Source organism: Silurus aristotelis (assembly GCF_946808225.1).
Source record: "Silurus aristotelis genome assembly, chromosome: 11".
NCBI classification, from domain to species: domain Eukaryota; kingdom Metazoa; phylum Chordata; class Actinopteri; order Siluriformes; family Siluridae; genus Silurus; species Silurus aristotelis.
The window spans coordinates 17696700-17768788 of record NC_139584.1 but is presented as its reverse complement, the minus strand read 5'-3'; the positions used below and the strand labels follow the sequence as shown (position 1 = coordinate 17768788).

The 72089-nt window shown below is 42.3% G+C and overlaps 1 protein-coding gene and 1 long non-coding RNA gene across 3 annotated transcripts; one reads left to right on the top strand and one right to left on the bottom strand.

Moving 5' to 3' along the window:
• Positions 1 to 41373: 41373 nt before the first annotated feature.
• On the bottom strand, positions 41374 to 43670 carry LOC310733260. 2 transcript variants are annotated; one of them, XR_014535680.1, is made up of 3 exons: positions 42854 to 43670; positions 42305 to 42473; positions 41374 to 41973 (listed from the first exon to the last, which is right to left on the bottom strand). It is a non-coding gene; the product is annotated as an uncharacterized lncRNA (long non-coding RNA). The 2 variants fall into 2 exon arrangements; XR_014535681.1 differs by lacking the exon at positions 42854 to 43670 and having other exon boundaries at positions 42305 to 42588.
• Positions 43671 to 49125: 5455 nt separating this feature from the next.
• On the top strand, positions 49126 to 55031 carry LOC310733735 (uncharacterized protein; the record flags this gene model as incomplete). The annotated part of the gene is made up of 5 exons (XM_083555140.1): positions 49126 to 49168; positions 49663 to 49887; positions 53128 to 54139; positions 54313 to 54629; positions 54760 to 55031. The coding sequence occupies 5 exons, from the start codon at positions 49126 to 49128 to the stop codon at positions 55029 to 55031; spliced, it is 1869 nt and encodes a 622-aa protein (XP_083411266.1).
• Between the last annotated feature and the right edge of the window lie 17058 nt (positions 55032 to 72089).

Sequence of the window (72089 nt, the reverse complement as noted above, 5' to 3'; positions counted from 1 at the left end):
GACGAGGGCACCTTGAGGATGTAACCCACTCTACTGAGCAAGAAGGTAATGGCCATGCCTGGAGTGAACTCCAGAAAAAAGGAAGGCCACTGAAAGGCCCTGCATATCTTTTTTTCTCAGAGAGCAGAAAGCCAGAAGAAACACAGTCTTGACTGTAAGGTGCCTCCCTCCTTGTTGAGGGGCTTGAAGAGGGGCTCATATAGAACCTCCAGGACAACAGCCAGGTACCTCTAGGCACTCTAGGTCGCACCTAGGCCTCAGCCTCTGAGTGCTGCTGGAAACACATGTCACTAGTTGGTCTTTGCCCAGTGACTGCCCCACCATGGGGCATGATATGCCAAAATGGTGGATACGTAGACATTGATGGTGGACAGAGGCAACCCTTTTGCAAACTGTTTCTGAAGGAACTCCAGCACTGAACCGACTGGGCAGTGGACTGCATCTAATTGGTGCTGAATGCACCATACTGTAAACAGATGCCATCTCACAGCATATGACATACACGTGAAGGGAGCTCTGGAGTGGATAATGGTCGCATCCTCAGTGGAGAGTCCTGATTCTGGGAGCTGTGCCCCCACAGCTACAACCTCCATAACTCTAAGTGGGGGTGAAGTTTTGCACCCCCTGCTTGAGAGAAGAGATCCCTCCTCAGAGGAATCTCCCATGAAGGCTGCTCGAGGAGGGCTACCAGGTCCATGAACCATGGTCTGCCTTACCACCTTGGGGCCACTAGGAGGAGATGGACTCCATCCCAGTGAACTCTCTTCAGAACTCCTCCATGCGGTGGGTGGAAAAGCATACAGGTGCAGTAGTAGGTACAGTGCGTAGTCTCTTGAGACACAAACAAATCGACCTGAGCTGTGCCGAATTTCTCCAAAATCTGCATCTACATCATGAGGATGAAGCCACCATTCCCAGGTCTGAACCCCTGCCTTGACAGGGTGTCTGCTGATTCGTTCAGATGGCCCAGGATGTACGCTGCTCTCAATAATAGCAGCCTCCCCCCGGGCCCAGAGAATTATCTGCCGTGCCAGCCTGTACAGGCGGCGTAAACGCAGTTGATGTTGGAGACTACCAAGGTGTTGTCCAAACGGTTCACGTGGTGACCTCTGAGGTCCGGGAGGAACTGCTTCAATGCTAGAAGCACGGCCAGCATCTCTTGGTAATTGATGTGCCATCGTAGATAGGGCCCTTCCTATAGACTTTGGGCAGAACAGCCACTCATGACCGCTCCCAAACTCGTGAGTTTTCACCACCCGCTGCCTTGCGCTCTGCAACAGAGCACCTCCCATACCAGACTGTGACACAGCTGTTCAGGATGCTTTCTATGGTGCAGCAGATCACCTGGATACCCAAGGAAAGCTGTGTCCTCGGGAAAAAGAGGCACCGGTGACCTGATGGCCTGGATGCCTTGCCAAATGCGTCGAGGGTCAGAGTTGGAAAAATGCTCCTCCATCTTTTGCTTGTAGCAGTGCTTGGCCTCTTTGATGCCCCTCTTCAGGTTAGCTCTGGATGTGCTGTAGGCCTGAGCGTCGCCTGACCTGAAGGCAGGAGTGTGTCCCTTCAACAGGAGGCGCACCTCCTTGTTCATCCATGGCTTCTGATTTGGGCATGTGATGATCTGTTTCTGAGTAGTAACAATGTCTATGGTGGTATTGATGTAATCCACTACAGAAGAGGTGTACCAGTCGATGTCCGTGTGAGTGTCACTGGTGGCCTGAGAAGCAAATGTACTCCCGTCTGTGTGTAAAAACCTTTCCTGGAGTGTGAGATCTGGCTCTGCGGGCCACACCTTGATGGTTCTCACTGTGGCTTCACCCGATTGATGAGGGGTGCATATTTGGGGGTGAGGAACAAAGAAAGGAAGAAAGGGGGGTTGCAACGTAAGCTCCAGCCATGTTTGTGTATACATGGTCTAAGGTTTTGTTTCCTCTGGTGTGACAGGAAACATGCTGTTGAAATTTGGGGAGCACTGCCTTTAAATTTGAGTGATTTAAAATCTCCCACAACAATAAACGCAGCTTCCGGATGAACAGTCTGTTGTTTACTGATGGCCGCATAAAGTTCTTTCATAGCAAGCTTGGCATCAGCATCGGTGGAAATGTAAGCTGCTGTAATAATAGTGGAAGTAAACTCCCATGGTAGATAAAGTGCTCTACATTTAACCATGAGAAACTCCAGACCACCGTGTTAATGGATTCACTGAAGAAGCCAGTGGGTGTGAAGGGGTGTCCAGCAGCATGGCCCTGTCGCTGTTGGACATGCCTGAAAGAGTAAGAAAAAGGTGCCTCTTGGTGGACACAAGGGCAGCCATGGACCGGCCAATGGCCTTAGTGGTCTTTTTAGTGGCTCTAAGCTCTTAAGTGGTGGCGGAGCTCTTGAACCTGGCTCCCCGAGGCACCTCCCACATCCAGCTCCTGCAGCAGTTCAGCCTGATATGCCTGCAACACCGCCATAGTGTGCAGGGAAGAAGCGGTTTGACTGGCTGAGGCATAAGCCTTCCCCAGGAGCGCCGACGTAGTTTGTGGATAAGGTCGGGGTCTTAAGGGAGGAGGCAATTTTTAGTGAGAGATAGCTGGCTAGCGTCTCTTCGACATGTGGCATCGCTCCATACCAATGTACTTGATGTAAGAGTATAACGTCGCTTTGTGGCTAAAAGGGGCGGGCCGACAAAGGCTTCGCCCTTGACCTGGACACCCAATGTGGAGGTTGCGACACTGTTGTTAGAAAGCGCTCGTTTAACTTACTGGACCAAGGGAATTTCTGCTTATGAGCCAGCGAAGCTAGGTCGAGTTTGGCAACAGCACAGGTCACAACCTTCTCATTAGCTCCTTAACCTCTGTGTTGCAGAGGAAGAGAGGTGAAGCTGCATGCCAAAAGGCATGCTTCCAAAGCCTACGAACAAAAGCTAGACTGAGCATGTGAGCTCGCAGATAGGGACAAGCCCATCTCAAAACCCTCTGCAAGGTCCATCAAGACCTGAAGAAACCCATTAAGACCCTCAAGACCTGCCACGCCGCTCTGTCTTTGCAAGAGCGGGGCCGGAACCGCGAGGAGTAAGGGCACCCTCCTCAAAGAGTGCCCAGAGGGAGCAGAGTGAACGCAGAGACTTACAAGCGCAGTGCTTGCAGTCGGCTCCCTGGAGAACCGACTTAGCGTGCTCTGCTCCCAAGCATGCCAAACACAAGCTGTGTGTATCCCCCCTGTAATATAATGGTGCAGCGAGGAACACGCAGCCAGAAAGTGTGCTTGGCTTTCTTTGATGCTTTAATTTTCTCTTAATTTCTTTTTGAGACAAACAATAGACAAACAATAACAGATACACACAGAGCACTTCGTAAACACAGAGAAGCTGGTGCCGGCTTCACATGTGCATTTTATAGCTTCCTGGTCATGACGTCACCCTGTCAGTGACGCCGCGAGTCCAAATTGGAACCATCCACACCGAGCTCCCTAACCTGCAGGACATCTACAGCACGTGGTGCCAGACCAGAGCTGGGAAGATTATGAAGGACCTCAGCCATCCCAATCATGGACTCTTTTCTTTGTTGCGTTCAGGGAAACGCTTCCGCTCCCTGAAAGCAAACACAGAGAGAATGAGGAGGAGCTTCTTCCCGCAGGCCATTCAGAGTTTAAACCAGGAAACACCCAGGATCTAAAAACTAGCCCACTCTCTCCATCATCACACTTCTTCTCTGTACATATCTCACCTTTCGCACCACGACACTTTAAACTCTGGACTTGCACAGCAAAGTGCACTTTATATTTATTTATTTTATACCACACCATACCGCACACGGACACTTTTTGGACACTTTACACCACACCATACCGCACACGGACACTTACGGACTCTTACACCAAACCATTCCGCACACGGACACTTTATGGACAACCCACCACAAAAATTGTCTATTGTTTACACTTTGTTACACATTGTTTACTGTTTTACTGTCTACTGCTATAAGAATTTTTTTTTGTATATACATTTTTCTCTTTGTTTCACATACATATATATTTAAATATCTCATATTGTTATATTTTATTTTAAATAGTTTTTTTATACTTTATTTATCTGCTTCTTTTCTTTTCCCCCATCCTATCCACCTTATGCCGGACCGTCGTATAAAGCATTTCACTGCATGTCGTACCCTGTATGTATGTGTATGTGATGAATAAAATTTGATTTGATTTTGATTTGATTTGAGATCATCAAGAAAGCACAGCAGCGTCTCTACATTCTGAGATGGCTGAGGAAAGCCCATCTCCCCCCTCCATCCAGACAATGTTCTACAGAGGCACCATTGAGAGCATCTTGAGCAGCTGCATCACTGCCTAGTTTGAAAACTGCACCATCTCGGATCGCAAGACCCTACAAAGGATAGTGAGGACAGCTAAGAAGATCATAAGAGTCTCTCTACCCTCTATTATGCACATTTACACCACACGCAGCATCCGCAAAGCCAACAACATTGTGGACGACCACACACCCGTCACACACACTTTTCACTCTCCTGCCATCAGGAAAACGGTTCCAAAGCATTCGGGCCACCACATCAAGACTGTGCAACAGTTTTTTCCCACAAGCTATCAGGCTCCTCAATACACAGAACTGAAATGGAACTCTCTCACACACACACACACACACACATACACACACTCACTCACTCACTCACTCAAATGTGTGTTACCAAACTGCACAACCTGAATTTAACACACACTCATTACTCTTTAATAATCTTAATCTCAATCCATCCCACCATCATTTATTTATTATTATTTATACTTGAAAGCATTATACTGTTTACATGCTGTTTTTTTGCACCTTTGACACCTACACTGTTTACATGCTGTTTTTTGCACCTCTTGACTGCTGCTGTTTTTTGCACTGCATTGTGTCTGTTTATATCCCAATTATAGTTTTTACAGCTCTCCTCGCACTGTATAATCAAAGTAGACCGCAGGTTTACTAGTTGGCGCTATCTCAGGTTTTGTGTCTTGTCTTGTGTTGTCTGTCTGTACTGATTTCTGTCCTCACTGTCTGCACTCTGTTGCACTCGATGCACTTTACGTAGCTTGTGTTGTGTTGTAGTCTATGTTGTTTAGTCAAGTCAAGTCAGGGTTCCGGAGGAACATTGTCTCATTTTTACTGTGTACTGTGTACCACTGTGTATAGTAGGAATGACAAAAGCCTCTTGACTTGACTTGACCCTCTCTCTCTCTTTTTCTCTCTCTTTCTCGCCTTGGGTGGTTCCATGAAATTTCGGAGTAAGAACGGGAGCTTTGAGGATGGATTTGGACTGTAGTTAATGTCTGCTACACTGACTCAGGACTACAGTTTGCTTTTGATCACTTTACCCCGCAACATCGTATATCTGCAATAAATGGACATTCGGTGCAACCCAGACAAGGATGGGTTCCCTCTTGAGTCTGGTTCCTCTCAAGGTTTCTTCCCTATGCCATCTCGGGGAGTTTTTCCTTGCCACAGTCGCCAACGGCTTGCTCATCGGGTAGAAACTTACACTTATAAAGAACATATTAATTTTTTATCACCACATTATCTGTGTAAATCTGCTTTAAAACAATGTTCATTGTTAAAAGTGCTATACAAATAAAAATGAATGGAATTGAATTTATGTAATTTTTCAAGTTGTGGTTCCACAGAACCTTCAGCTGAAGGTATTTAAGAATTTACATGGACACTCTCTCACTGGTCATTTCAGTGCACAGAAAACCTTACAGGTTAGATGCTTCTGGCCTTACATGTCTAGAGACATTACAAAATGGTGTCTGCAGTACCAGGCTTGTGAAGTAAGAAGGCCACAAACACCACATCAGCAGGCCCCTATGCAAAACATAGTTACAAGTATGCCTTTTGAGAAAGTGGCAGCTGATTTGACAGAGTTGCCTGTTACACAAAGAGGTAACCGGTACATTCTTATGGTAATGGATTATTTTACAAAGTTTTTGAATGTATATGCATTCTTTGTTCAGCGAGCTAATACCATGGCTAAATGTTTGTTTGATGATTATATAAGCCATCATGGTTTGCCCAAATGTTTGCACACAGACCACTGTTCACCAATTTGACTCTGATCTAGTCAAAGATTTGTGCTCTCTGCTTGGAGTATGCAAAACACGTACCTCAACCTATCATCCTATGTCTGACGGCATGGTAGAACATGCCAACAGATCTACAGCATTCTTAACTAACTGAAGCTTATTTATTCACTTACTCGAACACACAGACAGTAAAGCATTACAATAGTCTAATCTAGATGTAACAAAAGCATGGACTAGTTTTTCTGCATCCTGTAACGACATCATATTTAAGATTTTAGCAATATTTCTAAGGTGAAATTATTAATATAATAATTTTATTCACGTGAGCCTCAAAGGAAAGACTAGGGTCAATAATCACACCAAGGTTTTTCACTGCTGTACACACAAACAGAAACACCATCCAGAGATGCTAGGTAATCGGAAAGTTTGCTTCTAGCTGCATGTGGTTCTAATAAAAGTACTTCCATCTTATCTGAGTTGAGCAGAAGAATGTTATCAAGCATCCAGTGTCTAATGTCCTTTACACTTTACTCAACATTGTTAAGCTGATCTCTTTCATCTGGCTTTGCTGAAATATACAGCTGTGTATCATCAGCATAGCAATGGAAGCATGTTTATGTATAATTTCACCCAGAGGCAGTATACATAAAGAGAAAAGCAGTGGGCCTAAGTCCAATCCTTGCGGAACACCAATCTCCGTTTTATCAGAATTTAATAGCAGAAAGTTATGGGTCATCCAATCTCTTATTTCTTCAACACACTTAGTTATGCGAGCTAATTGAGCTGTATCGCCTGGTTTGGATGAAATATATAGCTGGGTATCATCAGCATAACAATGGAAGCTAATTCCATGCCTTCTAATAATATTTCCTAATGGAAGCATGTATATTGTGAAAAGCAGGGGTCCTAGAACTGACCCTTGTGGCACGCCATAATTTACTAGCATTATACTGGATAGCTCTCCATTTAAATCTACGAAATGGTAACGATTGGACAGGTAGGATTTAAACCAGCTTAATGCCTGTCCCTGAATACCGATGTAATTCTGTAAGGGATCGAGGAGAAGATCATGATCTATAGTGTCGAACGCAGCACTAAGATCTAGTAAAACTAATAGGGAGATGTAGCCTTGGTCTGAAGCTAAAAACAGGTCATTAGTGATTTTAACTGGAGCAGTTTCTGTGCTATGATGGGGCCTAAAACCTGACTGAAACTCTTCAAAGATATTGTTCTCCTGCAAGTGGTTACATAACTGGGCAGCGACAATCTTTTCTAAAATCTTAGACATAAATGGGAGATTTGAAATTGGTCTGTAATTCGATAGCGTGTTTGGATCCAGATTAGGTTTTTTAATGAGGGGCTTAATAACTGCTAACTTGAGGGATTTAGGGACATGACCTAACGATAGTAAGGAGTTAATAATATTGAGAAGAGGCTCACCAGCTGTATATAACACTTCCTTCAGTAGTTTAGTGGGAATTGGATCTAACTGACATGTTGTTGATTTAGCTTTCATAATAGCATCATACAGCTCTTCCTGTCCTATACATGTAAAACAGTGTAGTTGTGGGGTTGTAAGTACGATTGTGTCGGGAGATGCTGTCAGAGGTTGAACTGCCACAATTGTTTTTCTAATGTTATCTATTTTTTCAGTGAAGAAATTCATAAAGTCTTCACTACTAAACTGTGATGGAACACATTTTTCAGATCCCTGATTTGTTGTTAATTTAGCGACTGTACTGAAAAGGAACCTGGGATTGTTTTTGTTATTTTCTATGAGTTTGCTCAGGTGTTTAGCTCTAGCAGCTTTTAGTGCCTGTCTGTAGCTAAGCATACTGTCTTTATACGCAATTCTAAATACCTCCAATTTAGTTTTCCTCCATTTTCTCTCCAGATTACTTGCTGTTCTCTTTAGGGCATGCGTATGACTATTATACCAAGGTGCAGGTGCTTGTTCTCGAACCTTTTTTAACCGGATGGGGGCAACAGTGTCTAAAGTGCTAGTGAGGATAAGGTCTATGTTGTTCGCCATCTCATCAAGATGATCAGCAGTTATAGGTTTAATGTGAAACTGAGATAAATCAGGCAGGTTATTTATGAATCTGTCCTTAGTGGTTGGAATAATAGTCCTACCAAGTCGATACCGTGGTGAAACACGGTTAACCTGCTCTACCGGTAGTGTGTACAGTATGAGATAATGGTCTGTGATGTCATCACTCTGGGGTAAAATATCTATATCAGTGATGTCTGCTCCGTGGGATATTATTAAGTCTAGTGTGTGGTTAAAACGGTGGGTTGGTCTGGTGACGTTTAACTCCAAAAGAGTTTAGTAAATCGACAAATGATAATCCTAGGGCATCGTTTGCATCATCTACATGAATATTAAAATCTCCTACAAGCAGCACTTTATCAAAACTGATCAAGAGGTCTGAGAGAAAACAAGCAAACTCATGAAGAAAATCAGCGTAGGGCCCTGGGGGTCTGTACACGGTGACCAGAGCGAGTTTTCTATGCATGTCTGAAAGTGCAATTTTAAGAACGAGCACTTCAAATGATTTAAAGCTGAATCCTAATCTCTGACTAACATTAAGAGAAGCACTATAAATGGTTCCTACACCCCCCCCCCCACGACCAGTCTGACGGGGCTCATGCTTATAAACATATCCTGATGGTGTAGACTCGTTTAGACCCATATAATCACCTGGTTTAATCCAGGTCTCAGTGAGACAGAGTGCATCGAGATTATTATCTGTGATCATCTCATTTACAATCAGTGGTTTGGGTGCAAGTGATCTAATGTTTAAAAGACCGAACTTTAGAACTTTGTTGTGTTTGTTTATCTGGAATTTTTCAGTTTTAACTGCAATAAGATTATTTCTGGATCTTGTGTATGTTATTCTTGGTTTTACTACCCGAGGAATAGATACGGTTTCTATAAACTGGGCTGTGTGTGAACTTGTAACTATTTGGTCTGTAGTATGCGTGTTCTTATAGTTGAAGATTTCTTGATGTCTTACCAGTCAGATGGTGTGAAGTATCCTAGAGATGTTATCTGATAGCACTGCTGCTCCAACTCTGCTGGGGTGCAGGCCATCAGGGCGGAAGAACCTAGGACGCTCCCAGAAACAGTTCCAGTTATTAACAAAGAGAAGTTTATGTTCTCGACACCATGACTGTAACCATTCATTTAGAGCTAAAAGTCTACTAAACTTCTCAGCCCCTCGCTGGTAAGTGGGAAGAGGTCCTGACACAATGATCCTCGTTGTGGGTGATGTGCTGCGTACTGTCTCCACCAGGATCCTGAAGTCCCTCTTTAAGATCTCTGTTTGCCGCAGCCTGGTGTCGTTTGCTCCGGCATGGAGAACAACCGCTCCGAAGTTCTCGTTCAGGATCGCGAGTACCTGCGCAGCGACATCCAGAACACGAGCACCAGGAAAACAGCGAGTGTGCACCTTACCTTTAGCTCGGGTAGCGCGGACATGCCGGATGATGGAATCTCCGAGAATAACAGTGTCACGTTCCGTCTCGCGGAGGGGGACAAAGCGGTTCTCGGTCGAGATCTCGAAGGCCGGTGGTGGAGGTGGAGACGTCCTCGATCGGGGCTTGTCTTGTCTCTTCCGCCGTGGCCGCATCCAGGGTCCATGTTGCACCGGTGCCGGAGTTGTAGGTGCGCTGGGCCTGGGCATAGAAGCACGCGGAGTTGATGTGCTGGGAGCGTTAGGTTCAACCCGGGAGTTTACCTGGGATGAGTGCGCGTCCGCCCGGGATGTTTCCAGCGCCGCTTTCCGCTCTCGCAGCCGGTCATGCTTTGCATGAAGCTCGCAAATCTGTTTCTCCAATGCCTCCATCTCCAACGCCACCGTTTGCAACTCTAACCAGTCCTCACCTGTGCTCGAATGCAAACAAACAACCGGCATAGTGCTTATAGTCACGAACAGATTTATTATACAGAGATGTGAGTGAGAGAAAATAAATATAAACAACACTAGTTATAGTCGAGTTAACTAACTACAGGCACAAGTCAGGAAGACAAAAACAATTAAGGATTATTAAAAGAGGAAAAACGGATGGATAGATAGGAGGGTGGAGAAATATGCTGATCTAGCAGCACTAAGATATTTTCTATAATTTAGGAGTCTCTTCTTCCATGCTATTTGAAATACTGTTAATTTAGTTAGACGCCATTTTTGTTGGGTGCGTGTTTGATTATTATACCACTGTGTTAATTTTTTCTCCCTGATCATTTTAGTCTTAAGGGGAGCTAAATCATCTAGAGTGTAACGGAACTTGGTATTCAGTGGCCCAGTCAAGCTCTGCGGGGTCAGACGGAGATCTATTTAATATAGTCATTTCTGGAAGATTATTGATAAATCTCGCTGCTGTAGCTGACTTGAATGTACGCTTAATACGATAACGTGGTGAGGTACTAATGCAATGACTGAGGCAGATTTTTAAAGAGATGAGGTAATGGTCTGAAAAAGCTTCAGACTGTGTTAGTGTTAAAACTGTTTCACACACATTCCTTGTCCGTTCAGTGTCTATAGGATATTTACGATGTTAGTCTTTAAGGTAAACAGAGAGTCTTATCTGGGCTCACACATCTCCCCCTGGTATATCCTCTTGTCTAAACAGGAAAACACTTTAGGTCAGCCTTTTGTGTGTGCGTGGACTGTATCATCCTGTGTGTATAAAAACGTGTCTGCCACCTGCAATAAACGAAGAGGAACATTTTGCCACATTCTGTGTGCGGTGTGATACTTCCCTGATCAGAAAAGACATTACGGGTCTCGCAGGTCGTTTGAAAACTTCTCCAGTCATTTCGTTTTGGGCATGATAAAAATCTAACAGTTTTGGTGTCAGAAGCGAGATACTTTCCGACAATATCCAGAGGTGAGTTTAATGTATTCCCTTGTTTGCGGGGATTGTCCCGTTTGCCAGCTAATAGGGCTGCCTGTGTGTTCGTGTCTTGGTTATGCATTAATTGTCAAATTAATGATAATTACCTTTGGCGGGATGATTTCGTCGCGACATGGTTTTCCTCACCTTAGACGTAAGATGCAAAATTAGAAGACGTTTTTTACAGTCTGTCTAATATAGTTGATATTGTATGAAGTATCCAAAAGAATCCACAATAATTTTTTATATGCCCGAAAAAAATAGATAAATGAAAAATTTATTGTTTTAAGAAAAAAACTAAAAAGTGAGAGAAAAGAGAAAAGAAACTAAAGAAAAATGGACATTTTGAAAAGACTTAAATTTTTTTCAAAAGACTTCAATCTTGTTTTGGCTTTAAAGTCTATTTTTTTTCTCCTAACTTACAAAATTTGTGATTTAATTGGAGAGACTGGATTGCTCATTTTGTTTGAAGACTGCGATTCCCCTGGTGTCTTGTGTTGTGTGTATTGTCTGAGTGTTAAGTGTTGTGTGTCTGTTCTTTGTTCTGTGTTAAGAAGATGGGTCATAACATTTCTCGCCCATTGCCGGAAGAAAACCCCAAAGATTGGATGTATAGGAATGGTGCCCGTTACTGGACTAATCCTTATTTAGATAATTTGGCAGGATGAAGTGAATGCATGTCGCAGGTAGATAATTTTGGGGCCATCCGAATTGGGACTACACTTATATGCGTGAGTCCTATGATAAATGGGTAAATATGAAGAAGTACTGGGACAAAGGTCCAGAAAGAGTCAATGCTTCTAAATGCTCTTTGAATAAGAAACAATCGCCTCCACCATACAATTCGACACCGTCTACTAGTCCTGGTCTTTATCCTGCGCTGCCTGTTGATACATCTTTACAGCCCGCTTTTGCATTTGTACGAGAGCGAAATGAAGTACATGTTAAACCAGCGAAAGCTAGTGATATTGATGCTATATGTAGGAGTCTTCCTATTCCAACTAACCCCACGAAATATGTACAGATCTTAAAAAGCCACACTCGGTATGCACAGTTAATGGGCCCTGATTTTAGAACTATTCTTTTGCGTACATTGGGAGATGATGTTACAGAGGAGTTGATCATAGAAAAATGTCCGACCCTCGCGCGAGTTAATGATGCGATTAATGATGCCAATGTAATGCAAATGTATAATGAGTTAAACGATTTTCTGGATAACAGAATTGCATCCAAGCGTGACATTTCACATGCAGCTAACACTAGGCAGGGTTTTAAAGAAACGCCGTCTGCCTTTGTGGTGCATTTTAAAGCAGCATGGGAGAATGATTCTAAACTGCCAACTGATGATACACACAATGTGTTGTTTATAAATACTTGTTTGAATAACATAAAAGCTTCTCAGGCTCAAATGATTGGCATCACGACAGACAGATTATTTGAGAAGTCGGTAGATCAGTTCTGTGCTAGAATTAGAGATTTAGATGCTGCTGGAGGTTTTCAGTCCGCTTCTGGTTTAGTTAAGTCTGAACCCACTATGTTCTTCGCTACAACAGGAAGTGGTGCATTCCAGCCACAGTACAAAACTCAAGGAGGAGGTTCCAGGAAAAAGGGGAGGTGCAATTATTGTGGGAAGCTTGGTCATTGGTTTAGAACTTGTAGAAAGAGAATGGGAGATGAGAAAAGGGGCGTAGCCACTCAGCGAGTAGAGAATGCAGACCAGCATGCAGTTGTGCAGAGGCCCACACAGCAGCAATACCTCAATGGACCTCTGCATAGGGCAGCCTACGGAGCGATGAACCCCATGATTTTTCGATGATAACTTTATCCTACAGTAATCACCCTTCAACTTTGCCTAATATCACGTTGCGCATAGACAATAAAGACTATTGTTTTCTTGTTGATACTGGCGCTACATGTTCTTCAATTGCTGGGGGTGAATATTCTGGTCCCATTTCAGGAAAAAGTATCCGCTCCGTGGGAATAGATGGGGTTCCAATTTCATGTCCTGTAACTCACCTTTTGCCTGTGGTGACACCAACTGGTACAAATTTTTATCATAGCTTTACAATAATTCCAAACTCGCTTTAAACCTTTTAGGAAGAGATCTGATGCATAAAATGGGAATGGAAATTCTGTTTTTTGAAACCAATGTCTCACTGTCTTTTCCTTCTGTCCTCATGCTCTCAACTGAGCCACAGCCACATTCGGAAGATTTCTTCCATGGTAGTACAGAGGTCCTGCATGATGAACCAAATTTAGGTGAAGTTAACCCTAAATTATGGGCTTCTCACAAAGATGAGGCAGGTTTTATCCATGTAAAACCGTATCATGCACTCATGAAAACACACCATCCGATTTTTGTTAAACAATATCCATTGTCGAAAGAGAAGAATGTTGGCATTGCTCCAGTTATTGACAATTTATTGTCACAAGGTGTTTTGATCGAGACACATTCACCGTATAACACACCGATTAATCCCGTCTTGAAGGCAGATAAAAAATGCTGGAGGCTAACACAAGATTTACGTGAGATTAATAAATTAGTTATTCCGTTAGCTCCTTTGGTGCCCGATGTAGCTACCATTGTTAACTCAATACCAGCGACTCACGGATTTTTTACTGTGATTGATCTTTGTTCTGCTTTTTTCAGTGTCCCTTTGGCCTCAGAGACGCAGCCGCTTTTCGCTTTTACCTATAGGGGACGTCAATTCACCTGGACACGTCTTCCTCAGGGCTTTGTTGACTCGCCAGCCATATTCTCCGCTGTAGTGCACAGAACTTTGGCTGATATACACCTGCCGGAAACGACCTGCATTCTTCAATACGCAGATGACATCCTTGTCACAGGACTGACTGAGCAGGACTGCCACAAAGCATCAGTGATTGTCTGCAATGTCTTGGCTCAGGCTGGATTTAAGGCTTCACACCAGAAACTACAGTGGGTGAAGAGAAAGGTCTCATATCTGGGCCATGTGATTTCAGAAGGCCAACGTAAGATATCGCAGGACGGAGTACAGCTCGTGACTAGGTTTTCAAGACCTCTGACTGTGAAACAGATGCAGAGCTTCTTGGGACTGGTGAACTACTGCCAAGCATGGATCCCTGACTGCGCACAGCATGATAAGGTTTTGTCGTGTATGTATATCTGTCCAAAAAAATGAAAGGCAAGCTCTGGCAGGGCATATAACCTTTGCCAGGATATTGGATAATTGCCAGAGTAACTGTACGTTTGAGCGCATACCAGGTTCACAGGGAACACTGGCGGTTAAAGATTGGTATTGGATATTACGGTGTATACAGCTCTCCCAAGCGACTGGTCTGGAGTGTGTGCACTGATTCAGCTACAAGATGCTGCCTTAATTGTAAGGCCTATTACAAGTCATAGAAGGCCTAAAGGGAGTTTAGAAGAAAGATCAACATTTAGTTCAATATCTAGAGATAACCCTGTCCCTAAGGAACATCGTCTTGCAGAAAAGTTTTTTGAATCTCTTTTTCCATCTGTTGGTGTGGTTAATCTGGTGATAGAAGTTGAGGTAACCAAGTATGAGTTAATCTCTTTCATGAACGCCACCACAGCTATGATGCAAGGAATTAGAGTGGAACTTCGAGGTTTGAGATTAAATGCCCTTCAAAATCGGTTGGTTTTAGATCAACTCACTGCTATACAAGGTGGAGTATGTGCTGTTGTAGGTTCTACCTGTTGTACCTATATACCCGATAATGATGCTGATGGTCATATCATCGAACAAGCACTGAAAAACATCACTGAAGCCTCTCGACGTCTTGGAGAACGTGAAACAACTGCTGAACAAAGTTTTTTATAAAAGATTAAGAATTTGTTTACGAGTGTTGAACACTATTTTGTTTTAGGAATGATTATTTTATTGATGGTTGGAATTGTACTATGTATGTTGCCATGTTTGATGACATTGGTAAGACAGGCCATAAAGGCCTCGATTGGAGTGGTGATGATGAAGGATTATTTTCATGTTGGGAATGAATGAAATGGAATCTGTATGTTTTTGTTTTTCTTTATCTTTTAATTTGCAGTTTATGTCTGTTCCCAGGATGAACATCCTATGTTTTAGTGTGTGATGCTAAATCATAAATGATTTAAAGTGGCCAATGTTAGTGTTAAAACTGTTTCACACACATTCCTTGTCCGTTCAGTGTCTATAGGATATTTACGATGTTAGTCTTTAAGGTAAACAGAGAGTCTTATCTGGGCTCACACATCTCCCCCTGGTATATCCTCTTGTCTAAACAGGAAAACACTTTAGGTCAGCCTTTTGTGTGTGCGTGGACTGTATCATCCTGTGTGTATAAAAACGTGTCTGCCACCTGCAATAAACGAAGAGGAACATTTTGCCACATTCTGTGTGATTCTTCCCTGATCAGAAAAGACATTACGGGTCTCGCAGGTCGTTTGGAAAACTTCTCCATTCATTTAGTTTTGAGCATGATAAAAATCTAACAGACTGGAATTATGACAATTTTTTATTTTTAATCCAAATGTTAATAACAAATCAAGAGTGTGTCCACCACTATGAGTGGGTCCTATAACATTCTGATTAATTCCACCTGAATCTAAAATGGACACAATTGCTGCTCTTAAGGAGTCTTCCTGATTATCAAAATGAAAAATCACCAAAATTAATGCTTTAAATTAGTGTCTAAAGAAGTAGCTAAATTTGTGATGAAATCTGCAAATTCTATGAAAAAATCAGAGTAGGGCCCTGGGGTCTATAAATAATAATGAATGGAATTAACTCACTAGACCTACTTTTGGACACTTAATATTTTATGTTGGTGTAAAGAACTTTAAATGTTTTACATTTGTGTTAAGTCCTTTGTGTGATGCTTAGATTATTAATATTATAAATAGCTGTGACTTCGCCTCCACTGCCATTTAGATGGGGCTGGTGTATGTAACTATAACCAGGAGGATTTGCTTCATTTAATGCTACATATTCATTCTGTTTAATCCACGTTTCTGTCAAACACATTATATTAAACTCCTGGTCAGTAATAATTTCGTTTATAGTAAGCGGTTTTGACGTGAAAGATCTAATATTCAACAATCCTATCTTTAGATCAGAGGTGCTGGCTGTGCGTTCAGTCCTATTTAATTTAATGGTAATCAGGTTACTTAAACAGACTTTCTGAGAATTCCTACATTTTGTTTTTGCTCAGGGGACAGACACAGTCTTAATTTGGTGGATCCTGAGTGACGACTCTGTGCAGCACCACTCGGACATCCAGCAGTTTAGCGACCATAGGCTATATTACCTGGTGGGGTCAAACTTTGCGGCAAAGAATGGACCCAACCAACACTTGGGACACAGTCTGGGAAATTCTTTCCGAAATTGCTTAACCAAAGGTAAGTCAGAATATGGATGGTCTGCACTAACACTAACACCCAATCAATCACTGTGCTCAATAAAGGGTCAGCTTTTTTAACCTGAGCAATATCCTCCCTATCCATTTCCAAAAGTGAAATGTTAGCAGAATCAGAGATTGAGCAATGTGGTTCTGCACTCGGCACAAAAGCTGTAGTGGGTGAGACCTGTTGAGATGTGGTGATCGTGTCAGCCAGCTGGTTTGCGTGTGGAGGCATAGTATGCTGTGAATCAACTACATCAGTCTAGGTGCAAGCCAAAACAAAGTTCACACATTCAATCTCAGTTGTAGAGTCAATCAGGACATTTCTGCCAGGCCAGCGAGACATTGCATCTGCATTTGCATGTTTGTGACCGTGTCTGTGCTCAATTGTCCAATTGTACAAGTCAATTTCCAGAGCCCACCTTGCTCGGCGGCCTGAGGGATCACCATCCAAAACCATCTGCCTAAGACTAAGCAGGTGCCTGTGGTCTGTAATAATGCAAAAAGAATGGCCCATCAGATACTGGCGAAAATGACGAATTGACCACACAATGGCCCAAAACGCCCTATCGTAGGTTGACCATCATTTTTCAGTGGGTGTTAAAATGTGACTGCCATACGCAATAACATTTTCTCTGTTATCATTCATCTGGGCCTAAACACATCAAATTGCCGTGTTTGACGCATTGGTAAAAAGCAAAAACCTTTTGAAAAAAAGTCAGGGTACGAAAGCATAGGAGTATTGGTTAACGCATGGCAAAGCGAAACAAAAGCTTCCTACTCTTCTTCAGTCCAAACAAACACTGCCTTTTTGAGTAAGTGCATGCAGTGGCTGTGCCAATTGTGCAAACTTACAGATAAAACATCTGTAATATGAACACAAGCCTAGGAATGCTCTGACTTCAGTAGGATTTTCAGAAGTAGGCCAATTCCTAACCTTTTGAATGTTTTCTGTGTCTGGTTGCAACCCATCTGAGGACACTATGTGGCCCAAGAATGTTACCTGTGGTTGGGCAAAACAACATTTTGAAGGTTTCAGCTTCAAGTGAGCTGCTCTCAAACGATCAAAGACTTCCTGTAAATGCAGCATGTGCTCTTCAAAACTTTTACTATTGACAATAATATTGTCTAAGTACACAAGACAAGTCTTCCAGGAAAGGCCCTGCAACACATGTTGCATCAGATGTTGAAAAGTTGACCAGGCCCATTGGTATGACCACCTGCCAATAACCAGATGACAGATCAATGAAAAAAGATGAACCCCTAAGCACATCTAAGGTGTCATCAGTTCTGGGTAAAGGATGGGCATCTTTGATAGTGACAGAGTTGAGGCCCCTATAATCTATGCAAAAACTGCAAGAGCCATTTTTTTCTGCACCATAACAACAGGCCCATGGACTATGACTGACTTCAACTATGCTTATGGCCAACATGTCATCTACCTGTGAATGAATCACATCCTGCATTTGTCATGAGGTATGGTAGGCCCGTTTTTGAACTGGGGCTGCATGGTTAGTATTGATTTTGTGGGTGACAAGGTCTGTGCATATGAGTACTTTCAACAATACCGGAAATGTGTGAAGTGAAAGTGTCCTTACAGTCACCAGAAAGGGAATGTTTATCGTCAGCAAGGTTATCAGATGAGATGGTTACAATTGTGGCATCCTTTGGGGCTCGTGGGGAAATAGCTGATGAGTGCCCCGCAGCACCAGCTATAAGTTTCCCTGGTCCTGGCTGTGACAATTTCTGTAGATAATCCGCGAACCATCCTGATGATCCATTCTGCTTTGCTGATGTCTGTATTGAGGGTCCTGGCACTCCTCAAAGGCGACAGGCTTCTGATAAGGGCTCCGGCGTCAAAGTGGAGAGCTATTATATGACCTGGGGACATACTGTGGTCTCTGCATGCCATCATCAAGTCAAGTCAAGTAAAGTTTATTTCTATAGCGCTTTTCACAACAGACATTGTCTCAAAGCAGCTTTACAGAAATTAACAGTCAAGGTGAATGGTGTGCATTTATCCCTGATGAGCAAGCCTCATCAGGGACTGTGGCAAGGAAAAACTCCCTTAGATGTTATGCGGAAGAAACCTTGAGAGGAACCAGACTCATAAGGGGAACCCATCATCATTTGGGTGACATCAAGAGTTTGATTATAAATCTTTCAAAAATACAGAACACTGAAGAGTGAGAACTAACATGAGCACTGGAGTGTGTGATTATAAGTAATGTTCTTTTTACCGTCTTATACAGTAATTATGCTTATAATACTAGGAGCTACTGTGCAGCTGATAAAACAGCTTAACATTTGTGGTAATCACAGATCCAACACCAGCTTCTTCATGCCAAAACTTTTAAACACTCCAGGAGGTCCAATGTCAAAACTCCACAAACGTAGTGGGATCCAATTGGCACTGGTACGTCTCTAGGTGGTTCGGGATGTTTGCGAGTTCGGCGTCTACTTCTTTAAAGGTCCATAATCTTCATGAGGTGGGATGTGACTGGAGCTGGCCAAACCTCAGGATGCCTCGGGATAGGGAGAGAAAGAGAAGCAGTGGAGAGAAATTAGCGTAGCTGCTGTTCATGATATTAACAGCACAAGTTGATAATGTGCATGTGATCAGATGTTCTGGAGCACGTATATTGTGAAAAGCAGGGGTCCTAGAACTGAACCTTGTGGCACGCCATAATTTACTAGCATTAATCTGGATAGCTCTCCATTTAAGTGTACGAAATGGTAACAATCAGACAGGTAGGATTTAAACCAGCTTAATGCCTGTCCCTGAATGCCAATATTATTTTGTAAGCAATCTAGGAGGAGATCATGATCTATAGTGTCGAATGTATCACTAAGATCTAGTAAAATTAACAGCGAGATGAAGCCTTGGTCCGAAGCTAAAAACAGGTAATTAGTGATTTTAACTAGAGCAGTTTCTGTGCTATGATGGGGCGTAAAACCTGACTGAAACTCTTCAAAAGATATTGTTCTCTTGTAAGTGGGAGCATAACTGGGCAGCGACAATCTTTTATAAACATCATATTAGTTTAGGCTTTCATCAGCAGAATATCTGAGGAATGAAAGGGCCTGGAAACCCCTTACTGCGGTGTGGAGAAAAATCACCTCTATCACGTTGCCAGTATGTGTCTCTGCTATGTCTGTCATGATCTCTGCTATGGTTGAGGGACCGATCAGGTGAGGAATGATGAGAACCTGAAAGCCTAGGTGGTGAACATTTAAAGCTATGTTCCATGCAGTGGCATGTGCAGCTGGACTTTGTTGATATGGTGATGAGGGTCTTTTTTGATTGACCATACTGATCATGAAACTGTAATTTCAATGCGGTCAAATCTTTACTCAAGCTTTTCACCACATCAGTAAGGTCGTGTACGGCTTGCTTTAGAAAAAGATTGTCAGTATCAGACACAGTATTGACTGTTTGCATTGCAGAATCATATCAGGCAGTGTTAGCAGCTGAAATTGGCTGTACCAGTCTGGCTGCTTGTCGAGCATGTTCTGTTTGAGCAGCAACTTTAAATGCTTCTTTAAAAGTTTTGACTCCTTTGAATTTTTAAATTTTGTAATTGTTTCTTTGCTGCAGCAAAAGAATGCTTAAATGGCTGAACCCATTTAATCCAATAGTTCAGGTGGCAGTCAGCAGTCGGTAATTCTGCTGCTAAAACTGCATTTAAATCAACTCCTGTGTCTTTGTAACGAGCTTCTTGAATAACCTCATAGCGACAAACCCACAGCTGAAAGGACTCGCTGCCATCAATGCGAAATGGGGTGGTAACCACTTTTTGTGCACGTGGAGCTCTGTTGTCCCCTGGCACGTGTGCCTCTTCATCCGACATGACCAAATTTTAAACCAACTGTTTTGTCACTTAAACAAAATAAGAAAATGACAGCTGCTAAGAAGTCACGTGGTATATTTTAACTTACTATGTGCAGACTGCAGAACTGAAGAAAAAAAGGAAAAGAGTCTCGAATATCATAACGAAAACACAGCTGCCACCAGTGTAAGAATTGTGTGTGGATACTAAAGTGAGATTATTTCTCTAAAACATTCACGAACACTGACGAGCTCTTCTTTCAAACTTTATTTTTTTACACCCCGCAAGAGCAAATGCTTGCTTGCATCCTTCCTTCAAAAAAAGGTACATTATTTCCTAAATTCAAAGCAATCTTTAAATTCAATCCACATACATTTTCACTCTTACAATATAATTGCTGTGTGTCCTGTGTTAAAGCGAATAAATAAGGGTTCATACCTCCAACTATGCACCAAGCAGTCATCTACTTAATTTAAAAGAAGGAAAATAACCCTCTTGACTGCAGTTCATATTATCCAATTTAGCTGTTGAATACAGAAACAAAATCTTTTGCAAAAATGTTATATATAACCCATCTCTGTCTGACACTTTGGAAACAATTATTTCCCTCGATGCTGAAAAAACATTTGATCAAGTGAACTGGGCTTTTCTTTTCTACACTCTTAGAAAATTTGGTTTTATCCCCTAACTTTATATCATCGGAAAAAATTGCTATACTCATCCCCACTGGCTGCTGTTTGGACAAATAATAACCTGTCCCCTTTTTTTGAGCTTCAGTGTGGTACGAGACAGGGGTGCCCTCTTGTTGCCCCTTCTCTTTTCTTTGGCTATTGAATCATTAGATATCACATTAATGGTAAATATCAATATTAAAGGCATCTCTTGTGGTGGTGGTGGTGTGAAACTCAAAGTTTCCTTCTATGCTGATGACATGCTGTTTTTTTAAATCTGATTCTTTTCATAGCTTACCAAATCTTGTGGATCTATTGAATGTTTTCTGGCTACAAGGTTAATCTACAAAAAAGTGAAATGATGCCAATTAAAAACGATACAGCACAGTTTCCTGTTTCGACTACCTTTAAAATTAGTCTCAGAAAAATGTAATGTCTGGAGATCTGGGTAACAGATAACCATGCAGATCTGTACAAGGCTAATTATCAGCTTTTACTTTCCAAAATAAAATTTGATCTTGAATGATAGGATTTGCTACCTATCTTCTTGGGCAGAAGAATTAATAAAATGTATTTCAGTGTCTTTTTAAGAAAATCCTTTTTTAATTACCTAAGCAGTCCAATTTCTACTTTCATTTGGAATAAAAAACAACCACGTATTAAACAAAGCATTCTGCAGAGATACCATAAATTTGGAGGAATGGCACTTCCAATCATTCTTTATTATTTCTGCTCGATCTTTAAATGCGCAACTGAAAGGGCACTGTATGTTTGCTCCATCCTACACAGATAATGCTTTTTTTATAGGTATCTACATTTATATTATATTTTTATAGTTATCTACAGCTGAAGTTTTTATTATTTTATTTTTTTTACTTCAACTCTTTCCCTTTGTCTCTGTCAAACCACACGTACAAACCACGTGTTGAAAGCAGAAGTAACTCTATCGTGCTTTACTAGACAATCAGCACACAAACACAATTCAAGGCCCGGTACACATTGTCAAGGAACAGGGGAAGGTCAGGTAGGACCAGAGGCGGAGCGACACCCCCTGCGAAGATCTGAAACAGAGCAGCGCCCTCTGCGGAGGTCAGGAGCGGAGCAACGCCCTCGGCAGAGATCAGGGGCCAAGCGACGCCCTCGGTGGAAATCAGGGGCTGAGCGACGCTGTTGGTGGAGATATGGGGCCGAGCGACGTCCTCTGCGGAAGTTTTAAAAAGGCTCAGGGGTATGACGATGCGTTTGGCAGAGATCAGTGACTGAGCAATGCCCTCTGCGGAGGTCAGGAGCGGAGCGACACCCCCTGCGGGGGTCTGGAGCAGAGCGACGTCCTCTGTGGCTGTCTGAGATGTGACAACGCCCTCTTAGGAAATAGGTGGTGAAGAAGTCCACGGCGGAACTCGGGAGCATGACGACACCCTCTCTGGATGTCCACGGGATCGTGGTGTTACATTTAGAGGAGTTTTGAAGCACGACGGGCCTTCTGAGGAACTTGGGACCACAACATCGCCTTGGTTGGAGCTGAAAAGCACACCGTCACCTTCAGGGGAACTTGGAAGCACGGCGGCAGCTTCAAAGGGACCCCGACATCGCCTTTGGAGGGGACTTGAAGCATGGCATCACCTTTGGAAGGACCTTGGAACGTGACGACACTTACAGTGGAGTCTTGAAGCATGACAGCACCCTGGGGGGAACCTTTAAGCGTTGCAGCACCCTGGAAGGAACTTTGAAGTGCTTCGGCTCCTTGGGAGGAGCTTTGGGTTGTTATGTCGCCTTCAGAAGGATCTTGGAGCACGACAGCACTTACAGAGAGACGTGGAGATGCGGTGTCACTTTGAGAGAGGTTTTGAGGCACAGCGTCACTTTCAGGCAGACTTTGGAGCGCGACGTCGCCTTTGAAGAGACTTTGAGGTACGATGATGCTTTTGGGGATACTTTGAAGCCCAATATCACCTTCAGAGAAACTTTGGGACACGACTTCACCTTCAGAGGGACTTGGAGGCAGTACGTCACCTTCAGAGAAACTTGAAAGTGTGACGTCGCCTTCAGAAGGGCTTTGTGGCACAACGGCGCATCCAGAGAATTTTGGCGATGATGTTCTGTTCCTGTTGCTCAGCAGAACACTGGAGCAGAGCAGTGGGCTTCCCAGAACTCTTGAGTTCTGGGAAGCCCACTGCTCTGCTCCACTGTTCTGCTGAGCAACAGGAACAGAACATCATCGCCAAAATTCTTAGGATTTTGTAGAAATGGAGGTCCACCGTTGTCATCCCAAACATCCCCATAAATTGCCTGATGAAATTGCATACAAGCCAAAATCATCTACATTCACGCTCCACATCTTGCTGGCCCGAGAAAGAGTGTCCCCAGACAGGAGAGAAATAAAAAAGCAATCTTGGCTCGCTCTGTCGGGAATTGGGATGACTGTGTCCCGATATAACCACTGACGCTTACCACGAAGTCGCTCCATTCGACCGCATTGCCAGAGAAACGCGCCGGGACTGCCATCAGGCTCTCAGAGCCAGAGCCGGAGCCGGCGAGCATGATCCCCGAGGAGCGGCAGTGGGCTTCTGGGTGAAATCCGAAGCGGATCTGGGCTGTAGATCCATCGCAGTAGAGCGATTTCTCTTTTTTATGTTTAGGTCAGACCTTCTGTCAGAGTAGCAACCACGAGTCGAAAGCAGAAGTAACTCTATCATGCTTTACTAGACAATCAGCACCACAAACACAAGTCAGGGCGTGTACGCACCATAATGCGGGTTAGTCCGTGATGCAGGTATAATCCGTCAGGGAAGTGTAATCCGATAAGGAAAGTGACATCCGTAAGGCGAGTATAGTCCAGGAAGTGAAGGTAATCCACAGGACAGGAAGAAGGAGCAGGAGCCAACGGCGAATGCTAGCATTCAGGAACCTGGAAACTCACAAAAGCCAAGAAGTAGGTCCAACAGAGAGCGAGGCGGAACGGGATCTTATAAAAGGGAATCGTGATGAGGAACAGGTGCCAATGTTTAATGCTAAGAGCGGCAGATAGAGGCAGCGTGAGAACCTCTGAGGGGGGCGTTGCAGGTGGATCCCTGACAGTCTCCTTCTCCATCCCTCTTATATTCCATCTATAGATGTAAACCCGATGCTGAATAGATGATTAGTGCTGCATACAAGTAATTCTGCCACATTAGATGTACTTAAATGTAAATGGACAAATAATATTTAAGAATAGATTTCAGATAAACTATGGCAAAACATAATACATAGGATTCACTCATCTTTAGTTTGACTCAAACACACAGTGGTTCAATTTTAAATTGTACACCGGCTTCACTGGTCTAGGGCAAAGCTATCTAAGTTCTGAGAGGCCTTTGATCCCACATGTGTCTGATGTTAGACATGTTCTGGACATGCCCAAAGTTATATTATATTTGGAGTTTTATCTTTGATACCTTGTTAAAAATATGCCAAATACCATTAGAACCATCCCCATAGAGTTCAACCCACAGAAGTCTGCAAGACCAGACAACATTCCTGGCAGAGTGGTCAGGGAATGTGCAGAACAGATCAACACAATGATCCCTCAGCATCTGATCGATAAGCTGAGCCTACTGGGCCTGAACACCTCCCTCTGAAACTGGATCCTGGACTTTCTGACTGGGAGACCTCAGTCAGTCTGGATTGGAAACAGCATCTCCAGCAGCACCACAGTGAGCACTGGGGCCCCTCAGGGCCGTGTGCTCAGTCCACTACTGTTCACTCTGCGCACACAATGCACAGCTCAAACCACATCATCAAATTTGCCGATTACATGACCGTGGTGGGTTTGTTCAGCAAGAATGATGAGTCAGCATACAGAGAGGAGGTGGAACAGCCAACAACCTATCTCTGAATGTTGACAAAACCAAAGAGATGGTTGTGGACTTCAGCAGAGCACTAAACGGCTATTCTCCACTGATCATCGATGAATCCTCAGTGGAGATTGTCAAGGATGAAGGATGAGGAAAGCTCATATGTCTTCTCCCATCCTGACCATATTCTACAAAGGGACAATTCAGAGCATCCTAAGCAGCTGCATCACTGTCTGGTTTGGGAACTGCACTGTCTCGGATCGCAAGTCCCTACAGAAAATAGTGGGGACAGCTAAGAAGATCATCTGAGTCTCTCTCCCCTCCATCATGGACTTTACACCACACGCTGCATCAGCCAACAGCATTGTGGTCGACCACACACTTGTCACCCTCCTACCATCAGGAAAGCGGTTCCGAAGCATTCAGGCTGTCACAGCCAGACAGTGTATCAGCTTTTCCCCCTTAAACTATCAGGCTCCTCAATACACAGATCTAAACTGGAACTCACACACACACACTCACTCAACTGTGTGTTAATGAACTGTACAACCTAAACTTAACACACCCATTACTCATCTGAATCCATTTTACTATTATTTATACTTAAAAAAACGTTCTTTCGGCTTCTCCCGTTAGGGGTCACCACAGCGGATCCTCCGCATGTTTGATTTGGCACGTTTTTACGCTGGATGCCCTTCCTAACGGAACCCTCCCCATTTATCTGGGCTTGGGACCGGCACTGAGAGTGGCTGGGGTTGGTTCCCTGACCGGGGATCGAACCCCGGCCGCAGCGGTGAAAGCGCCGCATCCTAACCACTATTTATACTTAACCATATTATTACGTTTACATGCTGGTTTTTGCACCTTTTGACTGCTGCTACTGCTGTTTTTGCAATGCATTGTGTTTGTTTACATATAGACCTGGTTATAGTCTTTATAGTCTGCTTTGCACATTACTGTATTTTCAGAGTATAGAGTAGGTTTACTGGGCGGCGCTTCCTTGTGTTATGTGTATTGTTCCACACTGTCTTGTGTTGTCTGTCTGTCTGTACTGTTGTCTGTTTGTCTGTACTGTAGGTTTGTATTGTTTTTCATCTGCACTGTTAGCACAAGGTTGCACTCGATGCAGTTTATGTAACTTTGTTATGTAGCTTAATGTTGTGTGTTGTAGCTGTATGTTGTTTAGTGTAGCACCAGGGTTCTGTAGGAACTCATTTTTACTGTGTACTGTGTACCACTGTGTATAGTAGAAATGACAATAAAAGCCTCTTGACTTGACTATGATTTTTGTGGATGGTATTGTGATTTGTGGTGAGAGTAGGGAGTAGCTTGAGAAGAGCCTGGAAAGGTGGAGGTACTTAAGAGAAGGGGAATGAAAGTCAGTAGGAGTAAGACAGAGTACATGTGTGTAAATGAGAGGGAGGGCAATTGAAAAGTGTGTTAGAGAAGTGAAGAAAAGAGTGCAAGCAGGGTGGAGTGGGTGGAGAAGAGTGGCAGGAATGATTTGTGATAGGAGTGTATCTGCAAGAGTGAAAGGGATGTTGTGTGGTTTAGAGACAGTGTTATTGACTAAAAGACAGGAGGTGGAGCTGGAGGAAGCAGAGCTGAGGAAGCTGCACACAGGTGGACTATTTTCTGTGAAGGAGATGCAACCTGAAGGAGATTGGAGACTGTAAGGTGTTGGCAGAGGGCAGTGTTGCTAGACAGCATTTGATAGAGGTTTGTAGGATGGTTTTGGAGGTGAAGAAAAGGAGGAGGACCATGAGGACTGAAAGAAGAATAAGATGGTGGAAACTGAAGGAGGAACATTGAGATGGCAGTGGAGTTTTTAACCAGATTGTTAAACAAGATTCTGGAAGCTGAGAGGATTCCTGAGAAATGGAGAAGGAGTGTGCTGGTACTGATCTTTAAGAATAAGGGAGATATGCAGACCTGCAGTAACTACAGGGGAATTAAGTTGATCAGTCACACCATGTAGTTATGGGAAAGAGTAGTGAAAGTAGGGGAAAAAGAAAAAAAGTGACCATTTGTGAGCAACAATATGGTTTCATGCCGAGGAAGAGCACCATAGACGACTTATTTGCTTTGAGAATGTTGATAGAGAAGTATAGAGAAGGTCAGAAGGAGTTTTATTGTGTATTTGTGGATTTAGAGAAAGCGTATGACGGAGTGCCTAGAGAGGAGTTGTGGTATTGTATAAGGAAGTCACGTGTGTCAGAGAAGTATGTGTGGGTGGTGCAGGACATGTATGATTACAGTGTAACAGCAGTGAACTGTGCAGTAGGAACGACAGACTGGTTCAAGGTGAAGGTTGGACTGCATCAAGGATCGGCTCTGAGCCCTTTCCTGTTTGCAGTGGTGATGGACAGTGGTGACGGATGAGGTCAGACAGAAGTCTCAATGGAATATGATGTTTGCAGATGATGTTTTGATTTGTGGTGAGAGTAGCGAGCAGGTTGAGAAGAGCCTGGAGAGTTGGAAAGAAGGGAAATGAAAGTCAGTAGGAGTAAGACAGAGTACACGTGTGCATGAGATGGAGGGCAGTGAAGTGGTGCGGTTGCAGGGAGAAGAGATGGAGAAGGTCAGGTACCTGGGGTCAACAATGCAAAGTAATGGAGAGTGTTAGAGAAGTTAAGAAAAAAGTGCAGGCAGGATGGAGTGGGTGAAGAAGAGTGACAGGAGTGATTTGTGATAAAAGGGTATTTACAAGAAGGAAAGGGAAAGTTTACAGGATTGTGGTGAGACCTGCTTTGTTGTATGGTTTAGAGACCGTGGCATTGAGCAACAGACAGGAGGCGGAGCTGGAGGTAGCAGAGCTGAAGATGTTAAGATTTTTCATTGGGAGTTATGAGGATTAGAAAAGGACGTTTTGGTGACAAGGTGAGGGAGGTGAGATTGAGATGGTTTGGATATGTGCAGAGGAGGGACATATCAGTACGAGAATGCTGAGGATGGAGCAACCAGGACGGAGGAAAAGAGGAAGACCAAGGAGGAGGTTTATCGATGTGGTGAGGATGATCTGCTGTGGCGACTCCTAATGGGAGCAGCCGAATCTATAAATTTCTATAACTTATTATATTTTTCAACAATATCAACTTTATATATATATATATATATATATATATATATATATATATATATATATATATATATATATATATAAATAGACAGTAAAGCTCAAAGTATCTTCTTTTTAAAAATATTTAAATTGTGTGTAGCACACTTTTATCAGGAACTGTTAACATTTAAAGTTAGGTAGAGCCTTTTGGTTAGATATAGTCCCTGATGTCTTGCTGCCTCATCCAGACTAATTAAATTAAGACTATGAATAAGATTGCTCCAACTGAAATTCTACATCCAGCTACATAACTACTTTTGTGAATGAACATATGCAATGAGTATAGTGTCGGGTGGAATCTATTCATTCATTTTGTTTGTATAGTGCTTTTAACAATGAACATTGTCTCAAAGCAGCTTTACACAGATAATGTGGTGATTAAAGTGAATATGTTCTTTATAAGTAAGTTTGTCCCTGATGAGCAAGCCGGTGGCAACTGTGACAAGGAAAAACTCCCCGAGATGGCATAAGGAAGAAACCTTGAGAGGAACCAGACTCAAGAAGGAAACCATCCTTATCTGGGTTGCACCGAATGTCCATTTATAGCAAATATATGATGTTGCGGGGTACAGTGAGGATGATCAGAAGCGAAAAGTAGTCCTGAGTCGATGTTGCTGACTGTTGACATTAACTACAGTCCAATCCATCCTCAAAAGTGGCCGTTCTTACTTCGGAATTTCATGGAACCATCCAAGGCGTTGATGAAAAACCGTCCTAAGCTGCACAGAGTGGCCTCCAGTCAAAGAGAACACTATTCAGAGGCAGGCCTGGACAAAGTGGGAAGATCCACGGAGGGGAGAGGGGCAGTCCGTCAAGACTCGCTGTCTGGGTTGCGGCAGTCTGTAAATTCTTACAGTGTGTTTGTACAGTACAGTTCTGTGTGTTCAGGGAAATAAATGTTGCACAGTCTAGATGTAAGAAATGCTTTGGAACCTCTTTCCTAAAGGTAGAATTGTGTTTGAGGTGTGTGTGGGCTTTTTTACAATGCTGTTGGCTTTGCGGATGCAGCGTGTGGTGTAAATGTCTGTGATACAGGGAGAGATGATCTTCTCAGCTGTCCTCACTATCCTCTGTAGGGTCTTGCGATCTGAGACGGTGCAGTTTCCAAACCAGGCAGTGATGCAGCTGCTTAGGATGGTCCCCCTGTAGAGCATGGTTAGAATGAGGGGAGGGAGATAGGCTTTCCTCAGCCTTCTCAGGAAGTTGAGACCCTGCTGGGCTTTGTTCTTGATGGAGCTGGTGTTGAGTGACCAGGTGAAGTTTTCTGCCAGATAAAAAAAAAGGAATTTGGTGCTCATGACTATCTCCATGCTCTCCTAAAGTCAATATCCATCTCTTTGGTTTTGTCAATATTCAGAGACAGGTTGTTGGCTTTACACTAGGCTGTTAACTGTTTCACCTCCTATCTTTATGCTGACTCGTCGTTCTTGCAGATGAGACCCACCATGCCCTTGTCATCAGCAAACTTGAGGATGTGATTCGAGCTGTGGATTGCTACACAGTTGTGATTCAGCAGAGTAAACAGCAGTGGGCTAAGCACACAGCCTATGTGAGTGCGACAGGATAATAGTACCGTATTTTCTGGACTATAAGCCGGTACTTTTTTCCCACGCTTTGAACCCCGCAGCTTAAACAACGAAGCGGCTAATTTATGGATTTTTTCCTGGGTTTTTCCCGGTTTCACAAGCTTCAAGCCAAAAACTGAGCCCCAAAACATTCGACCAATTAGATTGCGGAACGGGTTTAGGTGAACCAAACTCTTTATAATAAAACGGGGCATTCTCACTGAATCGGGCTGCACCACATCATAAATATGGATGAGGTTCCGCTGACGTTTGACCTGCTGCTCACTCAGATTGTCAACAGGAAATGCAAATCATTTGTCACACTGAAAACAACCGGGGATGAAAAAACGCATTTTACCTGTGTTCTTTGCTGCACGGCATCAGGAGAAAAGCTTCACCGATGGTGATTTTTAAACGCACGACGATGACAAAAGAAAAACTCCTGAGAGAAATTGTTGTGAAAGGAAGGAGGAAGTGAGCAATGACTTTCTTGGTAGGCTACTATTTAGATACAAGCCATGTAACAGACACTGTATTTCGTTAAAGCCTGTGTAAAGTTTATCAGTTTTAATGTAGGCATAAAAATCTTTTTTAAATTCAGTGTGTGCGGCTTATATTTGGGTGCGCTTAATAGTCCAGAAATTACGGTAATTGAGACTGTAGACTTCTTTGGCATGGGGACGATGGTTGTTGTCTTGATGCACTTAGGAACAACAGCGTTGCTTAGGGAGATGTTGAAGATGTCGTGGAAGACCTAGCTGTTCTGCACATTCCCTTAGCATGCTGCCAGGAATGTTGTCTGGTCCAGCAGACTTACATGGGTTAACTCTGCATAGAGTTTTCCTTACTTCAGCCAGTGATAAAAAGAGCATCTTGTCACTGGAAAGAGGGGTGATCTTCCTTGCCTCCATGTTGTTCTGCACCTCAAATCAGGCATAGAAGTTGTACAGCGCATCTGGGAGGTCACCAACAGGTGAAGTTGTCTTGTAGTTTGTGAATGCCTGAATGCCCAGCCATGGTGTCTCTGCTGTCCTGGAAGTGGCTGTGGATTCGCTTTGCCTGTGCACACTTCGCCTCTCTGACCCTCATAATTTTGCCCTTGCATTGTCCCCTGTTCTAAAGGCAGAGTCTCTAGATTTTAGCAGCACACGCACTTTCGTGGTCATCCATGGCTTCTGGTTGGAGCATGTAGAGATGGTTGAAGTTGGTCACGTTATCAACGTGCTTGCAGATGTAGCTGGTTACTGATGATGTGTATTCCTTCAAGTTGATGAAATTGCCATTGGTTGCAGCCTCCCAGAACCTGTCCTAAAATTTGGGCTGGATGGGGTGGGGTCGGGCGAGGAGAGGAGAGGCGAACCAGACATAGTCTAAGATAAATGTTTGTAGGAATCAAATTTTTCATGATATCTTTATTCAATTTAAAATATAAACTCATGAGACATGCGGCTTTTAATCAATTACCTTTCTGGATTGGTACATTATTGATTTCATGTATTTATATATGACTACAAAAAAGTTCAATTTAGGAATCGCCTTCTGTAATAACATATGTACCTTATCACATTAATGTGTTAAACATACATTTTTTGTTAACTACTGCACTGCCTACCTACCAAGTCCATGAAAATTTCATTAACTTTTTAATTAATAAAATCGAAAATTTTAGCAAACAAAAACAGACTTCTTTTAAATCCAAACCATTTTCTTAATAACCTTGTAGATAGCACTATAACAGATGATCAATTCCAAAGTTTGACTCCCATTCAAGAGAACAAATCAAATTAATTTCATTTATTTCATTTCATTTATTTCCACAAAATCTAATCAAGTTCATCAATAATCTCTATATCCTTTATCTGCATGTTTCTTTAATTTGTTCGCCACAGCTTTTGGGGCTCAGAGCTGAAAATACCCTACCTAACTTTAAATGTTAACAGTTCCTGATAAAAATGTGCTACTGTCAGGATGCGAGCGAAACAAAAGGCAGAAGCCGGAGTACAGCTCGCTTGGGTTTTAATGACATGCGTGAGAGAGAGATACACACACACGCGCGCGCGCACACACACACACATATGCACACGGCAGTCCTTCGGTTGAGAGAGAGTCCGAGGTGCGCTTAGAGAGCCACCAAAGGGGGCGTGGCAGGTGGATCCCTGACAGCTACATACACAATTTAAATATCTTTGGGAAAAAAAAGACACTTTGAGCTTTACAAAGTTGATATTGCTCAAAAGGATATGAAAAACTATTACTGGTTACACGTGCACACAAACCCAGAAGTGGTTGCAGCTCTCAATTCTGCTCAAACAGCTAACTGGACTTTGTTTACAAAAGAAAAGAAAACAAAGAAAAATTGACAGTCAAAAAAGTTGTTTTTTCTGAGATTTGCACAAAGCAGCGATGTGGAAAATATTCTTGGGGTACCCTGATCTAGGGTAGAGGAAGGCACTGGCCAGGCCTGGAGTAAACTCAAGTAAGGAAGGGGCCACAGAAAGGGCCTGAAGATCTCCTAATCTCTCACACTATGCAGTGAACAGGTGCCACATCGTGACAGACGACCTGCTTTACAGTGAGTGACTGGACTCGACACGAGCTGGGGACAGATGTGTCCGGATAATAGTCAAATCCTAAATTACGCCTCAGTAAGCGGTTCTCTGTGATGGAGAAAGCACGCTTTTTTTGCCGTTCAGCCTTAACCCAAGTTCGTTCATGTGGGCAAGAATGACATCTCAATGCCGGATTGCCAGTTGTTTTGATTAAACCAATATCATCCAGTCATTAATATAATTTAACTTGTTAGCCTTCGACACAGATTTTGGGACTCACAGCTGAAATGCCCTACCTAACTTAAAATGTTACAGTTCCTGATAAAAGTGGGCTTCATACACAATTTAAATATTTCTAAAAAGAAGACACTTTAAGCTTTATTTTCTATTATTCACTGTTGATATTGTTCAAAAATATAATTTTATAGATGATTAAGTACTGTAGAAAAAAAAATCCTTAAATATTTTTTTTTCCTTCATATATAAATACATTAAGTCTGTCCTATAGCAATCCAGGGTTAAAAAATGGGTTAACAGCCACATGTCTCATGAGTTTATATTTCAAATTGAATGAAGGATTCCTACAAACATTAACCTGAGACTATATCTGGTTCGCCCTTCCCCACCCAAATTTTTGTACTCACAGCTGAAAACACGTACCTAACTTTAAATGTTAACAGTTCCTGATAAAAATGTGCTACATACGCAATTTAAATATCTTTGGAAAGAAGACACTTTGAGCTTTACTTTCCATCATCAAAGTTGATATTGTTTAAAAAGATATTAGGTTATAGATGATGAAGTCTCATAGATATACATATCCTGCATTGAACATTATTATTATTTCATATATCTTCTTCTTCTTTCGGCTGCTCCCATTAGGGGTCGCCACAGCGGATCATCCGTCTCCATACCACCCTGTCCTCTACATCTGCCTCTTTTACACCAACTACCTGCATGTCTTCCCTCACCACATCCATGAACCTCCTCCTTAACCTTCCTCTTTTCCTCCTACCTGGTGGCTCCATCTTCAGCATTTTTCTACCAATATAATTCATGTCCCTTCTCTGCACATGTCCAAACCATCTCAATCTCGCCTCCCTCACCTTGTCACCAAAACATCCTACATGTGCTGTCCCTCTAATAAACTCATTTCTAATCTTGTCCATCCTCGTCACTCCCAACGAAAACCTCAACATCTTCAGCTCTGCTACCTCCAGCTCCACCTCCTGTCTTTTACTCAATGCCACTGTCTCTAATCCATACAACATCGCAGGTCTCACCACAGTCCTATAAACTTTCCCTTTCATTCTTGCAGATACTCTTCTATCACAAATCACTCCTGTCACTCTTCTCCACCCACTCCACCCTGCCTGCACTCTTTTCTTTACTTCCCTAACACACTCTCCATTACTTTGCACTGTTGACCCCAGGTACCTGAACTCCTCCACCTTCTCCACCTCTTCTCCCTGCAACCGCATCACTCCACTGCCCTCCCTCTCATTCACACACATGTACTCTGTCTTACTCCTACTGACTTTCATTCCCCTTCTCTCCAGTGCATATCTCCACCTCTCCAGGCTCTTCTCAACCTGCTCTCTACTCTCACCACAAATCACAATATCATCTGCAAACATCATAGTCCAGGGAGACTCCTGTCTGACCTCGTCCGTCAACCTGTCCATCACCACTGCAAACAGGAAAGGGCTCGAGGCCGATCCTTGATGCAGTCCAACCTTCACCCTGAACCAGTCTGTCGTACCTACTGCACACTTTACTGCCGTCACACTGTCCTCATACATGTCCTGCACCACCCTCACATACTTCTCTGACACACCTGACTTCCTCATACAATACCACAACTCCTCTCTTGGCACCCTGTCGTACGCTTTCTCTAAATCCACAAATACACAATGCAGCTCCTTCTGTCCTTCTCTATACTTCTCCATCAACATCCTCAAAGCAAATAAGGCATCTGTGGTGCTCTTCCTCGGCATGAAACCATACTGTTGCTCACAGATGGTCACCTCTTCTCTCAACCTGGCTTCCACTACTCTTTCCCATAACTTCATGGTGTGACTGATCAACTTAATTCCCCTGTAGTTACTGCAGGTCTGCACATCTCCCTTATGCTTAAAGATCGGTACCAGCACACTCCTTCTCCATTCCTCAGGCATCCTCTCCCCTTCCAGAATCCTGTTAAACAATCTGGTTAAAAACTCCACTGCCATCTCTCCTAAACATCTCCAAGCTTCTACCGGTATGTCATCTGGTCCAACTGACTTTCCATTCTTCATCCTCTTAATCGCTGCTCTCACTTCCTCCTTACTAATCCTATCTACATCCTGCTTCACCAACTCCACATCCTCCAACCTTCTCTCTCTCTCTGATTTTCCTCATTCATCAGCTGCTCAAAATACTCCCTCCATCTTCTCAACACACTCTCCTCACTAGTCAACACATTTCCCTCTCCATCCTTTATTGCTCTAACTTGCAGTACATCCTTTCCAGCTCGGTCCCTCTGCTTGGCCAATCGGTATAAATCCTTTTCTCCTTCCTTAGTGTCCAACCTCTTATACAGTTCCTCATATGCCTTTTCCTTGGCTTTCGCCACATCCCTTTTAACCTGCTGCCGCATCTCCTTGTACTCCTGCCTACTTTTCTCATCACTCTGTCGATCCCACTTCTGTTTTGCCAACCTCTTTCCCCTAATGCTCTCCTGCACTTCCTCATTCCACCACCACGTCTCCTTGTCTTGCTTTCTATTTCCAGATGTCACACCAAGTACTTTTCTAGCTGCCTCCCTCATCACTCCTGCAGTAGTTGCCCAATCATCCGGCACCTCTTCACCACCACCAAGCCCCTGTCTGACCTCTTCCCTGAACCTCACACTACACTCTTCCGCCTTCAGTTTCCACCATCTTATTCTTCTTTCAAACCTTACTTTCCTCCTCTTCTTCTTCGCCTCCAAAACCATCCTACAGACCACCATCCGATGCTGTCTAGCTACACTGTCCCCTGCCAACACCTTACAGTCTCCAATCTCCTTCAGGTTGCATCTGCTACACAGAAGATAATCCACCTGTGTGCACCTTCCTCCACTCTTATACGTCACCCTATGATCCTCGCCATTTCCATCCTTTTAGCAAAATCTACCACCATCTGCCCTTCCACATTCCTCTCCTTAAAACCATACCTACCCATCACCTCCTCATCACCTCTGTTCCATTCACCTACATGCCCATTAAAGTCTGCCCCAATCACCAATCGTTCTTTCCTGGGTACACCATCTACCACTTCATCTAATTCACTCCAGAATCTTTCTTTCTCCTCCATCTCACAGCCAACTTGTGGAGCATAGGCACTGATGACATTTATCATCATCCCTTCAACTTCCACCTTCACGATCATCACCCTATCAGAAACTCTCTTTACCTCCACTACACTCTTACTGTACGCTTCCTTCAGAATCACCCCTACACCATTTCTCTTCCCATCCACACCATGATAAAACAGTTTGAACCCACCTCCAATGTTCCTGGCTTTACTCCCTTTCCACTTGGTCTCCTGAACACACAACACATCTACCTTTCTCCTCTCCATCATATCAGCTATCTCTCTCCCTTTACCCGTCATAGTACCAACATTTAAAGTACCAACCCGAACCTCTACTCTCCTTCACTGCTCCTTTTCCTGCCGTCTTTGTAGACGCCTTCCTCCTCTCCTTCTCCTCCTTCGGCCAACAGTAGCCCAATTTCCACCGGTACCCTGTCGGCTAACGATACCTGTGGCGGTCGTTGTTAACCCGGGCCTCGACCGATCCGGTATGAAATTCTCATTTGTGATCCGCATATTTGATTTGGCACATGTTTTACGCTGGATGCCCTTCCTAACGCAACCCTCCCCATTTACCCGGGCTTGGGACCGGCACTAAGAGTACACTGGCTTGTGCCCCCCTAATGGCTGGGTTATTATTATTTCATATATAAATACATAAAATCAGTCCTGGAGCAATCCAAAAAAAAATACTGGGTTGAAAGCCACATGTCTCATGAGTTTATATTTCAAATTTTATGAAGATTTTCATAACAAATGAAATTTCTACAAACATTTATCTGAGACTATGTCTGATCCTTTTATTCCTCCCCCTGTTTGAGAGACACCTGCTAAACTCAGGTGATCATTCATACTCTATTCATACAGTCTGCATATTAATAAATGGCTGACCATTAAAGGCTTTTGTTCTACATGTTTGGGGCTATTGATTTGGCATTCATATTGATGGCCAGGTAGCCATACAAGCTATTGTTCTACAGCCATGGCCATTCATATTGATATCTGGCCATTCCAATCTCAACAATACACACACACACACACACACACACACACACAAACACACACAAACTTACTTTTCAAACATTTCTCTTATAAAAACAAACAAGCAATAAAACCAATAAAATCGTATAAACCTATAAGGGGAGATTTATTGTAACTTACAGATGCAGATTTCCATGTCTCTGTTATTACTTCGCCCCCAAAAATATTTTCCACATCGCTGCTTTTTTTGCAAATCTACGATAAAACAACTTTTTTGATTGTCAATTTTTTCCTTGTTTTCTTTGGGGTTTTTTTGTAAACAAAGTCCAGTTAGCACAAGCTATAAACAGCTGTTTATGTTGACCTGAGAGCTGCATCACTTCCTGGTTCGTCACTGCTTTTTCGCTGCTTCAGCCAGTAATAGTTTGTAAAGAGTAATAAAACCAAGCCTCACACACGTGGAGAATAAAATCCTCCCATATATCATTAGAATTCTGCACTTATTGGCTACATTGTCCATCAGTCATTTTGTTTCCATAATGGTACTGGCTGGAAATAAAAGGTTTGAAATGAAAGGCGGCGCATAAAAAAACATGGCGACACCTGCAGAGAGAGAGGAGACTCCACCCAAGTTTTATACTCTTTTACTTTTTTATTATAATTTTTTTTACTTATTTGTGGTCTCAACCATTTTGTAACACTATATTCTACCAGCCATATTTGTTTTTTTGTCACCAATATGTCGTTTTTTTATGGAAATGGCAGTGGTGAACACTTGTTTTAAGAAGAGGGAAGATCATGGGGTGACGTATAAGAGTGGAGGAAGGTGCACACAGGTGGATTATGTTCTGTGTAGGAGATGCAACCTGAAAGAGATTGGAGACTGTGAGGTGTTGACGGGGGACAGAGTAGCTGGACAGCATCGGATGGTGGTCTGTGGGGTGGTTTTGGAGGCGAGGAAGAAGAGGAGGAAAGTAAGGATTGAAGGAGGAATAGGATGGTGGAGACTGAAGGAGGAGGAGTGTGGTGTGGGTTTCGGGGAGGGGGTCGGACAGGGGCTCGGTGGTGGTGGGGGGGTGCCGGATGGTTGGGCAACTGCTGCGGGAGTGATGAGGGAGGCAGCTAGATAGGTACTGGGTGTGACATCTGGAAATAGAAAGCAAGACAAGGAGACGTGGTGGTGGAATGAGGAAGTGCAGGAGAGCATTAGAGGAAGGAGGTTGGCAGGACAGAAGTGGGATCAACGGGGTGATTGGAAAGGTGGGCAGGAGTACAGGGAGATGCGGCAGCAGGTAAAAAGGGATGTGGCGAAAGCCAAGGAAAAGGCATATGAGTAGCTGTATAAGAGGTTGGACACTAAGGAAGGAGAAAATGATTTATACCGATTGGCCAAGCAGAGGGACTGAGCTGGGAAGGATGTACTGCAAGTTAGAGCAATAAAGGATGGAGAGGGTCTCAGACAGGAGTCTCCCTGGACTCCCTGGACCCTGATTTGTGGTGAGAGTAGAGAGCAGGTTGAGAAGAGCCTGGAGAGGTGGAGATATGCGCTGGAGAGAAGGGGAATGAAAGTCAGTAGGAGTAAGACAGAGTACATGTGTGTGAATGAGAGGGAGGGCAGTGGAGTGATGCGGTTGCAGGGAGAAGAGGTGGAGAAGGTGGAGGAGTTCAGGTACCAGGGGTCAACAGTGCAAAGTAATGGAGAGTGTGTTAGAGAAGTAAAGAAAAGAGTGCAGGCAGGGTGGAGTGGGTGGAGAAGAGTGGCAGGAGTGATTTGTGATAGTAGGGTATCTGCAAGAATGAAAGGGAAAGTTTATAGGACTGTGGTGAGACCTGCGACGTTGTATGGATTAGAGACAGTGGCATTGAGTAAAAGACAGGAGGTGGAGCTGGAGGTAGCAGAGCTGAAGATGTTAAGGTTTTCGTTGGGAGTGACGAGGATGGACAAGATTAGAAATGAGTTTATTAGAGGGACAGCACATGTAGGATGTTTTGGTGACAAGGTGAGGGAGGCGAGATTGAGATGGTTTGGACATGTGCAGAGAAGGGACATGAATTATATTGGTAGAAAATGCTGAAGACGGAGCCACCAGGTAGGAGGAAAAGAGGAAGGCCAAGGAAGAGGTTCATGGATGTGGTGAGGGAAGACATGCAGGTAGTTGGTGTGAAAGAGGCAGATGTAGAGGACAGGGTGGTATGGGGACGGATGATCCGCTGTGGCGACCCCTAATGGGAGCAGCCGAAAGAAGAAGAAGAAGAAGATGTCGTTTTTTATGTGAAAGTTATTCGGAAACAATTGGCTATTAGTTGCGTTCACGCAACCACAAAGCCTAAGAGGTTAAAATGCGGATGTCCCAAAGCCTCAGCAGGACCAGCGCTGCATCCACACACTTTGTGAAGGTGCAGGGTGGGAGGGCAAGACCAAACGGAAGGACCCGATACTGGTAAGCTTCGGCCCCAAAAGCAAACCCCAGGAACTTACTGTGTGCTGAAAGGATGAATACATTAAAGTATGCATCCTTTAAAACTATGGTCACAAACCAGTCTTTTGACCTGATTTGGGACACAACCTGCTTCAACCTGAGTCTCAAGAGGTAGCTGTTTAGCTGACACAGTTCCAGTATAGGACGCAACTCAGGAGAGTGTCTACTTTCTGTTCCAGGGTCCCCAAGAGAGCTCAGCCCCGCCACAGGGTCCCCAGGAGCGCTCAGCCCAGGTACCGAGTCCCCAGGAGAGCTGAGTTAAGTCCCCGAGTCCCGAGGAGCGCTCAGCCCAGCCACAGGGTCCCCAGGAGCGCTCAGGTCAGTTCCTGAGTCCCCAGGAGCACTCAGCTCAGTTTAAAGGCTGCGAAGAGGGCGTCGTACTGCCGCCTGGTCGTGAAGAGGTTGCCGTACCGCCGCCTGGCCGCGAAGAGGGCGGCGCTCCGCGACAGTCCCCCCGAGGATCGAAGTGCCTGCTCCCGAAGTTCTCCAAGGCAAGCTGCTCTGTTCCAGGTTTCTCCAAGGTTCTCCCCGTCCCAAGGTTCTTGAGAGCACGTGACTCAGTCCCAAGGTTCTCCAAGGCAAGCAGCTCTGGGCCCCTGGGTCTTTACAAATGCGCTGCTGTGTCCCGGGGTTCTCGTGGATGCACCGCACCATCTCCAAGCGTCTGCGAGCGCGCCATGGCGTCTCAAAGTTCCCACGAGCTGTGGCGCCGCCACAGTGTTCCCCAGAGAGCTCCAGAGTTCCGCCGAGGGTGCCGCTCAGCTCCAGAGTCCCTAAGAGAGCTCAGCCCCGTTCCAGGGTCCCCAAGAGAGCTCAGCCCTGCCACAGGGTCCCCAGGAGTGCTCATCCCAGCCACAGGGTCCCCAGGAGCGCTCAGACCAGCCACAGGGTCCCCAGGAGCACTCAGCCCAGTTCCCGAGTCCCCAGGAGAGCTCATCCCAGCCACAGGGTCCCCAGGAGCGCTCAGACCAGCCACAGGGTCCCCAGGAGTGCTCATCCCAGCTACAGGGTCCCCAGGAGCGCTCAGACCAGCCACAGGGTCCCCAGGAGCGCTCAGCCCAGTTCCCGAGTCCCCAGGAGCGCTCATCCCAGCCACAGGGTCCCCAGGAGCGCTCAGACCAGTTCCCGAGTCCCCAGGAGAGCTCAGTTAAGTCCCCGAGTCCCAGCTTAAGTGCTCCCCAGTTAAGTGCTCAGCCCAGCCCAGCTACAGCCTGGCGGTCCTCCAGGTCCCTCTGATGGGGATGTCGGTCCTCCAGGTCCCTCAGAGGATGGCACAATGTTTCTGATCTCCGCCAGGGATGTCGTTTGACCTCTGGTCTCCGCCCAGGACGTCCTCCAACTTCCGGTCTTTGTCATGGATGCCTTCTAGTTCTGGTTACCCGCCGTGAAGGTTGCTCTGCCTCTGATCGCCGCCAGGGACTTCGCCCAGCCTCCGGTCTTCTTCAAGAGCGTGGCTCCGTTCCGGGTCTCCGTGCTGGGCGTTGTGTCATTTGTGGTCTCCACAGAGGACGCCGCTTCGCCTTGGGCTCTTACCAGTCTCCCTCGGTCCCACAGCGATGTTTACCGGGCCTCCTTTCCTGATCGGTTGGAGAGGCCTTTCTCAGAGTGCCCTGGCCCGCCTGGAGTAGGTGGGTTTTGGGGCATCAGGTGTCGCCCTGGGAGGGGGGGGTACTGTCAGGGATCCCCCTGGAACGCCTCCCTCGGCCACTGTCAGGGATTCACTCTGCCACGCCCCCCTCGGTAGCTGTCACGCTGCCTCGTTTTCCCGTGCCTGCCATGATCACCGACAGCTGTGGCTCATTACGGATTAGACGATATAAACTCACGTTCTCGAGTCACAGGCTGTCAGTTCTTGAACGTCATGCTGGTGATTTCCCATGGCTGCTCGACCGCCAGCAATCCCTGCTGGTTCTGTCGCCAAACTCCGTTCCCGTAAGGACTATTCTATGTCGTGGGAGTTTACTTTCGTTTTCGGACTCTAGGTTCGTTGTGGAATACTCGTCCCGAGCGGATTCTTTCAGTTCTTCCTTTTCCGTGTTTCGGAGTGAGTGCTTTTGTTTGTGTTTTGAGAATAAAGGACAATGATTGAGTTATTTCCGCTTCCGCGTCATGGTCGTCAGCCTGACAGGTTGCCAGAAATCTACCGTAAAAATTACAGTCGAAATGTTTATTCATTTACGGTACAAATATAATTTTTACTGTATTTTTTACAGTAGATTTCTGGCAACCACAGCTGCCAGTTTTTTACCGTAAATTTTACAGTTCACTTTTAAGTATACTGTAAACAGAAAAACATTTTGACTTTTTTTTTAGGTAGAATTCTGGCAACTACAGCTGCCAGTTTTTTACCATATATTTTACAGTTCACTTTTAAGTATACTGTAAACAGTAAAACATTTTGACTATTTTCTACGGTAGATTTCTGGCAACCACAGCTGCCAGTTTTTTACTGTAAATTGTACATTTTACCTTTAAGTGTACTGTAAACAGAGAAACATTATAAATGTATTTTGTACGGTAGATTACTGACAAAATTTTACAGTTCACTTGCAAGTATTTACATCATACTTAAGTGAACTGTAAAATTTACAATAAAAACTGGCAGCATCAGAAAAAATAAAGTTGATAAATTATTCAATAACACCCAGAACTGGTAAAGAAAAGCAATATATAGCAAAATATAACTTTTATTTTAATACCACAAACATATACAATGACAACTATTTTCTTTTCCTTGAAACAGCAGGAAAATGTATTCCAGAATAAACATTTTAAATTATTACAGTCTTTACCAGAAGGTAGTATTCTATGCTCTTAATGGCATGTGGTTAATCAAGGAAATACAAGGAGAAAAAAGTTATTTTAGCGATTATAGCGACATTCAATTATTAATGCAAAAGTGACATTTTAAGTATCATTGCTCAAATAATTACTGGTATAGTAACAAACATACCATAAGTACAAACATACCATAAGAACAAAAGTAGTATATTGGTAAAATATAAATTTCTAAGAGGACAGCTCACACATTTTCAACATTCTCAAGTCATTTTCAACATTCAAAGCATCTTCCAGTATAAATTTGAAAAGCATCGTCACTGCCAACGTTATCCTCAGACATCTGTCAAATAATTTTTGTCCAACCTTTTCTGTTCTCCATTCGTGATCAGCAAGGTCTGCTATGAGTGTAAGGATTCACTGAAAGCTGTTTTTTGTTTTTTCTTGACTCAACTTTGGTTCCCTTCTCTGGATTTATGCTGAAGAAGCACCTACAAAAGACAATGTAATCACTCATTTTGTTGATCACAAATACAGATAAAGTTCACCAAAAAACTTTTTTTTTTTTACATAAACTAATATAGTACAAGTACATATTAAGTTAACAGTACAAATCTTAGTTCACTAATGATGAAGATATCTAACATAAGCAAACAATTATTTGTTTTTTTTCTTAATTTTTCTAACTGAAACAATGTACAAAGAACTGTTACAAATGTTTTCCCATTGTCAGTTAATTTTACTGAATACATTACCTTACGTTAACAAATGAGAAATTACTGTGAAGTGCAATTACGTGTTAAAAAATAGTTTAATGCCTACCCTTGTATGAATTCCAGAGTGGAACCAAGTTCCAAAGGGTAATGAATGTTAAAACAGTAGTAACTGCTAAACATCATGCAAATTGCTGCGACGAATGTAGAAATGTGCGGAGTTTAAATATTCTGGTCGATGCTCAGCATCAAAAGCTTTGATGTGTAGCATGAGGTGCCTACAGACAAAAACAAACAATTACATGCCTTTGGTCTTGCCTTGGAATGACATGATAATGAGTAATTAATGTCATTTTTTACTCACCAGCAAGTAAAACAAAACCTGTATATATTTTTTTTCTTTCTAAACACAGAAAAAGAAAATTTGTAGAATGTTTGTAACCACACAGTTTTGGGGTGCCACTGATTTCCACAGTATTTTGCTTAATAAAGTCAATATCCGCCCACAACTGTTCGGTTAGAAGCCTTTTTTAAAATAATGGCAGAACAAAGAAATCTATACAGGTTTTGAACAAATGTAATTTGAGTAAATTACAGATTTATAATATTGAACTATCCTTTAAATTGTAAAAAAACTATTTTATTAATTTAAACTCACCACAGACAATGATGCAGGGTGTTGCTGGTAAGTGGTCTACATCCACATCATCCACTAGGCAAGACTCTTCCACATAATGAAACATCACTTCTTCCTTTTCGTCAAAGTAGGCAAGCAGAAGAAGCATCACATGTTTTAAATCTTCATTGCATCCTTTAGGTTGACAACTCAAAACATCTAGTTTTGCAGCAGTCTGCAGAACTTTTGGTTTCTTCTCTGCACCAACTGTTTTAAGAAAGTTCAGGAGCCGCTGTCCTTTTTTATCCAAGCTTTTAAGAAACATCTCCTTCAGATCAATTCCAGTTAGCTGCTTGAAGTGTGTACACATACCAACCTCTTGAAATAGAAATGGCCAGTTCTCACAAAGCTGGTGTTTGCTTGCTCCATTGTTTATGTCTTTGCGCTGTGTGTAGTATGTTGCTTTCAGGAGGTTGCTAACTTCTTCCAAATCAAAATTAGTTTCTTTAGACTTCATCTTCATCATTTCTTGTTTTTTCAGCTGGCTCTCTTTGGTCTCATTAAATGGCATAAATTTTACATTCCAATTTACACAGCTGTAAGTGTCTTGAACTGCTGCCTTTCTTTCAGCAGGAATCTCCTCTGTGTCAGTCTTCTGTTCTGCTGTGTTTTCGGATTTTCGGAACATTGGTCCTTTTCACATTTTCTACACGATTCTGGATCTGCTTAAGTAGCGAGTGATATCCTGCACCAACTATATCACCATCAATAACATCCTGCAAGGATGCAGGGTATTTGGTCACCATCTTTTTGGCAATGGCTGTAGAGTTTTACTTACTTGAAGACTTGCATATCTTCATCATTTCGGACACAATTTTCACCATATCTCGTCGCAATCTTGGGTTTGGTCTTTTCTGCCTTTCTAAACATTGCATCAATGCTTCTAGCAACTTCTCCCATGGTATTTTAAAATTGTCAGCCCAGTCAGAAGCAACCGTGGAAGCCTTGCTAAATGTTGGGGATGGTGATGAGCATGAAGAAGACTGTGTGCCACTGCAGCTGTTTCTAGAACTTAGCAAGCTATCTGAACTTTCTTCTAAAAGAAGGACAAAGGTAAAAATGATCACTTATGAAACCAATTTATTTTATCGTAAAAATAAATGTACTTACTGATCTGGCTCCAGGCACACACAAGTTTTCGTTCCTGAATGGGTCGTAATACGGGCAAGAGATCTGCTTCCTGAACATATAGGAAATCTTCAGGTGAGGATACCCCAGATAGTTCAGTGTTGCCACCACTGACTGTAGCACAGAGGATGAAATATCTTTGAGAATCTCAGCAATTGCAGTGGTTACACAGCTTTGCTCCAATTCATTCATGACTAAAAAAGAGAAAAATAATTAATTTGGTGACTCTAAAATTAATGAAAAGGTATAATTGGCCCATTTGAGCACAATTAAACTGTTTCATTTCAAACCTGCATGAGTATCTTTCTTCTTTTGAACATAAAATATATTTTCCAATAAAAAAGAAAAAAAAATATCTTTTATGTTCAATAGAAGAAAGAAACTTGTAACAGATTGATGTCAAAACTGTATCAGAAATTTCATACGTTAGGTGTGATGAGCTGTGCAAACAACAGAAAGTAAAATATGATGCAAAAATATCAGTTTGAATTGCACTATTTTAGTTTACATCTAGTTTAGTTTTATCAATACAATCCAATGTTACAACTATGCAAGCTTGTATTGATATAATGAGACACTATGCTGTGTTTCAGTGGAACTACCCTACAACCTTGCAAAATGTAAGATGACAGTGGGTAATAATCAGGCAAGTGGTCAATGTTCAAACACTGAACCCTTTCACTGGTGTTTTTTAGGGAGTACAAATGATACTCAGGAAGAAAATCTGCTATGAACACCCTGATCAGCAAATCAACATGCTCCTCTGTGATTAACATGAGCATAAGACTTTATTCTGTATTTCTAAAGAAACCCTTGTTTGTGTTTCACTAAATCTGAATGGACTGACTGAATCTTTGACAGTTTCACTGTAAAGCTCGGAATAAAACGGAGAACTATCTTTCAGTTGTAAGAATGGAGGACAAGATCCGGATGCCAAATAGGCCTGAAACAACTGATGCCTTTCAGAAAGGGTGCGACACACATTTTTTAAATTCTTGAGATGTCTGGTACATCTTTTGAAGTAACTGTGTTTACTTTCAAATCTCATTGTCCATAATCGGATCAATGGATCCTGGATAGTGTCGAAGGTAGTGATGTTTTGGTTTTAGATTCACTTCTGGAAAGGCTGCTTTTCTAGACTCCAGGTATTCTTGGATGAGAACATCCAAATATGCAACCTGTGACACTGATCTGAATGCATCAGATCCATTGTATTTGAACTGCCTGATTCGATGGTTAAGAATTGGGTACGTGAACCACTTCTTTTTAACAAAATATTTGACATAAAGAGCAACATCGTAAGACAACACGCCTTCAAAAATGTCGTGACCAAGGCATGGTGGCAAGCCAGGTTGGCAAACTTTAAAGTTCTTCAAAGAGTTGAAAACTGAATCAAACTTAATGCCTTTAACTGTTTCATTTTCGGTCTGTAATTGGTTAACAACAGCACTGTAGTTTTCAACAGTGCGCAGCGGACCACAAAAATTTGGGTCAACACTCTGAAATTCTTCTTTAGTAATTAGACAGTACCTGCAAAAATAGCTTGACTGACTAAAATTTTCAGTGAATCCACCAATGCAGTGGGATCCCAAATTGTCTCCAGAAAGGCAGTAAAGTGTGCCTTTTATAATAGATTGATCTGACAAAGCAATTCCATTTTCATCAACGTCTTTCAGGTCTGTTACTAGCTCTGAGAAAACACTTTCATGGCCAAAGTCTATAAAGTCTTTTTCTCTGCACAGCATAACCAACTGCATATGTTCTGTGTTTCAAAATCTGAATTCAGCAGACACTTCAATGTGTCTTTCACAGGTACATAGTATGCAAATTGCTCTGTCCCATTCTCATCTCTACCTAAAAGTATTCTTTTTGGTTCAACGTATTTAAACACTTTTTTTTTAAGGTCTGACTCCTTGAATACTCTGTTCGCATTGGTCCTTTATGACACACAGAAAACAAGTCTGATTCTTTCACAGTAGCAAATATTTGAGAAATAGTCTCATTAGGTAATGACAAATTCTGCAAAAGTGAATGTAGCTTACTAAAAGTATTTGTCTGTCCCAATTCATGAATATTTTGCATCTCATCTACAATATTTTGTATTATAAAAGCTGGAAGAAGAAACTGTCCTTGTAATTTCATATAAAATATGTTTACATTTCTTAAATACAAATCATCAAAATTTTGAAATTAGTCCATTTCATTTACTTCAGACTCACCTGTATTTGAATGCAGGTCAGCAGGACACTGCTCTGATGTAACTGACTGTATATCTAATGCAGAAGGCTGATGTGAATCAGTAATGCTGTTAACTGAACATTTCCTGTGCTTCCTAGACATATGAGAAGTAAAAGAGGACATGATGTGAAAAACACTTTTGCACCCTCTTACTGGACAGTAAACTACACGACCTTCCTTAATATGGTTCTTTAAGTGAGCAACAAGACTAGCCACATCATGGCACTGATAACAACATAGTGAAACACTACAAATCAAATCCGTATCAACCACTGCATGTGCAGTCACATCAGCAGTAGAGCTGTTATGGTGCCGATAAAAATGGCTCTTAAATGTTACGCATTTAGAAAATGACTGTTTGCAGTCACTAGTTTGTTTGGTGTTCCTCAAGGATCTGTCTTAGCCCCTTTGCTTTTCTCTTTATATATGCTGCCTCTTGGTGAAATTATTCATAAACATGGGATTCGCTTCCATTGCTATGCTGATGACACACAGCTGTATATTTCAGCAAAGCCAGATGAGCGAGATCAGCTTAACAATGTTGAGAAGTGTGCAAAGGACATAAGACAGTGGATGCTTGATAACTTTCTTCTGCTCAACTCAGATAATTTGTTTTGTTTGTTCAATACAAAACATAAAAAAAAATACATAAAAAATTAACAATTACATAAATACATTTTAAAACTAAATTATGTAGAAAAACAATGCATATGTCCGTGAACAAATATGATATCATATTTTTAAAGGTTGAAATTGGAATGAATTTATCCAGTTTGAGGGTATTTTGCAAAGCATTCCAGTCGCGATTGCAAAGCATTCCAGGCAGCAGATTGAAAAGATGCAAGACCAAATGCAGAGTTGGTTTTAGGAATGCTTAATTGAAAATGAAGTGAGGACCGGGTGTTATATGTGACAGGCTTTAGCTGCAGCAAGTGACCTAAGTAAGGAGGTGAGTGGCCGAGAAGCAGAATGGTAAAGAGCATCAAGTTTTGATAGGGTGGACTTCCAAGCAACCCTATATATATTGTCTCCATAATCTAACATAGGTAGAATGGTATTCATTTGAATAAGAATAAGTTTGGCAGAAGTGGTGAAGGAAGAGCGGTTTCTGTAAAAGAAACCAAGCTTGGCTTTGACCTTAGATTGCAGCTTTGATATGTGGATAGAAAAAGAAAGTGAAGTTTCCAACCAGATGCCCAAGTAGTTATAAGCAGTGACTTGTTCTAAAATATCCCCCTTGATCTTAAGGGCAGGAGGAGGCGTAGTACCCCTACGGCAAAACCACATGCTTTTTGTTTTGGAGGTATTGAGAGTGAGTTTGAGTTGTGTAAAAGACTGCTGTAGTTGGTGAAAACTATGTTGCAGGGTAGCTTGAACAGCATCAGGGGAGGGACCTATGGCATAAAGGATTGTATCATCGGCATATAAGTGAATGAGTGAATTACCAACTGCCTGGGGAATGTTATTAATATAAATTGAGAAAAGTTTGGGACCAAGAATGAAGCCCTGGTGACCGGGAGAGAATGGGAGAAAAGGTTTTCTAATCTTACACATTGAACACATTGAGAAAGATAATTTGAGAACCAAACCAGTGAGTGATCAGTGACACCAATGCTGCAGAGTCTGTGGATAAGTGTGTTGTGGTCCAACAACAGTCAAAAGCTTTTGTAATATCAATGAATATAGCAGCACAGTTTTGTTTGTTATCTAATGCAGATGTAATGTCATTGACCACTTTAGTGGTAGCTGTAACACAACCATACCCTGATCATCTGACCCAGCTGCTTTATTGGGGTCCAGAGCAGTAAGTTCCTTCAAGACTTTCCCCACTAAAACAGGCCAGATAGAAAAACTGTGAGGAGGTGCTAGAAGGCTGCAGGTATTAGAGGCTGCAGGAGCTGTAGAAATAGGGTTTAATGTCTTTGGAACAAAGCCAACATTTATGAAGTGGTGATTGAATGCTTCAGCCATGGAGTTTTTATTAGTGACAACTATATCATCCAATTTTAGGGACATTGGTATGGTCCGGGGTTTGTTTTCAAGTTTTTTTACCGTATTCCAAAATGCTTTTGAATTCGCACCACAAAGTGTGAGCCGTTTAAAAAAAAAAACAGCTTTAGCCTTCCTCGCTGCTTGTGTGGCCTTATTCCTGATTTGACTAAATAAAATATCTTTAACAGATTGTGTCTTGCGTGCTCTGCGCCAGGCTGTATTTTTCTGCTGAAGCAGAACCACTAGATCACGATTAATCCACGGGCTGTTGCGGTTTTTTTATACGCATCTTTTTGTTTGTTGATCACAGCAGTTAAAAGATCTTTAAACAACAACCATGCATCATTTACTGTAGGAATCAGACTGACTCTATACCAAATTACATGATTCAAATCATGTAAGAAAGCTTGAGCATCAAAATCTTTGAGAATATGTTTAGTAGTGACTACGCAGGCAATGAAAAAGTGGTTGCTGAGATCATTGCAAAAAACACCCGATAAATACATATGTGGGGCATTTGTAAACACAACATCTATCAATGTGGCGTTGTCACAACCTTTTAGGTTATATTTAGTAGGTAGGTTTATGATTTGATGAAGGTTTAAGCAATCAAATTGTTGTACAACTTTCTCAGGGGGCTTAAGCATGTCCCAGTTTAGATCACCAAGTATGATCAACTCGGACATAGTGAAAGGAGCAAGAGCATTGCTCAAGGCATTTGGGATACATGCTGGTGCAGATGGAGGGCGATAGTAGCCAGCCACAGATAAAGAAAAACTGTTTGATAATTTCATGTTAAGAACAAGAAGATCATACTGTTTGGGTATAGACTTTGCCAGGGCTATACTACATTAAAGGTATTCTTTAGTGAAAATTGCCACCCCCACCCCCCTTAGATGACCTATCCTGCCGAAACAGGTTGTAACCAGATAAATACAGGTCAGGATAGAGAATAGAGTTACACAACCATGTTTTAGTAATTCTCAACCCATACTTTAAGCTGGTCCAGTTAAGGTAATATGCTTCTTGCGTTTACATACAAAAACCCAAGGTTATGGCGATTACAAAAATCATCAAAGCATATATTATTTGAGGCCACATGATCCATAGGGAAAACAACACCAGAAAGAACATCAGATGATTACCAGAGATCATAAGCAGTAATATAATCAAGGCCCGACAGAGCACAGCTGAGGTACCACAGTAATGATGTTTTTACAATACAGTTGTATGCAGTTTGTTGGGTAATGCAATAATATTAATGAGCTTTCTCATAATAAAACATGACAGCAGAGCCGGAGTGATGGAAAATCTGTCAGGCTTTAACCCAAAAGTCCGTAATATCATTAAAGAGGCAGAGTCTCTATCATTTGAATAGACTTTGTCTGTTTTACTGCATAAATAAGCAAGGCCATTTTTGATTGCATATGAAGTAACGCAAGGAACTGAGAGACGCAAGGAACAGATCTTCACCAGGACCTTGCTGAGCTTGAGCACGTGCGCGATCTGCGAGCGCTCGGTCAATGACAGGTACTTCTTGCAGTGGAACTCTTGCTCGAGCTCGAGCAGCTGCTCGCTCGTGAACGCTGTCTGCCGCCACCGGCTCTTGCCTGCTGAGGACGCGCCCGACGCCACCGCCGAAGCCGAGCTCCAGAATTGTAAGTCGCTACTGACTAACATCTGGCTTTTTTGTCTGTTTGCTGTTTCATTGAAGCCTCAAGCTGCTCATGCAATGGAAATGCTCTGTACTGTGTGCGAGACTCTTTGGGCCTGCGCTGTACCTATCACAATAACATATCTAAATTGTGTATGTAGCACATTTTTGTCAGGAACTGTTAACATTTAAAGTTAGGTAGGGCATTTCAGCTGTGAGTCCTAAAATTTGGGACATAGTCTCAGATAAATGTTTGTAGGAATGTAATTTTTCATGATAAATTAATTCAATTTAAAATATAAGCTAATGAGAAATGTGGCTTTTAACCCATTATTTTCTGGATTGCTAATAAATGATGGAAGAAACTCCTTACTCTAACTTGCCACAACTTTCTTAAGATTCCTTTAAATAATGCTACGCTTCCGATCCCTTTTTCTGTAATTCTCCTTACAATTTGTGCAATGTTGGCCACAGGAAGTGACATTAAGGTTTAAATAAAATGAATAACTGTATTTTTTTTAAAAAGAATGATGTTCAAATTTACAATGTTTCTTTTTGACATACGTATAGCAGTATACTTTATTATAAACAGAGCTGGACAGTAACGGAGTAAATTTACTTGAGTACAGTACTTAAGTACAATTTTAAGGGATCTGTACTTTACTCGAGTATCATTTTTGGGGCGTACCCATGACTTTACTCAAGTACATTTGTACAAGTCAACTGCATGATCAGATTTAGATGAGACGAAACCATGGACGAAACAACAGTGGATGAAGACGCAGCAGGTCCATCCCAGGAATGTGCCAACCCGTGGCCACACCTCACCAGACTATTTGAATTTTCTGAAGAAATTAATGATAATTTTCACTTCAAGTGTTTGCTGTGTTTACCAAAACAGAATTTTATTAACGCCTACAAGAATTCATCCTCCAACTTGCGGAAGCATGTTAAGGTACGTAACATTGAAATAAACTTTCTTACATTTCTTCTAAGCTAGAGTATAGCTACAGAAAAGTGCACTAAATGATTGGCTAGCTGCGATAATGCAGCTTTTTACATTCTCGGTTATGTTTGAGTAGTCGAAGCCACATGCACCCGCCAATTTGAGATTCAGATGGCTAACTTTGGCCTGACAATAGTTAACATACTGTAAGCCGAGGCAAGCTAATCGTGGTGTAACATAGATAATAATCAAATCAACTGAAGTCCTTTCAGATTCATGTTTTGACATGCCCCTGACAAATAGAGAGAGCATATCTTTTCTAGTCTGAGCTCGAGTATGAAACGTCTTTTTTACCATACAAAAATGTTAAAGCCTAATTAGTTCTATGCTAGTTGCAAGCGGTGCATTTTCAGTTCACTTATTTCACCAGAGCAAATAACTAGAGCTAGCCCTATTTGGCTTTTAAAAAAAATAACAGTTCAGCTGGCCTAGACAGGATTACAATAGTGTTTGTTGAGGCTTAACCCCTTGAGTGGCAGGGATCACTGGTGATCCCGGATTATTGTTGATCAAAATTAATTACTTGTCAAAACATCACACTCTTACTTGATCTGGACAAACTCAGCATCACAAGAAAGGTTTAAGACTCCAGCTTCGATATTTGACCACCGTTTATGATTAAACTGGTTTGCAGTGACATTAATTTCTAAATGTATGCCAGGAGTGCAAAAAAATTAATCAGTAACCTTCGTTATTTTGAATAGAAATCATCACTCATAAAATATTCATTCTCGTCTTCTCCGGTTTATTTGTGTTCAAATACATAAAATATACAGAATCCGCCAGGGCTATTAGTACAATGGTGCGCATATTTGGAGAAATAATGATTAATTATCACATGTTAGTAAAATATTTAGTCATACAGAATAACATTTCTATTCATTTTCCACTGAATTATGCGATCAAACAGCGAACAGAGCGAGATGTTTGTCTCCTCTTCCTGATTTGCGTCAGATTTGACCTCAGAGCTCTATCATTTGCTGTACAGCTGTCAATCATCTCACGTGGTTCAACGTTCTGCATGACGCGTCCTGTGTACACTTCCTCATTCTGGACATATCTGTGATGATAAAGCGAAAGTGACATTTTTTCACCGAAACAAGAAGCTAATAAATGCACGATTGAAGTATAGGTGTTTTGTGTTTTATTTTCGTGCGATTTGGGGTATTTTTATATGAAGAAAGAATAAAGGTAAGGGTAAGCATAGCCAATAGCTTCATATAAAATGCTAACGTTAACTGTTAAATATAACATATTTCAAAATCTTTTTTGACTTAAAAAACATTTTAAACCGCGACCGGAATATGATTAAAACACCATTAAGTATTTGTAAGTGAGGTTTAAATAAAAGTGTAATATTAATAAATTAAATTGTGTCATGTAGCTTGAGGTTACTTGTTGTGTTGTGCTAATGCACCTTGTGGCAGGAGCTTTCTATTCCAATTTTTTTTTAAGAATTCGCATTTAAAGTTCCAATAATAGTTTTTTGTTGTTTGACTTAAGTTAATAGATGGATTATTCATGTATAGTGGGATGACAGAAGGTGTAAATGGCCGAGCATTATGCCAGAAGAAAGGCTATAATGGCTGAATTCAAACAAAATAAGGATAAAAGAATAATGAAGATTAAGTCTCATACTGACAGAGGTCCACTTTGCTGGTCGACGTAAATTAAAGTTAGTTGCACCAGTAAAACCAATTAAAAAATTTAGTCTGGAGCCATTGGAAAATTATGAACAACCTGCACTTCATAATTAATAATACTGCTATGTAGACTACATGATGTGTATCTTTTCTAATATTTATTAGTTTATTATAGTGTAAACTGAAATATTATACTGTGTTTTACAGAGAAGGCATGAGACACATCTGGAGGAATACTGTCAAATAACTTCAACAGGGGGAGTGGTGGCTCCAGCGGTTAAGGCGCTGGGTTGCCGATCGGAAGGTCTGGGGTTCAAGCCCCGGTATCGCCAAGCTGCCACTCTTGGGCCCTTGAGCAAGGCCCTTAACCCTCTATGCTCCGGGGGTCCCTTACGAGGGAAATATCAAGGTCCGTGACGTCGGAGTGACGTGGGGCCGCCTTCCCGTGGGCTCACCACCTGCAGGAGGGACCGTAAGGGACAGTGCTGTGAGGATTGGGCAGCAGTCGAAGGCGGGGGCCTGCTTAGACTGCTGCCCCCGCAACCCGAATTACGGCTAAGCGGGAGAAAATTAATGAATGAATGAACTTCAACAGCCTGCAAGAGGCCATCAGAAGGTGGAACAGGTTTCAAGGCGAAGCAACTGAAGCTGCTGGAGACCAAGCAGGTGTCTCAGAAGACGGTTGATCGGGCTATCCTCCGCTTCATCGTTCAAGGTCTCCAGTCCTTCTCCCTGGTTGAGAAACCATCCTTCCACTACCTTATTGTAGAATTACAACAGAGTAGTGCTGTCATGTCACGCACAACTGTGCGGTGCAAGATTGATTCAGCTACATCTAAAATGAAAGAATGTCTCAAAAGCGAAATAAAAAAGGTACCATACATTGCCACCACTACTGATTGTTGGACGGCCAGGAGAAGGAGCTTTATAGGTGTAACAGCCCACTGGCTCGATCCTTGCAGTTTTGAACGCCGTTCAGCTGCCCTTGCTTGCCATCAACTAAGGGGCTCCCACACATTCGATGCCTTGGCAGCTGTTTTGACCGACATTCATGCGGAGTATGAAATAAGTCTAAAGGTTGTTAGAACTACAACAGACAACGGGTCGAATTTCGTCAAAGCGTTCCGTGTCTTTGGTCAGCAGGACGAAAATAACAACGAAGAGTTAGTTGCAGAAGGCACAATCGAAATACAAGTAGGAGAAGATTGTGATGCATCTGATGGTGAAGAGGAGGTGGAATTCATGGATGTGGTAGCCATTCTGGAGGAAGATGATGGGCTTCAGTATCAGCTGCCGAAACATCATCGGTGTGCATGCCATTTACTAAATTTGGTTTCCACAGTCGATGTTGATCGGGCTAATAAGACAGAAGCTTACAAGAAATTGTCCAGATCAGCCTTTTCTAAATGTCAGGCACTCTGGAATAAAGCATCAAGGTCTCCTCAAAATGCAGAGCTTATAGAGGAACACTGTAAGCTTTACTTGGTACAGCCTAATTCAACTCGATGGAACTCCTCTTTCATGGCCGTGGAACGTGTGGTCAGAATCATTAGAGACCAAGGAGAGGGGTCTGTGAGAACGGTCTGTGCTGCACTCAATGTTCCAATGTAAGTAGCTTATGTTAATGTATAATTGTGTTATCTTGTTTTGTTAGAGTAATGCTTACCACATTATATGCTGTGGATACATAAACAAATAAATAAATGTCCAGCATTGCACAGTGGTTCTGTATACATTTTGTTGAAATATGTGTTTGTTAATTTTTTTCTTTTTCTATTAGGTACAGTCCGGCTGACATAGCCTTTTTAGGGGAATATGTCACCACCATGAGTCCAGTTGCGAAGTCCTTGAACATACTACAAGGAGAAGTCAACATTCAGATGGGCTGGCTGCTCCCGACAATCACCACCCTCACAACCAAGCTTGAAAAGACCAGACCGTCACTCAGATTTTGCAAGCCACTTGTTGATGCTCTTCTTGATGGTTTGAGGAAGGTTTTTAAGAGCATGATGTCAGAGCCAGAGCTAATTGCAGCAGCCATTCTGGTTCCAGGGTTCAAAACCTCCTGGACCAGCAATGACACAGTCCTACAGCTTGGTAAGGAAAATGTTTTTGTTTGTTTGCTTTCAAAAACCTTTACATCCAACAATGATTCTATGCAGTTGTTTACTTACAGAGTAATAATAACATATGTGTTTGTTGGTGTGATTCTGTGTTTCTAATCAAGGCCTTAGTTACATCAAGGAACATCTGCCAGAACACGATGAAGGTCTTCGGTCTCCTGATACCACATCAACCTCTTCTGATGAAGATGACTTCTTCACCAATGTCAAGCAGACGCATTCCCATGAGATAAGTAAACAACTTGATGGATACCTAGCCGCTACAGCTGAAGGAGTGAATACACTGGCTACTGAAGCTCAACACAGCCCTGCCAGCTTCAGCAGCAGGTTTGCTTTTCACCCCAAGAAGGGGATCAATTCATACACAGAATTTTGAGAACCAACTTCTCCTCAAGTTGAACAAGGACTTCATGATATTTGATTGAATTGAAGTACAGTACACACACACACACACACACACACACACACACACACACACACACAGAGTTGTCACACATAGATTGTGTGTGTGAGAATGGTGTTATTCAGCTGAAAGTTTTTTCTCCTGCCTTTGCCTGTAAGTCAATGTGAGAGGAAGGGGCTTAAAACTGTCACTCAAATGAGCTGAATTTTATTTTTCCTTCTTTGTTTGTTGACCTAAACACAGCTAATTAGCTAATTTTTATTTAATCATTATTATTTTCTTTTCTTTGCTCTATGCTCCGTGTATAACACGGTCAGGTTCAGAGGTGTGTTACAACATTGCTATATTGCCTTCTTTGCTGGTTTAGGTTTATTGATTTGATTGTTTTTTCATCAGAGAAACTCACATTTTCTTTTCTGATATTACACATTAATGTAAGCTGAGCATTTGCTTTGATGTTCTTGAGTAAGCGGTCGGTTTTACACAGTCAGGTTCAAATGTGGGTGCAAAAAATCCATTAAAACTCTAGCCGAGGTTTGTCGGAGCGTTGCCATTGTTCTATTGCCTTGTGTGCAAGTGAGAAATGTTAAATAAAGCAACATGGTCAAGAGATGAAAATGACTTGATTTTACTTTGAATTCCTTTTACATTCTCCAAGGTAGTAACATTAACATTTTTCATAACTCCATGTAGGACGTTTCTGTACATAAATGTAAGCACTGTGGCAGTAGTAATGCAATATTTAGAAAATTTACTCTTGTACTCTTTATACTCAAGTACTTTTAAAAACAAGTACTTATGTACTTTTACTTAAGTAGACATCTGACTGTAGTACTTTTACTTGTACTTGAGTAAAATTTAGCAAGGGGTACTTTTACTTTTACTCAAGTACTGAAGCTGTGTACTTTGTCCGCCTCTGATTATAAATAGATACATTGTTGTTAGCTGTACATAAAATTATTTTGTTGCACAACATAGATGCAAAGAACCTCTCTAGGTCACATATGTAACCTTGGTTTCCTGAAGGAATGAGATGCTGTGTCAACAAGGTTTTTTTTTTTTCCACAGGTGTATTCTTTCCAACAGAATGATGCGGGGTGACATTGTGGGTGAGGTCATGACTAGTAAGCTATAAAAGCACATGCAGTGGAGATGGTGCTAACTTCAAAAAGGGAAGGTAGTGCTCACAGGGATGCAGGGAGAGTGGCACTGAGACGCAGCCTCTCGTTCTCTCTGGGAAACCTTGTTACATTAAAGAACTCGAGCTGCATCAACAACGCATGAGTACCACACTGCCAGACTGACAAATCCCTACCAAGACCTGACCTGACGAAGATCAGAGGGGTGGACTAGCCCACAGCATTGCAAATATCCCGGAGAGAGACCCCAATGGAAAAGGTCTTAGAGGCTGCCACACTCTAGAGTCGAGTGAGATCTGACCCCAAAAGGAGCAGGGATACCAAAGGACTTATAAGTGCATATAGCATCCACAATCCACCTGCTGAGGGTTAGTTGTCTGCAGGAAAACCCCTCTTATACAGACTATAGCAGACGAACAGCTGGTCTGGGAGAAAATTGTACAATGCTACAAGCACGGCCAGCATCTCTAGGCAATTGATGTGCCACAGCAGATGGGGCCCTACCCATAGACCTTGCGCAGAGGGGTCACTCATGACTGCACCCCACCCCATGAAGGACGTATCCCTCGTAAGCATTACATGACAACCGGGAACTCCCAACACGGGGCCCTGAGATAGGAACCTGGGATCCCTCCAGACATCTAAGGCACATAGGGTTCGCTGTGTGACCTTGATAGAACGAAGGAGATTGCCTTTCCGTGAGAACCCTTGGGTCCTGTGCAGGAGGCCAAGTGGAATCACATTGGACGCTGCTGTTATAAGCCTGAGCGGTCTCTGGAACTGCTTGACAGTGAGTCGAATACCATACAATGCCAAAGTAAATGGATCTTTGTAATAGAGAAAGCACACTCTTCTTGGCATTCAACCCAATCCCCGGCACCTTCATGTGAGCAAGAACGACATCTCAATGTCGGACCGTTTAATGCTCTGATTGAGCTAATATCAACCTATTGTTGATATAGTTTAGGATGCGGATGACCTAAAGTCTCAGGAGAACCAGAGCCGCATTCACACATTTCATGAAGGTGCGGGGTGAGAGGGCAAACACAAATAGAAGGACCCGATATAGGTACGCTTCTGCCCCGAAAGCGAACCTCAGGAAATCCCCATGTCAATAGTGAGTGGTTTAGCTGACATAGATCTAGAATAGGATGCAACCCTCTGTCCTTTTTGGGAACTATGAAGTATCGACTCTCTGTCTGATGAAGGACCACCTCGATGGCCTCCTTCCTCAGTGGAGTGTGTACTTTTTGTTTGATGACCAGCTTGAGTAAAAGGCAACCTTCTTTAGATGATATGAGGAAGAATCCTTGAGAGGGAAAACAAGCTCCTCATTTGGGTGATATCAAGAGTGTGATTATAATTCTTAAATACACTACAAAACACTGGAGAGAGAGAACTACTATGAACACCAGAGTGTGTGATTATGAGCAATGTCCTTTCTAAAGTCTTACACAGTCAGTTGATGTTGTGGAACCAGGAGCTACTGAGCATCTCATATTATAGCTTAACATCTCAAGTCAAATTAAGTCAAGTCAAGAGTCAAATCAAGCATCAGACATTTAAGATCATTAGAGATCCAACACCAACTCATCCATGCCAGAGCCTTTGAATGTTTAAAGAAGTCCAATGTCAAAATGAGCAACTACCCTTTGAATGTCCAAAATCTTAATGAGGTGGGACACAACTGGAGCTGGTGCATCCTCAGGATGTGGAGAGGAATTAGCATAGCTTCTGTTTATATGTCAGGGTCGTGACTATGAGTCGGAAGCGGAAGCAACTCTATCATGCTTCCACGAAACAGATATAATCCAAAGACCATAAGTAATCCACGGCACGAAAGTAATCCACGGAACCAGCGGGGAATGCTGGCAGTCTCGCACTAGGTTGGTCACCGTAGCCATAAAGTAGGTTTGACACCAAGGGGGGCGTGGCAGGTGGATCCCTGACATCATAATAGTAACAAGCACAAGTGGATAATTTGTTTGATCAGATGTACTGGAGCACAAGGTTATGATGTGTTATTTGTAGGCCTTGATAAAAGATGTTTCTTTAATCTGTGTTTAAACTGGGAAAGTGTGTCACTGTCAGGAAGTATATTTAAAAATTAGGAGCTAAATGTGAGAATGCTCTGCTGCTGTGAACTTTGCTATTCTAGAAACTACTCAAAGTTCGGAGTTGTGAGATCTCAAAAAGCATGATGGATTGAAGCATGTCAGAAGACTAAATAGATATGTGGGAGCTAAATCATTTAGGGTTTTGTAAGTAAGTAGCAATAGTTTATAGCCAATTTAAAATTTAACAGGTAGCCAGTGTTGGGATGATGAGATTGGGGTTATATAGTCATATTTTCTCGACCTTGTGAGAACTCTGGCTGCTGCATTCTTAGCTAACTAGCTTTTTTTTTTATTAATGATGGACGACAACCATCTATTAATGCATTGTTGGCCATAAAAGCAAACAAGTATTTTTTTTAGAATCTACTTTCAGTACCTGAGTGGCATTTCAACCCATGTGAGATTTATCAGAGCCACTAAAAGAACTTGTAGGGTTGCCTTTTGTGGGTTGGAAGTGCTGACTTAGACGGTGAGCGTTGATGTACTGTTGAGCCAGAACTAGTTGGTGACTCCCCTGCTGGAGAAGACACTAGCACAGACCTGCTAATGGTAGGTCTCTGGAGAGATGTTAAACTTGTCTAGTAGTGCCTCCTAAAGGTCAGTATAAATCTCTGCTCTGTCCTCATCCTCAGCCAGGTATGCATGCAGGGCCTTTCTGGTTAACAGTGGAACAAGAGGATAACTCAACTCATCCTATGGCGGCCAGGTGTTTACAAGACTCTCAAATTGATGCAATAAGGGGAAATGTTTTTCCCCTGCTGGAAGACTGCCGACTTTGGCTTAGTTTGTAACATCGGCTGACTGCTGGGCCCCATGTTGGTTGTTGAGTCTTGGTCTCTCAGGTGAGCTGTACCTCTCTGCTGGCTGGACAGCTTGCAGAATTGCCTCTTGTAGAATCTGTAGCTGCAGCAGGAGAGACATGTCTGGCTTAAGGTGTCATGGACTTTGGATGGATGGTTGGGGGTCCTTCTCTCTCCTCCTCTGTGGACTCAACAGTGTCCCAGACTCTTGAGCGAAAATCCTTCTTATCCACTTTTTTAATCTGTAAGTTCCTGCCTCTTGTCACAGTCTTCAAGTAGCCGTCCCACTTCTGACACCAAATAATCAAATAATCAAACAAATCTTCGTAGGTTGGTTGTCAGGCAACAGGTTCAACCACACGGGAAAAAAGAAATCTGAACATCCTGAAAATGTATGGCAATACTTGAGTACTCGAGTACTCGGGGAGAACAGTCCCAGTGTGTATATACTGTGTGTGTGTGTGTATATATATATATATATATATATATATATATATATATATATATATATATATATATATATATATATATATATATATATATATATATTTCTCAAAGGACAATACTATAAAAATAAAACCTGGATATATTTAAGAGTAGTCAATGTGCATCTTATATAGCAGTATGGATTTAATGTCCTCTACAAACATACAGCCATTATTGTCAAAATAGCTGGCAACAAAAGTGAGTGCACCCTTAGTGATAACAGCTGTTATTCACTTGACCATGCAAACCCACCATGGGTGTAAATTCGAGGATTGTCCCCCCCAATTATTATTTTTTTTTAATATCGCACTCTCTATTGTAAAAAAAAAATAAAAAATATATGTATGTAAAAAAAACCCCGCAAAAAATGCATTTAGAAACAACCCCCCCCCCCCCCCCCCCAACCACAGTGGTTTGACCCACTGACTGCTTTCCCAGTTCATCTCACCTTCTCTACACACACACACACACACACACACACACACGAGTCAGGTTTGTGGCTACGGTTCAATTAATGTTCAACTCCATTAAGTAGGGTATTTTATTCACTTTAAATAAAGCGATTCTCTTTAATGTAGTTGATGCAGACTTATTCATAAATTAGTTGCGCCACAAATGCTGATTACCGATGTTATTTTTCCATGAATCTGCTATATTAGCGATTAAAATATGACTTATCTAGTTAACGTTAGCTTGTTTACAATAGCTTTTTGCATAGTGCACTGACACTAACACACCAAAGCTGTTTCCCATCCATTGTTTTATTTGGGACGACTTGGCATAATGTTAACTTAACATTAACGGCCACAATTAGCATATTGATTATCTGTGCATTTACTAAATGAGCACTGTGCTACATCCGAACTGACCCCACTGTATTTTTTTGTATAATCAATTTCTATTCTGTTCCTAAGGTGTCTTAATTAATTTTAAATAAAATTTTAAACCTTTTTTTTAATTCCTTGTTTTTATTGTTGTGATTTTTTTATGATAGTTTTACTTTCTTTATGTAAGGCACTTTGAATTACCATTGTGTATGAAATGTGCTACAGTATGAATAAACTTGCCTTGCAGTGTCATAGACTAGATAAAATGATGGAGAAAAGGAAAATGGACATAAGATATGTGGCAAGGCAAGGACAATCTTTAGGAGGCCATACTGAAGAAAGTGGGAATCTGTATCAGCTCATAAAACTTAGGGCAGAAGAGGATGATCCAGTTTTATTGAAATGGTTAACAGATCGTGCCACTGCATATGTAAGCCCTAAATTGCAGAATGAAATCCTGAACATTATGGCCAATACAATAATCCAAGGGATTGCAAGTGAGATTAGGTCTCCAGCCCTTGTTCAGTTTTCTGTAATAGTTGATGGCACCCAGGATATTTCTGGTATTGAGCAGGAAAGTGTCTGTCTGCGCTATGTGGACCATGACCTTATGCCACACGAGGAGTTTATTGGGTTGTACAGTTTATCAGAGACAACAGGCCAAGGCATTGCCGAAATGGTTACTGATGTGTTGTTGAGGCTTAATCTGCCAATACCTGCTTTACGTGGGCAAAATTACGATGGTGCCTCCAACATGGCAGGAAAGTAGAGTGGTGGCCATTAGCCATCTATGTGCATTGAGGAGCACATTGTGTCAATTTAATCATACAGGCTGGCTGCTCAGTCTCCACAATAGGTCCATCAATTGGGCATCCTTTTTAACCACTCAGGAAAATTTTAAAAAATGTTTGAAAACATAGTTACCTCTGAAAATAAACCCATCACCACACTAAAACCTCTATGTCCAACCAGGTGGACTGTGCGTAATTCTGCTTTAATAGCTGTGCTAGGGCAGTATGAGCGGGTACTTGTTAGTCTAGAAGAGATGGCAAAAAGTGCATCCAGGACAGCTTTAACTGCCAGTGGCTTATTTAAGCACTTTAGTAAAGGTAAGACTGTGTTGAGTCTTACACTTGCTTCTGCTGTTGTTGGAGAACTTGAGTGCCTAAACATTTCAATGCAGAAGACCCAGACTGTCTCTGGTATGCAGGATGCAGTAGATTGTGTACGATCCTACCTTCAGGGAAAGAGAAATGACAAGAGCTATCTTGAATTGTTTGAGAAAGCTACATCATTGGTAAACTCCATCAAATTAGTTGACCCTATTGAGACAGCAAATTCAAGGCATTTTGCTGGCAAAGCAGTGGACCATTACAGGGCAGAGTTCTTCAAAGAATCGGATTGTGTGGAGGTTCAGTTTGGTGAGCGTTTCAAACAAGACAGTCTAAAGTCTCTGCAAAGCTCAGAGAATGTCCTTTTGACTGGATTGTTAATTGATTCAGTAGATAAGTACCCCGAGTTGCACAGAGGTACTCTTGCAGTACAGTTGCCTCTCTTTCACCAGAAATTCTCCTATAGCAGCAGTACAGAGGCAGCAGAGGTCCTAAGGGGAAAGCCAGTGGAGGTGCGTGGGTTGTTTGACCAAGTTGAGGTCCTTGTCAGAATTTTGTTGGTGGTTCCAGTGTCCTCATGTGAAGCTGAGAGGAGCTTCAGTGCATTGAGGAGACTAAAGACGTGGCTAAGGGCTACTATGGGCCAAGACAGACTTAACAGTCTGGTAGTCTGCAATGTGCACAAAGACAAGCTCGACAACCTTAACATAAACAACATATGCCAAGAGTTTGTGGGGCCCAGTGATACCAGGAAAAACACATTTGGTACTTTTGTTTAGTGTCCATTCAATAATGTAAGTTTGCTTTAAATTGCAGATGTTTTTTTTGTTGTTGTTTTTATACATAGAGCAGTTACTGTAAATTGATTATTTAATAATTGATTTTGTTACAAAACATTAATTATTTTAAATCTATTTTTCACATATGTTAATGGCTTAACTGTAAACAACACACACAATGCAATAAATATTTTTTAAGAAAAATCTGCTTTGTCATTGAATCTGAGAAAAACTTTGAAAATAACCATAATGACGCAGTCTCCATGCTTCAATAATAATGATAAAAGCGAAGTTTTTTACTGTGGGGACATATCTTTATAAGTACAATTTGACTGTATTGTTTGTGTCCATCTTCAAAAATTTCTCATGATAAATTTTAAATTTATTGTCCCCCCCCTACTCTTAAATAAAATTTACGCCGATGAAACCCACATGTCTTATTCATTATGTTAATGTTTTTGTCTGCTTGACAGGACCATACAAACTTGTGTATCTTGTATTAGAGCAGTTAAAATTTTGTGCTTTAAGTAAAATTCTCTCATACTGATCACTGGATGTTCAACATGGCACCTCATGGCAAAGAAAGATTTGAGAATTAGTATTTGTGCTCTCCACAAAAATATCCTAGGCTATATGATGATAGGTAACACCGTGAGTTACAGTACAGTGTACATACAGAGGTTTTCCAAGATGGGTTCCACTAGGAACAGGCCTTCCAAGGGTAGATCAAAAAAGTTAAGTACACCGTGTTCTCAGCTGCAGAAGCTCTCTTTAAAAAAAACAATGGAATCGCAATTCCTTTTGCATACCTTTCGGATACCTTGCATGGAAAGCTGTCAATCAACTGACAGGGATTATTTTTATACAAAATATAATTGTAATTAAGAAACACCAGGTGCTCCTAATGCCCTTGATTAATTTATCACTACCACATATTTACTTGGTTTGGAACATTCTGGTGTAAAAAAAATATTTTAATAATAATTTAAGAGAGCTGTGCATAAAAATTCCTGTTAACCTCAATAAACTGAAGTACCATTGTATAGAAGAGTGAGCCAAAATTCCTCTACAAGGTGTTGAATCATACGTTTTTTTCAGTTTCTCCATTTTGGCATGATCTTAGTATAAATAAATAATGACACAGTGGTGTTGTTTATTTGGGTTAATATTCAATAGATTTTAAGACATGCCAAGAAACAAAATGATTTGTATTATGTCATGAAACAAAAATCCATAAAATATAAAGAGGGTGTACTTTCATTTTTACATGGCTGTGTAAAATCAGGTTAAATTTGTGTTAGGTTGAATTTTTAATACTTTGTATACTTTTGTATTTTTGTAAAAAAGTATTATCTTTTGAAACCTCGTAATATCCTTATTCAAGCCCTATTAATGATGGTGTGAATGCTATATGAGGTTCCCGGAAATAGACTTTGACTGACTCCTTATGAGATACTGTAAAGCCATTTAAAGCCAGTGGTCACCCATCTTGCAATTAGGAACTGTTTTTAGTAGTTTGGTTTAAAATGTAAAGATCTCTCACAAAAATGGAAACAATTGCTGCTCATTTAGAAGAGTAAAAAAACAAGTAAAATCAAAAGCAGCTTCCCTGATGACTGTGTTGGAAGATGACCTTTAGTATCAACACATTAGCATTTTTAGCAGTGAATTCTATAGTGCGTTGAAGGGTGGAGGCAGAAGGGCATCTTCGATGTGCATGTTTATGTGTCTGTGTGTGTGTGCAGGTCAAGGTATAATCATCCCATAGAGTGTGTGGGGTTTTGGCAGCTGTAGAGCATTCAAGTCAAGGCCTCAGGCCACCCACACACTGTGAGCAAAGCTCACAACTTTCATGATAGATAAGCTCTGCTGAAACCGACACAGCAGGGATGGAGTAAGAGAAAAAGAGATACAGAAAATGCTGGAAATACACCAACCTCTATCATCTCTCATATAGTTTAGTATATGCTTCACATTCCACATTTAGTCCCAATTTGTATGTGTCTTCCTTACATACACTACAGTTGCATCTCAATAAATTAGAATATCAATTAAAAGTTTATTTATTTCAAAATTTACAATAATATCATTATTGTAAAGAAGAAGATATGAGACACCAGACCCAATAATGTAGAAGATATAAAGGCCACTATGGGCAACCTGGGCTTCCATAACACGTCAGGAGCATCACACCTTGCATGCCACTGCAGTAATCCAAAAATACTTTTGAGTAGTCCAACATTTCTGTGTTAAAAATCTTTTTTTATTATAATTAATTTTTAAAAGATTTTATTGGTCTTAAGTCTTCTTCTTCCAGCTGCTCCCATTAGAGTTGCCACAGCGGATCATCCTTCTCCATACAACTCTTACCTCTACATCTGCCTCTAACAAAACAACTACCTGCATGTCCTCCTTCACCACATCTATAAACCTCCTCCTTGGCCTTTCCCTTTTCCTCCTTCCTGGTGGCTCCATCCTCAGCATTCTCCTACCGATATACCCCATGTCCCTCTTCTGCACATGTACAAACCATCTCAATTGGGCCTCTCTCACTTTGTCCCTCACTTATTTCTAATCCTTTCCATTCCTGTTACTTCCAATGAAAATTTCAACATCTTCAGCTCTGCAACCTCCAGCTCCACCTCCTGTTTTTTACTCAATGCCACTGTCTCTAAACCATACAACATAGCAGGTCTCACCACAATCCTATAAACTTTCCCTTTCACTCTTGCAGATACCCTTATATCATAAATTACAAATTTTCCATTAGCCAGGGACCTAAACTCAACGAAATGGTTTGTGTTGGTACACACAATAAGGAAATAGACCATGATGGAATGTAACAAAAATATAAGAAGCATTGTACCCTAGAACATAATCATGAGCACCATAGGTTATATTAACTTAGTACTAATTACTTTTAGTTTATTTACACATCTTCTATTGGCTACACAATGCAACTTCTTCTAAACTTCTCTATCATCCGCAAAAATCATCATCTATAGAGACTCCTGTCTGACCTCCTCCGTCTACCTGTCCATCACCACTGCAAACTCCACCCCTCCAAGGTCCTCCCTCCATTCACACACATGCACTCTGTCTTACTCCTACTAACTTTCATTCCTCTTCTCTTCAGCACACACCTCCACCTCTCCAGGTTCTTCTCCACCTGCTCCCTACTCTGCCATTATGCAGACAATTAACCCTATGGGGGGGCGACAAATCCACCGGTGCATTTTTTTTTGTGGCATTTTTTCCTCATAATGCTAAAATAAACAAATTACTGTCTTAATTTGTATAATAACACTTATAATAACAATAACTTATAATAAAAACAATAACGAGTGAAAATGTATAGTCAGTACTTTAACTTTTACCTGAGTATGTTTTAAACTTGAGTATCTGTACTTTTAGTTGAGTAAAGGATGTGTGTACTTTTGCCACCACTGGACTTTACTAACAGCCTTGTGGCTGATGAACACAAATGTCCACATGCAGACTAACTCTAGTCAGATGTAACAAAATGGTAACAAATGGTAGTGCTGTTCATTAAACAGGTGACATGTGTTGTGGTCAGCCAGAAACTTAAATATAACATTTGATTTATTATAATTTAGTGGGTTTTCCTGACAGCTATCAGGTAAAATCTGTGGGGTGTTAAGTGATGCTTATTGTCAGGGTGCGAACAAAAACAGAAGGCGGAAGCCGGAGTACAGTTCGCTCGAGTTTTAATACAAGTGTGAGGGAGAGAGAGACACACAAGCACACACACACAGACGCGCACACACACACACACACACACACACATACAAGCACAAGCACACGGCAGTCCTACGGTTGAGAGAGTCCGAGGTGCGCTAGCTGACTCGAGATGCGCAGGGAGGTGAAGCGCGGCCGGTACGGGATTGTGGAGTCCGGACGGAACGGAAGACATAGAATATAGCACAAAACAAACAACCCATTCACACAGTAAGTAGCATCCAACACATTCAATAATGAATGGGATTGGGAGTGAATGAGGAGCTTATATAGAAGCAGGGTGGAGTGATGATGAACCCCATGATGGCGGGATTATGCCTGGAGCTCCAGAGAGAGTGGAGGCATGAGTGATGATGAGCTCCAGGTGTGCGTGCTTAAACCTGGAGCTCTAGGGAGAGCGGAGGCATAGAGAGCCACCAAAGGGGGCGTGGCAGGTGGATCCCTGACACTTATTTACAATGCCCATAAGTAAAAAAAAAAGTGGTTCCAAAATACAAAGAAAAAAACCAAGAATAGGGAAAAAAAGATAAACATATACTTACACATACAATTTACAAAGACTACAATTGCATGCTTGCTCAGCCACAAGAAAGCTACCAGCTTCACTTGCCTTAACCACATTGTCAGGTAAGTATAATTCAAATGTTTATGTATAATTTATATTGAATGTTTTTCTCCTAACATTTGTTCCATATTACAGGAAAAGAAACAATTGAGAGTGGTATTTAAGAGACACTCCCCTATAATGCTGACAAAATGGCACCACATGGAAAAGAAATGTCACACTTTGTGAGAAAGAAAATAACTTATTTGCACAAAAAAGTTCAATGTTATTAAATAATTTGTAAAGCATTACTAATAAGTTTGAATACTGTGGCAAAAATGATTTGTGGGAAGCTAACTGAGATGTCCATGCTGTCCACACAAGCTCCTCATCAAGAGCATTTTGTGATGAAAGTCAAAGAAAATGACCATAAAAGATTTAGCATAGTTGGCTAAATTAAATAGTGTCAAACTTGGTGAGTGTTTCCCATGACACCAAATGACATGCACTCCTGGATAGTAGCATGCACGGCTGTCATCCACAAAGTAAGCAACTGCTTAAGCCTATACACAAAAAAAAAAAAACCTGTCTAGATGTGGGCTAGGGATTTTTAGTATACCACCAGGACCACATTTAACGGGTTTAACTTTTTATTAGTTTATTCAATTTCTGACTTCTAAATAAAACTCTTTTTTTAGTCATTTTGTTTTCCACTGTATGTGCACAGATTTACATTGGTTCTAAATAAAAAACACAAAAGCACAAGGATCAAAAACAAAAAATGAAAACACAGAAATATCACTCACAGTGTAATGATTTTAAGAATACACCACACATTTAAATCTATCAATTTGTCAGTACACAAAACTACAACCCAATTTGCACCAAACAAAAGAAATAAAACAAAATATAAAGATTACTGGGCCAAAAAAATGCACATATACTTCAGAACAGTAACCCTTAATACCCAAAATATGGCAGTGGGAATAAGTATGATGAGCTTCCAGACAACCATCCACACTCACTTCACAAAAGTTGCAATTCCCATCATTATGTTGTACACTTAGGATTGCATTTTAAACCTTGCAACTTTCCCGAGAGTGCATCTCTCTCGCTCTGCTTGCTGAGCACGTGTCAAAACGTTTTTTTACCAGAGCGCATGTGCACTTCCTCATCTGCACCACACACATACACACACCCGAATACGCCCCCTATCGCCAGCTTAAGGAATTACAGGTGTATACATGCAAAACGACTTAAATGCCATTTTCCACCCGGTTACATCCTCCCCTGCAATTAAGTCAGCGTCCGCGATGACTCACTCACTCACAAGTTTAGGCATTCATAGCACCCTGTAAGGCCTTCTCAAACAGAGCAGTGCCAATACTGGCCAGCACCTGAGACATCATCTCTGTACTGACACTTACCGCATGGCAAGCAGACCTAGGTGTATGAAAAGGATTTGTGTGAACACCAGCAGTTGCTCGCTTACTTATACACACAGCAGGAACTGGTACCTCTCTCTTTGCGGCATCACACATTTCCCCGACATCTAACTTCTGTGACGGTGCATGCCCATCTGTGGCCTCTGGAGTCAGGACTACAATATCAGGTTCTACAGAGTCTCTACCAGCTTCTATGGAGATTTGATCTGGCCACCTTCAGAGCTGACACTTTCAGACTCCGAAAGAACTAGTGCCTCTGAGTCCATTATATTGTCTGTGCCCAATCTCACACAGGGTTGCACAACCTCCTCTACAACCACAAAACCTGGTTCAGAAGCTTAATTATGATCCATGCGGCCCGGCTGCGTACCCGTCTGCGCACCTGGCTCAAGCCTTTTACCCCTAGGCCTAGGAGTAGGCACAGCACCTGGACGCAACTCCGACCGGTGGACCCTTTTGGCTGGCCCTCCCTCCAGTGGCTCAACAGTGTAAGTTGTGCCCACTATTTCTACTACTTGGTACACGATCGGGCTCCAGGCATCTTGAATTTTGTTCCTGCCTGGAGGCCGTTGACGCAGATACACCAACTCACCGACACTGACCTGGGGACAAAACATCTTTTTATTCAGATGAGTCACCCTCTCCCGAGCTTTCTCCTCTAAATACTCCCTAGCCTTCTCATGGGCAAATCTCAGTCTCTCTTCATGAACAGACAACCAGTCTTGCTTCCCCTCAATGACCTCCTCACTACCCAACAATGCATCAATTTGCAGATATGGCTGTACCCCGAAAAGTAGGTAGTAAGGGGAAAACCCTGTAGGGGAGTGTGGAGTAACGTTATACGCATGGACTAACTCCGGAAAGTACTCCGGCCAACGGCGTTTCTTCTCGGACAGCAATGTACGCAATAGATTATGAAGTGTGCGGTTGTACCGTTCACATTGAGCATTTCCTTGTGGCCGATACGGGGTCGTACGGGTCTTCTTCACCCCATAAAGCCTGCACAGCTCTGCGATTACCTCACTCTCAAATGTTCTACCCTAATCGGAGTGCAACCTCTCAGGAACACCGTACTTCATGAACCACTCTCGTAGCAAGATTTTTGCTGTGGTATCGGCCTTTTGGTCTTTTGTAGGGAATGCTTGTGTGAACTTGCGTGAAAACATCGGTAACAACCAAAACATTTTCACGCCCTTCCGAAGCCGGCTCTAGAAGCGTAAAGTCTACAGCGATCACTTCCAATGGTCTGGAAGCCAGAAATGCTCTCATGGGGCACGGACTTTGGGCTGAGGCATCTTGGTCAGAATACAACGCTGGCACATTTTTTGATCCATTCCTCCACATCCTCATGCATACCAGACCAAAAACACCTCTATTTCAACAACCCCAGTGTCCGTTCAATGCCCTGGTGCCCCAAATCATCATGCACACTCTGCAACACTCGTTCCTTCAAACAACTTGGCAACAACAGTTGCCAACAGCCTTTTTCATTTGGGTTGTCTACAACTCGATATAACAACCCATTCCTCTCTCTTATGAGACTCCACTGCTTCAGGAGACACTTCACTGGCCTGGACAAAGACTTTCTTTCCAGGTGAACGGGCCTCTTTTCTTTGTCCCAAAACCCTCTGAAATCCTGTATAACCGGGTCATTTTTCTGAAACTCAGCTAGCTGCTCTTTAGTGTAACCAGGAAGAGTATGAGTGTTCCCTTGGAGGTTGGTGACAGCCTCTTCACCGGCCTCTAATGCACGGATCTGCCTTAACCTGCCGCACTCTAGCCCTTTCAAAGCGAGCTCGGTGTCCAAGGCTGTCCCTCGACTAATTACACTACAGATTGCTACACACTGATCCCAATCAGCATCAGGATCAGGGCCAGGCTCCCCTGCAAACTCCTGCCTGGAAAGAGCATCATCTGCAGCGTTATTCTTTGCTGGCCTGTACTTCACCTCAAAGTTAAACACATAGAGCTGTGCCACCCATCTCTGCTCGATCGCTCCTAACTTAGCAGTCTGCAAGTGACATAATGGATTATTGTCCGTTATCACCTCGAACCACGACCCAAGTAGGTAGCCACGAAACTTTTCGACCAAAGCCCACAAGGGCCAGTAGCTCGAGCTTCATGCTGCTGTAATTGCGATCGTTCCGCTCAGCATTGCGTAACCTCTGCTCGCATATGCAATGACTCTCTTCTTGTCACCTTGCTTCTGATAAAGGATGGCTCCTAAGCCATTCTGACTAGCATCGGTTTCAAGAATGAAAGGACATGTGAAGTCTGCAAAACCAAGCACAGGTGCTGTTGTCAGTTTCTTCTTCAAATTATTAAATGCCTGCTCACACTCATTAGACCACAGAGTACTAAAGTAGTGACTGCCCTTTGCATACCGGCCCTCACGCAACAAGCGTTCACCAAGTCATGTAAGGGCCCAGCTATTCTCGAGAAGCCTTCAATAAACTTTCGATAATAGCTGCAAAACCCGAGAAATGATTTTAGCTCTTTTACAGTTTCTGGGGTCTTCCAGTTACTGACTGCAGCAACCTTGTCTGGGTCAGGAGAAATCCCCTGCGCTGACACCTGGTGACCAAGGAAACGTACAGAGTCTTGGAGGAAACGGCACTTTGTCAACTTGACCTTTAAACCCGTTTCCAACAACGGCTTCAGTACCACCTCTAACCTCTCCAGGTATTCCTCAAATGTCGGTGAAAACAGCAAGATATCATCTAAGTACACGATCAACACCTGAAAAATTAGATCGCTCATAACTGCCTGCATAAGCCTTTGAAAGGTTGAAGGCCCATTGCAGACTCCAAACGGCATCCTCTGGTATTCAAATAAACCAAAGGGCGTGGTAAACGCCGTCTTAGCCCTATCTCTGTCACTCACAGCAATCTGATGGTACCCTGACGCCAAGTCCACAGTTGAGAAAAACTGAGCTCCCCTGAGGGCATCGAAGCTCTCGTCAATTCTGGGTAATGGAAATGCGTCACGCTTTGTCTTGGCGTTGAGCTTCCGGTAATCTACACATAACCTTAGCAAACCATCAGTTTTGCGCACCAGCACTACAGGAGAGGCATAAGCACTCATGCTCTCTTGAATGACACCATTTTTTAACAGTCTAGTAATGTGCTCTCGAACCTCCTGATACTGATTTGGTGGAATTCATCGGTAAGGCTGATTTACCGGCACATCATCAGTCAGATGTATCTCATGCTGAACTTTATCTGTATAACCCAACTCATCATCCTCCATGGCGAATACACTTGAATACTTGCTCAGCACAGCTTTCAAGTGAACCTGTTGTTCAGGCGTGCCACCCAGGTCAACATGATCCAAGATTGACTGAGCTGGGTGCTCCAAATACTCATCTGCACCTATAGTTACCTGTTCTGTGTCTGCAGAGATTCGCTGAAACCTCACTTCACAGGACGAACCTACACTGTAACTATCTACCGGGGACAATATACCCAGCCGGGCTCTAGGTTGAAGCCAAAGATCTTCCTGAGACAGGTTAAGTATTCTTACTGGACACACTGGTACTTCTGCTGGGACCAGGGTAGGTACTACGACCAATCCATCTGGTAAGGGTGTATTTGCTGATTCTACTAACCATGCCGAACCATCCTTTTTACAGGACTCTATGCCCTTAATTAGGACAGTAGTTGCTGACCAAGCAGGCACATGTGTAGGAGTCTTACCCACGGTCCGAGCAAACGACACTCGTTCAACTAACTCAACTGACTGTGCTTGCTGAAAGGCCACCCTCCAGTTGGAATCAAGGCTACCCCCCAACGTGGTATCGAATTCAGCATGAACAATTTGTCGGCACTTACTAATGATATTCATTCCAATGAGCACAGGCACGGAGGCTGGACAAGGATTTTCTTTGATGATCAAAAACCCACACTCAGGCAGGACCATCCCCATAACCTCCACATCCAGCTCCATGTAACCCAAATTGGGGATTTCTAAACCATTGGCTGCAGTGATCTTCAGCCAATTTGAGGTAGCCAACACATCACTCTC